The sequence below is a fragment of the Xyrauchen texanus genome, chromosome 27, assembly GCF_025860055.1.
Source record: "Xyrauchen texanus isolate HMW12.3.18 chromosome 27, RBS_HiC_50CHRs, whole genome shotgun sequence".
Taxonomy (NCBI): domain Eukaryota; kingdom Metazoa; phylum Chordata; class Actinopteri; order Cypriniformes; family Catostomidae; genus Xyrauchen; species Xyrauchen texanus.
In genome coordinates, this window is record NC_068302.1 from 23,822,281 (window position 1) to 23,874,787 (window position 52,507).

Sequence of the window (52,507 nt, forward strand, 5' to 3'; positions counted from 1 at the left end):
AAACAAAATCCTTCAAGTACAAAACAAAATCCTTCAAGTACAAAACAAAATTCTACAAGTACGAAACAAAATTCTACAAGTACAAAACAAAATTCTACAAGTACGAAACAAAATTCTACAAGTACAAAACAAAATTCTACAAGTACGAAACAAAATTCTACAAGTACAAAACAAAATTCTACAAGTACGAAACAAAATTCTACAAGTACAAAACAAAATTCTACAAGTACGAAACAAAATCCTTCAAGTACAAAACAAAATCCTTCAAGTACAAAACAAAATTTTACAAGTACGAAAAACTGTCACGTGAATTTTTGGCACTAATTTTCCGCCTTGATGATCCACACACAAATGCCTTCAGATCCACACACATGCTAGTAAATTGTCATGTAATTCGCACTCCACAACATCAGGTGGCGCTGTTACCGATTTGCTTGGCGCCGCCACAGACATGGAAAGAGAAGAGAAGAAGAAACGTTAGCGTGGGTAGGGTGTTTTGAACACGATGAGTAGCCAACAGGTGAGTTTGCAGTCGTTGCTGGTGAAAAATCAAATGTTTACTAACTAAACTCCAGGAATGTCTGTCGTGGGTAGGGTGAGATATATATACATATACATATTTATATGTGTGTAGCTTATGGTACCGCAGGAGCTAACCTAGCTTACACCGATTAGGCTAATTTTTCATTTTGTTTCTAACTTAACTAAATTAAACTATACTATGGTCACATATAATGTTACACTTGATACGTCTTGATCTTTAGGCGGAATTTTGAAGTGAAGACCACCTCAGGCCACACACATTTGTTTAAGCACCATCTGAGGAGTCATGTTAAGTCACTGATATAACAAAGTAACGGGAGGCTTTAATTGTGAAGAGTTTATAGGAGTTGAAATGTCATTAGCGCAAACTTTTTTTAGCGACGCTGCTCGCGCTAATTCACGTGAAAAGATGTGGAGATATTTGGTGCTAATATGTTCACGGAACAGTTATAAATACTACAGGAGTTTAAAGTGTAAGCAGAAACAGCCACAGTGCGCTAAGTATGTGCGAAGATTTTAATTGAGTTAAAGTATATTCAATCAGTTTTAAGAATAAACTTGAGGGAGGTTCAAGGGGGTCTTTTATATATATATATATATATATATATATATATATATATATATATATATATATATATATATATATATATATATATCTATATATATATATATATATATATACACACAACTTTTTAATTCTGACTTTTTCTAGAAATAGACTTTTTCCACAAATTTCTTTATAAATTTCACCAAAAATGCATCCCATTGACATTAATTTGAACATTGACAGAAAGTAATGTTATTCAGTCTCAGAATAAATATTGTGTATTTCTGGAGTTTGTTTCAAAATGTTATCAAATGTGGTCCGGGTCCTTGATGTAAAAATGTTTGAAAACCACTGCTCTACATAAACACTTTACATGTCTTTTCAGGGATTGTACCTACCACATTTGGACTGGGAGGACAGTGGTCTGCCTGATGAGCCACACCATGGTGTCACTGTTCCTGAGATGGGCGATGTACTGAGTGATGAGCAAATGGCAGCACTAAGGGCAGCCATAAATCCCCTGGGACACTCCTAATCACATGGCTCAGACATCTACCTACTTACTGTGCAGGATGTCCAGCACTTACTAGGCTTACAGTAAAACGTACTCAGCAAAGGACCTGATTCGATGCAATTGTAGCACAAATACACTCTCACATTCTCTACATACATTTGGGTAACAAAAAGAACACTTATTTACAGAATAGTGCCCCTGCTAATAACTGATTTGTAAGAGATGTTACAGTATAGGCCTATCATTTCTTTTCACACTAAAACCAAATAAATATTTCAGAATCAGTGAGGTTGTCTCATGTTTGATTTTTCTCTGTTTAATCAAATCAGACCAGCAGGAAGCATAGCTTTCCTCAAGCAGTGCTAGCAGCAGACTTTCAGCTCTCTTAATATCATAATGAATGTTCAAACCAAAGACATGTAGATTGTATTATTTTTATTGTAGTGTGAATACAATCTTAAAACATCTGGGGGGTAAATAAAAAAAAAAAAATACAATAACTTTGTTTAACTGACAACAAACAACCCAGGAGACAATGCAACGTGGTCAGATCGGGGAAAATGTTGAAATAAAAGGTTTTGAAGGTGTCAAAAAGACGACAAAAAAAAAAAGATTAAAGAGAACCAAACTGGCTGCATTCTGGAGTTTAGTTAGTTAACATTTGATTTTTCACCAGCAACGACTGCAACCTCACCTGTTGGCCACTCATCTTGTTCAAAACACCCTACCCACGCTAACGTTTCTCTTCTCTTGCTCTTACATGACAATTTACTAGCATGTGTTTGGATCTGAAGGCATTTGTGCGTGGATCAGCAAGGCGGAAAATCAGTGCCAAAAATTCACGTGACAGTTTTTCGTACTTGTAGAATTTTGTTTTGTACTTGAAGGATTTTGTTTTGTACTTGAAGGATTTTGTTTTGTACTTGAAGGATTTTAGTTTGTACTTGGAGGATATTTTTGTCATTGAAGAAATACGTTTCTATGTATATGTAAAACATACTGTATTTGTTTGATAGGTACGTTTTTTATTTGCAGAACAAAATGCATTAGTTTGTGAGTGATGTTTTGTATTTGCAAACCACACTGAGTTTGTTTGTGAATCGTTGGGTGTGAGTAAAACACGTTTTGTGTGTGTGTGTGTGTGTGTGTGTGTGTGTGTGTGTGTGTGTGTGTGTGTGTGTGTGTGTGAGGTTTTGGCATGATTCTAACTCCATACACAAGCGCCACTTTGGTAAATTGTTGCATTACATACGTACTACTGTAGGCAACGGCTTTCTCTGCAACCATAAAAAGTACGATATAATCTTTTAATTTGATTAATTTGGGTGAAATTAATCAAGGTGAAAGATGGCTACCTTTATTGTGGGTGACCATACACTGATTTATCTTTCTCATCATCTGTATTTTTTATTTTTTTTTGTATACTTATTTGTGTATATCCAATAACTGGTCTCAACGTCTGTCCTATACTTCTCATCTTTCATGTTTAATAATATGTTATATGTCAGCAATGAATACAATGCAATCTTACCCGGCCATTAAATATCTATTATGAATGTAACTTTGTGAACCACCCTAAACATTATTTTGGGGGTTTCTAGAAGGGCCCTAAAGGCCTAAATGATCTCAGGGGGACAATCCGTGAGACGCAAAAGAGATTGAGTTCCCTGTAGCGTGTCTCAGTAAACACTGAGCAGCCCATCTATTTTCGAGACTCCATTCAGGTCGCAGGTAAAGCCATTACCATGGCCACAGAGAACCTTTAAATCTTACTATCATGTCTGTTTTTCCTTGTGCGCCCCCTGCCGGCTGAAAATTGCTCACTGTGACATGAGGATTTTTTCTCTCTGTTGAATGGCATATTGTCATGCTGGAATAAACTATGGTTGCTACCCCAGAAGTACCCTGTCAGAAACCATGTAAAATATGTGTTTTCTTTTTTACTTATGCATATATTCTATCCAGCAAGATTAATTAACTAAAAATTTTTTTCTAAAAAATCATTTATTTATTTATATTTTTTGCAATGACTACAATGAAACTGCTTTGCATTTATTTTGGAATTGTATTCATTCAGTTAAACTGTGGAGTAATGTAAATAAAAAAATATGAATGAAACTATTCAGTTTTCGAGGCCTTTTTCAATATCACATGAGTGTTGAGTGACATCAGACCTGCTACAGTAAATTAATCAGGTGGATTCACTTCACATCACCTAACTGGCTCATATTACACACAAAAATGATCTTTTGTAACCCCCTGCTGGCTAACATATGTAATGTAAAAAAAATACAAAATACAAACCATAGCTCTTAACAGATCTGCACTGTTCTCACACTTTAGTTTGTAATGGCATGAACACAAGCGGAGTGATACACACACAGTGAAGCATCCGAGTGCTGATGGTGTCAGACCATCAGTACTCATGGAACATCTCATCCAATCAGATTTGAGGACAGGAACTAAATGTTGTGTGTATATATATATATATATATATATATATATATATATATATATATATATATATATATATATATATATATACACACACACACACACACACTCATCGGCCACTTTATTAGGTACACCTGTACATTATTCATGCGATTATCTAATCAGCCAATCTTGTGGCAGCAGTAAAATGTATAAAATAATGCATATAAGGGTTAGGAGCTTCAGTTAATTTTCACATCAACCATCAGAATGGGTGAAAATGTGATCTTAGTGATTTAGACGGTGGCATGATTGCTGTGCCAGACAGACTGGTTTGAGTATTTCTATAACTTCTGATCTCCTGGGATTTTCTCTAGTGTAAAGAGAATGGTGTGAAAAACAAAAACAACCAGCAAGCGACAGTTCTATAACCTCTAGAGACTGTTGGGCGTAAAAATCTCAGGAGATCAGCAGTTATAGAAATAATCCAACCAGACCATCTTGTACCAACAATCATGCCATGGTCTTGTTCACATTTTTTCCCCATTCTGATGGTTGATGTGAACTTTAACTGAAGCTCCTGACCCATATCTGCGTGGTTTTATACATTACACTGCTGCCACACTATTGGCTGATTAGATAATTGCATAAATAAGTATATGTACAGGTGTACCATATAGTATATACTTATACTGTATATATAAACCGATCAGACACAACATTAAAACCACCTACCGAATATTGTGTACGCCCCCCTCGTGCTGCCAAAACAGCACCAACCCGCATCTCAGAATAGCAACCACAATTGTACAGAGCGGTTATCTGAGATACCGTAGACTTTGTCAGTTTGAACCAGTCTGGCCATTCTCTATTGACCTCTCTCACCAACAAGGCATTTCCATCCACAGAACTGCCGCTCACTGGATGTATTTTGTTTTCGGCACCATTCAGAGTAAATTCTAGAGACTGTTGTTCTTGAAAATCCCAGGAGATCAGTAGTTACAGACATACTAAAACCAGCCCATCTGGCACCAACAGTCATCCATGCAATTATCTAATCAGCCAATTGTGTGGCAGCAGTGCAGTGCATATAAAATCATGCAGATACGGGTCAGGAGCTTCAGTTAATGTTTATATCAACCATCAGAATGAGGAAAAAATTAGATCTCAGTGACTTGGACCATGGCATGATTGTTGGTGCAAAATGGGCTGGTTTCAGTGATTCCTATTTATATAAATAAAAAGATAGAGTGTTGTGTTGGGCCTAAAGTAACCAAATGGTGTTTACTGGAGTACCCACCCAGCAGTCAGACAAGTCAGAAATAGCTCAAGCATGTTCCCTTAAAGAAACTGGAACAGAGTGGACCGTGGGAAACATACCCACTGGAATAATAGATGTATGACTAAGTACAAATTTTTATAATTTGATTAAAAAGATTCCTATAGTATATTTTCACTGTAGAGTATATAAACAACTTTCCAGGCATAATTAATTATCATATTTTAAAATAGCCACAAAAATGCACCCAGTCATTCAGCCACATATCTCTGTTGTATTGGGTTTGAGAGAATTTTGAATGTTAGGGGATTTTGATACTTTAGCTTGAAGGAATAAACTCTGAATCTGGGACAATTACCATACACACAGGGAATGTTTTTGTAGCCTTGAGAATCAAGCACATATAAATAAATACAAACATAATAAAATCAATGAATCAATCAATCAGTGATAACTTGGAAATGCTCAAAGATAAATATAAGACAGAAGGCATTTTTCCACAGTGTAGATTAGATCCACTGAGCATGGATCAGTTTAAAGAATTATAAATCCACAAAAATTTAGCATTTCCATTTATTTATTTTATATAATGTTGCATTCAAAGACAATTATCTGACCATATTCAGTAAAATAAAGAGTTCTTTAGTCACATATTAAATATAATACATTTAAGAATTCAAAAAACTTTTTTATATATATTAGATGCGCCATGTGTGTTATATATTACAGTGCAACAGTATGAGTCATTATAGATGCCATAGTGGAACCAAGCAACCCAAATGGGCTGTACTAACTCAAATTGAATCATGCATTATTGCTAAATGTAAAAGTAATTTCTTTGAGAATATTACAATACCCACTCCTCCAATCACAGTGGTCCTAGCACTTTCATGTTAGGAAGATTTAAAAAGAGTTACAGAAACAGTCAGGTCACAGATCATCACTACTGAATATTTAGTGTGCTTTTCACCAAATGTAAGTTTTTAAACCAAAGTACAGCATACCTGATATGTACAAGTAAATAAGATCTGACTTTTTCTCTATTTTTTATCATTGAGAATTAATATTATTAATAAAATGCTTTACATGTAAAATAAACATCCAAACTTTATATATATTCTCTCTACATATTCTCTCTTCAAAGCCTGTACACAATTGTAAATACAATTTACAACCTTGTCCTGGACATTTCAGTTCTGAGCAGTATTTCTTCAAACTGATCTTAATCAGACAGGCTATGAGCATTTATATATTTTAACTAGAGAAACAATATTTTTACATGTTCCTTCCATTAAAAATGTGCCACAATCAGTAACAGAAAAAAATCTTAATTCACATTCATTGATAAAATGCCTCTGAGGATTAAAGGCAAATCTCCACAACAAACTCCCCTTTGTCTGAATCAGAACAGTTCTGAGGTGCATTGAATGTTAAGCTGGTGTGAAAGACTGACCTTTTACAATTTAATGTTTTTTAGAGCTACAAACCCTGTGAGCACCCAGGCTGATCTCTATCTAACCCTGAGGTCTACAATGAGGTCAAAATCTATTGCGTACATAGTATAATTTTAACAGTAACATGGCAAGTCATAGAGTATTCAAACAAACCAAACATTGCTAAAACAAAGAATGGGATATTACATTTCCAGAACCCAAAAGAAAGTATCAGCTGTAAATAGATTTCATATTCTTCAAATTAACATCAAAATGCAGAGCAAGGCATTTCTCCTGTTTTCTCTAAGGAATGGAACAGTCTATTGTAATGAAACAGTCAAGTCACAAATAGAATCTCATAAAAGTTTATAATAGAAAAAAAAACACTTGTCAGTTGAGCTGAACCTTTTTCAAATTCTCCTGTATGTGAATATCACTAGATGTGGGAATCTGTATGATCTCCTGCATAGTTGTGTGAGTTAGAGATCTGATTGAGTTAGAGAGTCTGTTAATGATTTTCTTAGAGTTCAGTGTTAAAGGGGAAGAGAGTAATTCCTGCAGCACTAGCATCACCAAACGGATTTATAAAAAATGTATAATAATTATAATACTCAACCCATTTAACATTAATCAGACAAACAGATAGTCCAGCCCCAAAGACATGGCATTGGTCAAGCAAATATTTGCTGTCAGGCTGGTCGAATGCTCAAACAAACAGCAATGTTTTGATTGCCCCACGGAGCCACAGTGTTAACATGTTACTGGAGAATCAACTGACAAATGGTTTACTTATAGTTTTCACTGCATATTAATCTGGGACGTTCTAAAGTATTTTAACATAAATTATTTTTTACAAACTCCAGCATTAATCTTGCCCATTTTGATCTCGCTAAACCACTCTGTGCATTATTATGTTTTCTTTCTATAGGTTCAGTTTGTTTCTCTGCCAAATCATAGGTAATAAATCTTTGAGTTGCCTTGGTAACTGAACTCAAAGCAGAATGCAATATTGCTGTTATCCAGCAGGGGCAGCACTGCATTTCAAATGAGCACTGGACAACACAAAGAGCAAATTGCAGCTGTGATTTATTACTGTGGCAACAAAAACCAGCTTAGAGCCTAGGGCAGCTGAGTTAGTTATATTCCTCATGTCAATTACTATGGTAACACATGAACCAAACCCTGCAGTGCTGATGCCTTTGAAGAATGGGTCACAGTCTTAAAACACAAATTCCCCCAGAACCACTTTATTGGCAAATTTTTGTGACTTGGCAATTTTATGGGACCTTAAGGTCAGAGATCACTTACCAAGGACCACTTATGTCTCCTAGATAAATCCTAATGAGTAGTTTTGTTGGCATGTAGTGCAGTTAGACATCTCTTTATAAGTAGAGATTGAAACATTAGAAACAGGGTGGGGCTTAGGCAAGGGCTGATGTGATGATTGACAGCTAAGGCTTATTAGTGGTGGAAAGTCTCTCCAGGATCCAGGTGCCTATCTCCTTTAAGACAGACTCAGTTGTGTCAGGTAATTCATGATGTAGGGCGTGGTAAGCTCCTTCATACACCTGTTTATCACACACATACATAAAAAGATCTGTAGGTTAGCATGCACGCCGGGGAAGACATATATAAGCATATCAGAAATATGGAGGGATTTTTATTTCTTGAGTACAGAATGTGCTTCTGGACCAGGTTATACTCTGACATTCAAAACCTCTACTGGCAAAAATTTTTATAAAAAATATCTCATATTGACAAAGTCGAACACAAGTACATCTGTATACATACATAACCTTTAATGTTGCATAAGGAGGATTTCTTAATTTTTTAAATTATTTTTAACCCATGTTTATGCGTGTGCATGATTGATTCACCTTCAGTTTTTTATCAGTGCTCTTGGCCTCATTATACATTAGATGAGTGCCTCTGATGTCACAAAGCTTGTCTTCGTCACCATGGAGAATAAAGAAGGGCCATGTGATGTTAGGTATTTCTCTCTCGATTTGAGCCACCGCATCCATCAGCTGCATTCCAAACGATATGCGCAGCCCTCCGTGATAATTTAGCTCATCGGCATCATATGCCTCCACCTACAGCACAGGAGGGGAGGATACTCAAGATTATACTCAATAGACGAATGGCTTGCATTCATAGAGGAATATCTCAATTATATCAGACTGTAGGTAATGTATAGACAGGTTCCTGTGTGTTGTTTATAGCTAAAGAAATTTGAGAAAGCAGCTGTTTCTATGGTCGTAACTGAATTCCAGGGCAAAGCCCTGAAGAAAATTGCTTACATATGTTATTTATAAGAAAATTATTCCCAGTTATTGATTGAATGTTATCCTATATGTACAGGTAAGGGTATGGTTACTGTGTAAATACTGTTTAATTACAAACATATTTGTTAGAATGTGTACCTAACCCTATTTGAACACTAATCTTAACATGCACACAAACACACATGCCCTGCTTCTGAAGACCTTTGACATACAGTACATTTCTGTACCTGTTTGGGATCCCGTGAGACCAATTTGGATTCAATAGAGCCGAGAGAGAGTTTGGGAGCCAAGCGGTTTAGAATTTTAGCCATGAAAATCTGCAAAGAATCCAGAAAACCCACAGACATTCTTGATTTGCTACAGAGAATGAAAAATCTGAAAACATGAGTGAAAATCCTGTGTAACATCAAAAGATCATTGCTGAATTTTTACAAAATTAAATCATGAAACTGCAGACAAAAATGACAATGTTCACAACATAAGACAAATAAGTCAAATGTAAAAATTTGCATTTTAGCGCATGGTTCAGTGGAAGTGAAGATTATCAGGGAGCAACATCTTAAATTTCAGTCTGTTTCTCACACAAGCTTCAGAAGACTTGAAATATATTGTAGTTGTCTTACGGGCTACTTTTATGGTGCACTTTTGGTGTTTTTTTTGTCCTTTTGGAGTATGGAGTGAGCCGCATTAACTAGAATGTTTTATTTTTGTGTTCTATGGAAGAAGAAAAACATCATATGGCTTTAGAACAAATAGAATGTGAGTAAATAATGACAGGATTTTACTTTTCAGTTAACTATTCCTGTAATTTCTGAATTTATCAAAAACAAATGTCCTCTATCATATGAACTTGGTTTAAAGAGCTACTGTAACTAAGTACTTCAAAATACTAAAGATTGACACCACTGAACAACCCAACAGTAAACAGAGCTAATCTGATATTTGAAAACTATTGTTAATTGATTGTATTAAACATCCGGACTGCAGGGGGCATCAGATGTATGAAGATAAATCAGTAGGAAAACTCGAGAGCTTGCATATTTCGATGTGAGAACTTGTACAATATATATGTGTACTCGTAAAATGAAATTTACACTCATCAATGAGAACTTAAAATTAAACAAATTGGAAGTTGAATGTTGCAATCTGCACTCACAGACAATTATTCAAAGAATGTGTTCTGAATTCACAATCGCAGGCAAGAAGTCACAAATGAGTAAAATTACATTCACATAAATACAACTACAGACACAAACTTATATTACACAATAACTTTTGCATTTAATTCATTTTCGCAGTACATCCACAAATCAACACTTACAACCAGGGACGGACTGGCAATAGGGAGAACCGGGACTTTTCCTGGTGGGCCGGCTGCGAAACGGGCCGAACGTGCAGCGATAAGCTGAAACGGGCCGCCGTTTTGGGCCAGTTTCTGTGTAAATCCGGGGCCGATTTCTCTTCCCAGTTCACCCCTGCTTACAACCTCTCAAATCTTGCACTGCAATTTTAAATCATCAAGCCTTGACTTTTGTAACTACTTTTGCGAAAAACCTGTAGCAAAACTCACTTGTGCACTTGTACATACTGATGCGAGGGAGCAAGACCAGTGTTTGGCAGGGGAGGGGGCAATGAAGTTATTTTATTGGTTAATGCCTAGCCAATTAAATGGGATATTTTTGTACGCGATGACGTCAAGCACAGCGCTAGCCCGCGCTTTTTTGTTAAGGGAAAAGCAGAACCGTTCATTGCGATAGAGGGATCTAACAATCTATGGGTAAGTTATTTTTGATAATTAATTAAATAGTATTAAAAATTTTTTTGTAAAACTCATGCACTTATAAATATGTTGTCGCAAAATAAGCCCCATTTGGTGTGATATAATTTTTTTTTATTTTTAAACTTTTATAAAAAAAATGTCATTGGATAATTCAGTTGACTTGCATTGGGACCTAATGCGTCTCCACAAGCGTTTAACATGCCAGTTTTAGATTTATACTTATTTTGTGCAATCTGGCAACCATGCACGCGAGTGCGCTTTTTCTACCTCGCTTTCCCCTTTGAACAAATTTATCTGTAGTGCAATATTCTGCTCAAGGAAAAGTGTTATACGGCTACTCTGTGTCCATTCTTGAGGCTGCTTGTGATGTTTGGTGCTACTTTGCAGGTAAACCTTCTCAGTGATTAAATTAAATATAAAAGTAGATCTTGGCATCATTGACATGCGAGCAAAAGCAAGTCAGAGACGAATATGTGTATTCTTTATTTGTGCAATTTAGAAATGTTGAAGTCCCTTCACACCTGTATGTTAATCTAACTCTTGCATCATATATCATAGTCATGCAGCCTGTGTTATTCTGTTGTGTGTTGAAGGTCAAACCATCGAGGAGACCCGCATCATGACCATGTAAACAGGTAATGTTTTGTGAAAAAAATAAGTAAACATTTTTTTTTTATTATTATTAAAACAGACCCCTGATGTAGAGATTAATAAATTAACAGGGAAGTAGAGATGGTAAAATAAATGTATAATTCCTGATAGAAGAGTATCTACCATTGTAGAGCAATATAATACTTTAGGCAATTGCAGAATAGTCTCACTAGTCACAGATACACTTCAGAAAATTGAGTACACAACTATTTCTGGGCTTAAAAGTTACAAAAAACAAATCAATGCAGAACATTGTATCTAAAAAGGAATACAATGTGGCCCCCCATGCACTACTTCAAGCCCGATGTGGCCCCTTTACCAAAATAGTTGCCCACCCCTGGTATAGTGCTGTCACGAACCCCGCTCCCTCGCTCCGCCCCCTTGAGCTTCCTCGCTCGTTTTGCTCCCTCGGGCTTCCACGGCCGTTTTGCTCGCTCGAGCTTGCACGCTCGTTTTTGCTCCTACGAGCTCACATGCTCGTACACTATCTCCCCCCTCGGGCTCACATGCCCGCTCCCAATCGCCAGAACATTATGTACACCTGCACTCATCTCAATCTCCACATTAGTTTCACCTGTACTCGTCTCATCACCTTTCATTGTTTACACCTGCACCTTCCCCTATATATATCACTGCCCATTCGTCTCACTCCTGTTGGTTATTGTATTTAGTTTCCCGTGTCTTTGCCCCCCGCTAGTCTCGTCTAGTTTTGAACTCCTCTTGTCTTCCTCTTAGCTTGCCAGCTCCCCTTGTTCCCCTGTCTTTTGCTCCCACTAGTCTCGTCATTCTTATATCCTGATTCCCCGGCTCTCGACCCTACGCTTACCTCGACCATTCTCCCTCTGGATTTTCCTCACTGTACCTTCGCCTGCTCTTTAAAATAAAAAGCAGTTTTGATTTACATTGTGACTGTCTCGTCTTGTGTGTGTGTGAGCGGGTTACAAGTGCCTTTCACAACATGCATCGTTTCAAAGCAGCTTTACAGAAAATCATGAATAAACAGAAAATGAAACTGTAATATCTATAAAGTATTAGTCATCATTGTGTAACTTGATTAAATATGATTATGAATTGTGTATAAAAATAAGTAATTAAATAATAATTGTATTTAGAAACCCAGTGAGCAAGCTGAAGGCAACTGTGGCAAGGAACACAAAACTCCATAAGAAGTTGGTTAATGGAGAAAAATAACCTTGGGAGAAACCAGAATCACTGTGGGGGTCAGTTTCAAAAGTTATAATATGTAATGTGTTATACAAGTTTGTGTCTGTAGTTGTATTTATGTGAATGTCATTTTACTCATTTGTGACTTCTTGTCTGCAATTGTGAATTCAGCACACATGCTTTGAATTATTGTCTCTGAGTGCAGATTGCAACATTCAACTTAAACATTTTATTTTACAAGTTTTCACATTGGTGCTGTGAGTGTAAATTTCAACTTACGATTTTTTTTAAAGTTTGTTGCTGATTTACCTTCATACAGATCTAGCCTATAGAGAGGGATAGCCTATTGGATGCAAACCATGGTTCCCATGAGGAAAATGGCTTAGTAAGCATACTAAATAATGTCTTAATGAAAATCAAAACAACGCAGAAAGTTAGGGTTATGTTTAAGAGTAGAGGTAGTGTTAGGTAATCTAATTAGATCAGTATAAATACAATACTCAGTACGAAGCCCCCACCATGATAAGTGATCACATTTTTACCTTGAAGGGTGTAGCAGATTCAGCATTCATTTGAACCAATGGCGCAATGAGAACCACACCTGCAAAATCCTGGGGTCTCTCACATGCAGTAAGAATGGAAATCGCTCCTCCCTGTAGTGACACAAACATACAAACTTTTAAAAGCATGTCTATTAGCTTGCAGTCAGTCATATCTTAATTAAATGTCTAAATACAGTAAAGACTACTAATTTCCTTCCTCACAAGGGTACATTGGAGTGAGCAGCAATTCATTTGTAATATTCCCCTGCTCTGCTCCTCTGCTTTCTTCATCTTGTGTTTTATAATGAATCTTACACTCACTATTCATTAGTGGAGACCAGGATTCAAAAAGGTGGATAGAATAAGCAGCAGTTCCCACCAAATTTCAAAAAGACTCCAATAAAGGACAGTTTACACACACACACACACACACACACACACACAGAGAGAGAGAGAGAGAGAGAGAGAGAGACATATTCAGTCTAGAGATACAAACCAAAACACACACTCAGCCAAGAAGCACAAAATCAAATACACACAAACAATCAAAAAGGTCATTAGGGGAAATATTAGTTTTGCTTTGATTTGATTTTTTAAGGCAATTGCTTTTTAATTAGACTTTCTGCATCATGAAGTAATTGGAAGTAATTGGATTTTTGTTCAAATTCAGCCATGCATAGATTGAGTTTTCACACATACTGAACATGGGAAATGTACCAAAACAATAGCAAGTCTTCCTGTGGTCTCCACCCCATGAGTCACTGACAGATTAAAATAGCAAAGTTTACTAACTTTATCAACAATTTAGGTTGGCTTTGAATTGTTTTAAACAATGTGGGTTAAGTGTTTGTATAGAAGTTTCCAAATAATTATCTTATGCTGTAAATATTTTCGTATTGCTCTGCCTCTCAGGAAAAATCACAGCATTTATGTAGGAAACATGCAAATATACATGCATGACATTTACACACTTTTAACAAATGCAGTGAATCTTTATTTCATAGACTTCAAAATTTGTGAAGCAGAGGATGTCCATCCTACTAAATTCACAGATTTCACAGATTGTTCCCATTTTTTATTTCAGTGATTAAAAAAATGTAAGAAAGAAAGGATGAAATGAAAACATGTAGCTGGGACAGATGTTTCATTTGTCAGCAGGACACCAAGGAAAACTCATTCATCCGAGTTTATTCAACAGAGAGCACGATCGTACTGGTTATGATACATTGCAAGAAATGTTCCATTATTTCATAAGATCAATGCACTGCCTATCTTACTTAGTCCAACCCGACTAGATGAAGGTGATGGCATAGAAAACACATTGACAAGAAACAGAGCAAAATATCATTCAAGCTGTAAACTTATGTTCAATAACACAAAGCTGGAAAGGGCCCAAAAGAGAGCATCTACTGCTGCTAAAGACACTGAAGATACCAAAGATATCCATGTCAAGAGGCCAAGAGGATCCCAGCCCTCGAAAGCTTTGTGCTTTATATGTGAATATGAGAGTGCAATGTCCCCCTTACGAGAAGCAATGACAATGAAACTTAATGAAAGAGTCAATGAATGTGCCCATCAGAGACTGCTCATGCCAATTTTCATGCTTGTATCACCAAATAAACCACTTATCACTTATCTGCTCCACTAAGGTGTCGGCCATCTTGAAAAATGGCCGCCATCTTGAAATTTCAAGTGGCTCGGACAATTTTCTTGTCAAGTGACCCATGGAGACTGCTCATGCCAATTTTCACGCTTGTATCATAAACTGAACGATTCTGCCAAACATAAGCACTTAGCCGCTCCACTATTGGGACTTATGCTGTATAACCATGAAATAGAAATCAATATGTGAAATGAAATTATATTTTGATAACATGCTTAACTCTGAAAAACTGTCCTTCCCCGAGTGCAGTCTTCTCTATTTTTCACACCCTAACTTATATTCACTGTTATTATAGTTTCTTATTTTTATTTCTATCATTATTTCAGTAATTTATATACTTGTTTTAATAACTTGTATTATCTTTGAGCTATTATTTATTACAGCACCAGCTTTTCCAATACAGTTATTGTCTTTCTTGTCATGGTAATATACAGCATTGAAACTTAAACTGAAAGAGAGGAGAGAGAGCAAATGAGACGCATGTGTAATCTTCTGTCAACCGTTTGCTTGTGGAAAAACATTGGGGTGTATTTTAAAATGTGTCTTACCATTGAGTGGCCAATGATGTAGACTGGCAGATTGGGATACTGCGCCTTCATGATATCAATGTGCTGAAGGCAGTCTCTGATATAAATCTGGAAGTTTTTGATATTCATTCTCTCACCTTCACTCTGACCATGACCAACTGAGTATGATGGAGAGAAAGATAGAGAGCGAGAGAGAGAGAGAGAGAGACAGAATGATCAAATCAAAATATATTTCCTTTCTTCATATGTGTTTTTTTTTATATCTGCTCTCGTTTTACAGCTTTTATACAGAGGAAAAGCAGATGAAAGAGTACTGTCACTCACAACACCATGCCAGCAGCTCATAATGAAGAGCTCAGGAAATATGGGGATGCAACTGACATTAAATCAAGTAATTAACATAAAATAAATGAAGGAACTAAAAAACAAACAAGGGGATTGAATAGAATAGACCTTAGAGTAGACACTAATTAATCTGATGTGAATTTAAATGAGGCTGTGAGGGATATACTATAAGTACAGTCAGTTCAATGCGTTGTACTATTGTATACCTTGGTTACAAATATATTAAAATGTATGAAAATCATTAAGCCAACAAAACAATGAAATAACATCTTTCCCAAAAATTTCCACAGAGCAAAAAAACATGGGTTGTAAAAACGAGATGTGACCTTAAGACAACGTTTTGATCAAACTGAACTCATCAACATCAACACACCTACCCTGACTTAAGTTAATAGAATCAAATTGAATGTAGTAAAATAGAATATAACAAAGAATTGAGAATAGGCTAATTGAAAAACACAAACACAGACTTTCCGACAATCATTTGGTATACACAGTATTAACAGAAAGAGGAAGAGAGACAGAACGTTTTTAAAGGGACAGTCCACCCAAAAATTAATGTTTTCCCATAATTTACTCACCCTTATGCCATACCAGATTTTTAGAAGAATATCTCTAGCTCTGTTGGTAATTTCAATGCAAGTGAATGGTGGTTGAACAAAGAAAGTCATACACATCAGGGATAGCATGAGGGTGAGTAAATGATGAGAGAATTCTCATTTTTGGGTGAACAATTTCTTTAATAAAGAGAGAGAGAGAGAGAGAGAGAGAGAGAGAGAGAGAGAGAGAGAGAGAGAGAGATACTTGTGCAGCATAATTGCTTCTGTTTGGTGTATTTCAACAGAACCAATTCCTTACACAGAAACACCAGTCAAATCACACTCTCACACAAGACCAACTGCTCATCACAAGGTGGATTGCTGTCTCTCTATATGAATCATTAGTTACCATGGCACTACCACGAAATGTCATTAACATTCTGTACACACAGCACCTGCTATTTTCTATATAGTTGTAATATTTTCAGTTATTTCTTTCCCTTCTTCTTCAAACTCCATCTCCCACACTAAGCACAGAATGTCACATCCACAACATCTGTTATAAATAATAAGAAAACTGGATATTTGAAGTATCAGGAATCAAAAGTGGGTGTAAATACATTTTTCACCCCACACTCAGGCTCATACAGAGCATGCCCTCCTACACCACCCAAAACACTGCTCCACTGTTGCTACCCAACAAATCAGTGATCAGTTGATATGTGTTGTGGATTTGAGCCATTAGGACTCTGCTGCTCACCGTGATCGTGGGCGAACACCAGCATGCCATGTTGGATCAGACTGTGAGCAATGTCAGCATATCCCCCACAATGCTCTGCTGCTCCATGGACAACAATCACCAGTGCCCTGATGAGAAAAACATCCACATTAATGACATAAACATACAGACAAATCCTACTAACATGCTCATTAGTGACAAACACACAAATATCTAGAGTAAAACTGAGGCACATAGAGATGAGGGAAAACAAGAGACAAAGAATACAGATTCATTAGGTCCAAACACCAATTTGTTATGACCGCCGTGCAGCCCCTGATCAGTGACAAAAAGAGTCTTTGTAAATGTTCAGTATAATGACACAATTTTAGAGACTGAGAGTGAGTGTAAGTCCTTTAAAGGGACAGTTCACACAAAAATAAAAAAATCATCATTTACTCACCCTTGTGCTGTTCAACCCTATACTAGTTCCTTTCTTCCATGGAATGCAAAAGGAGGTTATATGCAAAATGACAGCCTGAGTCACCATTCACTTTCATTGTGCAATTAAAATGAATTGTGGCTGAGACTAACATATTGCCTTCTATTGTGTTCCATGGAAGGTGTGGAACAATGTTAGGGTGAGTAAATCATCACAAAAAATATTTAAATATATATATATATATATATATATATATATATATATATATATATATATATATATATATATACCTTAATCAGAGGTGGAAAGTAAAGAATTACAACTATTTACGCACGTCCGTCATGTGTGTGTGCTTGTTTTTGTTTAAGTTAATCATTAAAATATTATTTATATCGTCAAGCCGGTTCTCGCCTCCTCCTTTCCATTGACTGCTTTACAGTCTAAAAAAAACTTAATACCTTAGAAAGATAAACTGCCAATTGTGTTGAAAATTAACGGGGACTTGGGGCAAAAATACCACCAAAATTGTTATATCCCTGAGATTCAAATTATGGGGGCAAAAAATGCCCACGCAATGAGTTGCCATGTTTTTTAATAATATCTTATATAGTTACAATTAGTGTTGTCAAAAATACCGGTACCCCGGTACAAAGTCGGTACTCAAACCAAAAACTTTTTACGATACCAGAATTTCTGAAGGTACCGGAGTACCGACCCAGTTCCCAATCAGAGTTGGGAACTTTCGAACGCTCACAACAAGCAAAAGATGACGACAAGCAAAGTAGCTGCTGCTGCGGAGTCTCAACTTAATCTTGTCGAAAAGAAAAGTGGAAAAAGCCAGGTTTGGAAATTCTTTGGATTTGAGGCTGATGAAAAGTGAAACATCATAGATCAGCAAAAACCTATTTGTAAACGCTGCTTTCACAATTTTCTGACGAAAGGAGGAAACACATCAAACTTAATAAAGCACCTGAAAGACAGACACCCGGATTTATTCAAGCAGATAAAGCAGGTGAGTTTAAAAGCATATTATCATTTGCATTAGGGCTGAAACGTTTAGTCGACATTATCGACAACGTCGAAATAAAAAATTGTCGAGAAAATGTTTCGTTGTCTAATAGTCGTTTGATCTCATTTACCGTAACATGAAATCACACTAAACTGTAATGATGAAGCGTGAGAGCAGCACTGCAGTTCACGCCTGACTGAGGAGAGGAAGAATTACACAGATCAGTCCAGATGCACTCTAAACTTTCACAGCTTCTTCTTATGTTGATCCCAAAGTATTAGAGAATTAAATAAAAAATAAAAAATTCAGAAGCACTCTCGTTGTGGAATAAGCGGAGCCGCAGCTCTTTAAAGGAAACATGCGTTACATCTTAAATACAGTTATTTTAATGTGTTATAGCTTTATTAAAGTTAAAATAATACAGAAGCAGCTCATGTTAATAACTATAAACTCTGTGTGGTAAGCACCTCTTCTATGAGTTGCGCGAATGTCCTGATCTAAGGGGGGAGAGATTGAAACTGCACCTGGCTGAGAGAGACTCTGCCTCGGGGACGCTCATCCCTCGAGCGCGGACGCTTATCCCTCGAGCGCGGACGCTTAATGCAGCTAGATTAGAACGCGATTGCTCGCGACTTATTTAATCATAATATATGTTACTGTGCATTTCTTATCGTGAAGAAAAATGGCAATATGCAGGTTTATTAATATGAGAGTACTTTGCGCATTAGTTTGGAAATTGTTTTTATTCATTCTATTGTATGCTTGTTTATTTATTTTATAAAGTAAAAGTTGAAGTAAATCTTATAAAAGTGTTCAAAAATACTTTAAGCATACATTGTACAGTTTTGTTAGAATTCAAAAATAATATATTTAACTTGAAGTGTTGCTCAATGGCATATTTTTGTTCTTAGTTCAGCTGTTAATTTGTTAACTTTGTTAATAAAAGAGTGTTGTTTAGTAACCTGTTTTTGTGTTTTGCTTTGGTACCGAAAATAGTATCGAGTACCGTGAAGGTTCACTGGATTTGGTACCGACTACTGAAATTTTGGTACCGTGACAACACTAGTTACAATTACACTTATTGAACCCTTCTTTTGACTTTTCACTGAACTTAATTTTTTTTCCCCACTGTCTGGTTCCTTGCACCATCGTGAGCACAGACGGGCTCTCCGCTTCTATCCATCTGCATCAGTTCGGTATTGTAGTCCCGCATTAAAAGTCCGGAACCGTTCGCCCCTCTTGTTCAAAATAAACTGTCCTAGCTGGTGACACTCTCGCTCATGGTACCTGCCCCGTCTCACCCGCTTGAGGCCAGAAGTGCACAAGGGATGGATGTTATATAAAGAAGGTACAATAAATTACAAAACATAATGTAACCAAATGCTACAATTTACTTAATAATAATATATCAATATGTTAAATAACCATATTGTTAATTAAGACTTTACATATAATGTATATAATACATATACAGAACAGCCACTTTTAGCATTTGAATCAATCATATCTCTCAGTAAACACTGTGAAATGTTTATTTTTGCCTTTTAATCACTTGGCATGTAGGAGTTGAAAATATTTTGCTTAATAATCTCATTCCATATCTGGATAATTGCTGCAATACACTGTAATTTTTTTTTTTGCAATTTTAAAGATAAAAGACTGTAAAAATGCTACAGTAAATAAACGTTAATTGGTTAACATAATGTTAATATATGGTAAAACATTTAAATATATTTAAAAAGACAATACATGTAGTTTTACTGTAACATTTTGTAAAAATATTTTTTTAAATGTAAAAGCTATGATTTTCTGTATAATTAACAGTAAAAAATTATATTATGTTTAACAAGAGAGTACATGTACTTTTTACAGTACATTATTGTTAACATTATGGTAAAAAAATAAATAAAAATAGGACGTTCCCAGAATTCCCTGTGTGGCCCAGTTCATTTAATTTTATTTTATGGGAATAGTTATGCTTCTTCTTATTTTTAATATCAGTTATGTACATTGGGGTGTTCTGTGTTATATTTTATGTAGTTTAGTCCATGTTTATTATATTATTTTAATTTCACATGTATTACCCTGATGGTGTTTAGTGTTTGTGTGAGTGACACTGAGCACTGTCTCATGTTTACATGTACATGTTTACTGGTCAATGCTCCAGTAAGGGCTTACTGAATTTTTAACAGTGAAATTCTGGCAGTATTTTACTGTAAATTAAACAGGAGTTGTTTTAGTGTATCATAGAGGATACATTTCCTCCTCTATGATATTGCATTATATTAGTTTTATACAGTATGTTAACTTAATAGCCAAAATACTTGGACATACGCAAATGAGAATAAACCTGAAATAGAAATGTGTTTCAGTCACAATGCACAGTATGTAGTTTAGAAATGATTAAGAGGCATTTAGAATGTTACAAATGGCTATTTCTATTTAAACAAATGTTGTATTCTTAAAATTCTCTGTTTGTTCAAGAAACCTCTCGCCGCAATGCAGGTTTTTGGCATTTAGAAGCTTCTAGTTTAGGACCTGTGAGGAGACTGTTTCTCAAACTAGAGACTGTGATTTACTTGTATTTTTGTTGTGCATCTAGCTGTCCACTTCCCTCTCTATCCTGGTTAGAGATAATTTTTTTCAAAACAGTAATGCATGGAATAGCCTTCATCTCTCTAAAACGATAGACTTTAGGAGAAAATAGAATTTCAGGAGAAAAGTGTTTCTTTTTGCCTATTTTTAAAAACAAAATTTGACTTGCAAGTGTAAAGGAACTTGTAAGAACTCAATACCTCAGCAAATGGGGAAAACCCCACTGTATTGTGATTTCTGCATGGTAGTGCAACCATTTTCAATTGTTCTAATAATAAGAACATTTTCTTGATTTAAAATGATTTTGTAAAGAATAGGAGACACAGTATATGTATGCCATCACGGGTAAAGTAAAAATGGAATAAATACCACATAAAAAAAATATTTCAAACCGTAATATAATTTGCAATTACAGATTTTGGCAGTATTTTTTATCATTTTAATGCATCCTTGGAGAGAGGAAGCATAAGTTTCTTTCAATAACTAAAATGTCTTTGTGTTCTAAAAATAGAAGCATATATACATCAGCCACAACATTAAAACCACCTGCCTAATATTGTGTAGGTCCCCCTCGTGCCATCAAAACAGCACCAACCCGCATCTCAGAATAGCATTCTGAGATAATATTTCTTTTCACCACAAGAGTGGTTACCTGAGTTACCGTAGACTTTGTCATTTCAAACCATTCTGGCCATTTTCTGTTGACCTCTCTCACCAACAAGGCATTTCCGCAGAACTCTTACTTGAGTCGTTATATTTCTCAGTACTTACTTGTACTCTAGTGAATTATTTCTTCAGTAGCAGTACTTATACTTAAGTAAAAAAAATCAGTTACTTCCAAAGTCTAATATACCTTATTATAACAGTTTGCGTTTACTGTTTTTTACATTTGCAGTGTCTGCTAATCTTTTTTTCTGCTTTTTATCCCTTTCTCTCTAATGCACATAAACATATTTACAAAAGTCTTAAAAGAAACTCAATCAAAGATATGTTAGTGGTAACGTGTGTGTATGGTTATGATCACCCTCAGATCAAAAAGCTTTAGTCCTTGAACCCTGACATTGGAGAGTGCAAAGCAGACAGAGTGACAAATGTGTGTGTGTTTGCTAGTGTGTGTTTGTGTGTGCGTCTTTGGAATTCCAAAATGAATCTAATAGAATTCAAATGCAGAGTAAAAAGCTAAGTATCAGACAGAGCAGATATAAATAGAGAATGAAATGCAGTGTGTGTGCATGTGTTTGGTGACATGCTTTACAACTGAAAGCTGTATAAATATCCACGTACAGTAGAGGAATTTTCCAAGAGAATGAAACATAACAACCAGCATGACCCAAACAGACAGACTGTGCACATGTGTCTGACTTTTCATGGGTTCAATGCTCAAATTATCTATTGAGAGATCTGTCAATCATTACAGGGGGATATACAATGGGCTACTATGGTCTTCTGAACTTTCACCCAATTCCTGCCACTCTGGCTACATGTGACAGCATCAGCACTGGACATGTATGTGTCAGAGACAGTGTGAGATGATGTCTGTACTGTGAGCAGAGTGGATCTGTTAAATGACTAAATGATCCAAGCACTGGACTGGTGAATTCACAGTAAAAAAAAAAGTTTATCCTCAGCTTCTACTGTTCCTTTCTGTCAGGCTTTTTGTTTTTCCTGGAAGTTCAACTTCCAACTGACAACTTTTTATGTTTATGTTTACTTTCAAAGGTTGGTTTGGTGATCACCTGATTTATGGTCAGTTTACTACCTTTATAGCAGTGTTTCCAAACTTTTTTGCCAAAAGTACCCCATGGCACCATCAGTAAGGCTGAAGTACCCCTTTCACTGACATAAAACCAAAGATGTGTACGGCAGTCAGTGGATATTAATGAGAGAGAGAACACGCACGGTTTCTTTATCAAATTCCTGCTATGTTTGATTAGAATACATTTAGTTTTTTATCAAAAAGTGTAAAGAGCAGAAAGGGTTTTAAGAGAGACATTATTCAATGACAAATAGATTGCGTGGATCTCATCTTTGGACAGACATTAGATGGAACGTGTCAAACCAAACTTTTACTCTAAACACGCAGTGAAAACATCTCAGTGCCAAACCTTGCATAGAGTAAAAGATCTATATCGGGATTGTTTAAATAAAGGAAAATCGATATATTTTTTCCTATCCTTAATTTTATTATTTTTATTTAACAATGCACAATAAAAACATTTCACATATGCCCTGGAACCTGCTTACGTACCCCCTTGGGTGTGCATACCCCTGGTTGGTAATCACTGTGCTATAGTAATCTAGAATGAACATAAAAATCTTTTAAGAGCAGTGTCTACACTAAACCGTCATATTTTAATATCCAAAATAGGGGTGTAAATATCCAGCGTCAACCAATAAATTGAAAAAAATTGCCAATACCAATAAAACTATCATTATTATTTTATAGCTGATAAACTATTTATGTCGTTATTATAGATCTGTATTATATTATCCCAATTATCAAAAAATCAAATAATATTACAATACACTAACAAATAAAAGCTCTAGATAGTGCTAGATTAGTGCAAACAAAGTAATTGTTATGTCTGTCCCGTGTTTTCTAATTCTCCCATCTCTGTTCACAGTCCATGTCACGTTTTCCTTGTTGTCCGCCCCGTGTTTCACTGTCTTCGTGTTAGAACTACATTTCCCATGATCCCCAGCACTCATCACTGCCAGCCGTGTGTCATTGTGCTCACCTGATTGTAGTTCGTCATCATCTTGTATCCAGTGTATATATACCCTGTTTGTTCTCCATTCCCTTGTCGGTGTGGAGAGGGTCGAGAACGGAAAATGGCGTCCGATTGTTGGACAACTGATCGAATTGGAAGGGCGGTTGAGCACGACTGCTCCGTGAATGGATCAGAGGTAGGTGGCTGGAATAATATGGATTATGATGGAGAAGATGAAGAAAGGGAAGAAAGTAGGGGACGGATGAGTGACAAAAGAACCAAAGGGAATAAAAGAGTCAGGAATGAGAAAGATAATGATACAGAAAGTGAAGTAGAGGGGCAAGGTATGGTTAAAAAAGAAAGAGAGGAAAAGTATGTAGTCATAATAAGATTTAATGAAAAGAATCAGGGAGTATGAAGAAAGTTAGCCCACTAGTGCTAACATCAACTCTGGCAAACAAGATAGGGGATATCGAATATGCAAAGGTTCTAAATGATGGCAATTTTTGGTGAGATGTGCTGATGCAGTGCAAATGGAAAAAGCGCTAAAAGTTAAAGAGATAGGAAAATGCAAGTTGGAAAATACGGGAAGGGTAGGAACTCGGATGGGAGGTGGAAACATAGGAGTGATAACGGGGTGCCAATAAGTATTAGCATGGAAGAATTAAAAAGGAATATTAAAGGAGGGAAAGTACTTAATGTACAAAGATTGAAATCAGCAAAGGAAGGAGTGATGAGAGATAGTGAATCGGTGTCAGTAGAATTTGAAGGAGAACATGTTCCAAAGAAAGTATTCTTGGGTTTTATGAGTTATCCAGTCAGGATGTTTGTACCAAAGCCGATGAGGTGCTTTAACTGCCAGAGATTTGGGCACACAGCAAAGAATTGTAATAGGCAGAGAAGGTGTGCTAGATGTGGAGGAGACCATGAATATGGGAAGTGTGGTACAGGGATTCCACCAAAATGTTGCAGTTGTGGAGGTGCCCACAATGTGGCATATGGAGGGTGTGAAATTATGAGACGGGAGACTAATATTCAAAAGATAATAGTGGAGAAAAGGATATCCTATGCTGAAGCTGTAAGAGTGTCAAAAGAGAGGGTAGATGTAATGAGAGAGCCAGAAGTTGTGGAAGAACAAGTACAATATCAAAGAACCAATGAAAGAATGTATGTGGGAAAAAGAGATCTAGTTACATTCATAGCAGGGGTGATTAATAGCACTCCAGAAGTTAAATCAAAAAATGAAAAAATCCAGTTGATAGTTAAAGCTGCAGTTAATCATTTAGGACTGGTAGGACTGACGTGGGAAGAAGTAAGAGAGAACCTTACTGTAATGGGCTTATGACTGGGGATTTAGGTTCTCAATAGAAAAGACTCAGACAGTCTTTTTTTACCAGGAAAAGAATTCAGGAAGAAGTTAAGCTAATGATGTATGGGAGAGAGTTGGAGAGGGTAAGATCCATTAAGTTTTTGGGAGTGATTTTAGATGCAAGGTTGACGTTTGCAGAACATATAAAGAAAATGGAAGACAAGTGCAAAAAAGTAATTAATGTGATGAGATGTTTGACAGGAAGAGAGTGGGGAGCCAGTCAGTCATCGCTTAAGAGTAAATATGTGGCTCTGATAAGATCAGTGTTGGATTATGGTAGTATAGTGGTTGGGTCTGCAGCTAAGTCTCTTTTAATGAGGCTGGAGGTTATTCAGAATCAGGCTATAAGAATCTGCTGTGGTGCTTTTAAAACATCTTCAGTACCTGCCATACTAGTGGAAATGGGAGAACTGCCACTGGAATTAAGAAGGAATCAACTGATGGCAAATTACTGGGCTGGATTGCAGGGCCACAATGACTCGCATCCCACGAAAGCAGTATTGCAGGATTGCTGGGAAAATGGAAGAAAGTTAAAGGAAAACTTTGGTCGGATTGGAAATAATGTAGCAAAAGAGTTAGAACTATTTAATCTTAGAATAAGCCCTACGGTAGTTTTTCCAGAGATTGCCCCTTGGAAGATGACATGGCCTGAAGTAGACTGGTATGTGCTTGAGGAAAAAAGGAAGGGAAAGGAAGAAGTTAATCTGAAAAGTATATTTAATATCAGAGTAGGTGGAAACTATAATGAATTTATGCAGATTTATACGGATGGTGCAAAAAAACCAGAGACGGAAGAAACAGGGTTTGGGGTGGCAAGTCCAGGGAAAGAAGTAGAAATGAGTATAAAAACATCTAATAATTTAGGGGTATATTCTGTAGAGATGTTGGCAATTTTAAGTGCTTTGCAATGGGTGGAAAAGGTAAGACAGGAAAAGGTTTTAATATGCTCTGATTCTTTATCAGTCTTGGCAAGTTTAAGGTCATTCCATTCAAAAGCTCGGCAAGATATCCTGTATGAAGTACTTCAATTAAACACAAGATTAAGTCATATGGGATGTCAGGTTAAATTTATGTGGGTTCCAGCACATGTTGGTATTACAGGTAATGAGATGGCAGATAGGGTGGCTAAAAGGGCGCTAACAAAAGGGAACGTAGAAATGCAGGTTAATATTAGTAAAGCAGAGGTTAAAAGCATAATTTGGGAGAAAATAAATAAAAGGCGGCAAGAGGGGTGGGATAGAGAGAAGAAAGAGAGGCACTTATACCAAATTCAGAGAAATGTAAAAGAGGATAGGGTGGGAAGTGGGAATAGGAGAGAAGAGGCTGTGATGACGAGGTTAAGGTTGGGACACTGTTCGCTGAACAAAACACTAAAGATGATAGGGAAGCACCAGACAGGGTTGTGTGAGGGATGTCAAGAAGAGGAGACAGTGGAGCACATAATTATGAGGTGTAGGAGATATGAAATGCAGAGGCAGGTGATGAAGAATAAGTTGAGGCAGACTGTAACGGTGCTGCCTCCTCCTGCACCGTTACAGAACGATAGACCACCTATGGATCTAGCAGCGGTTTTCCTTGAACTGGCCGAGGCAAATCTTCCCCTCCGCGAGTACTCACGACTCTTCTCCACGATCGCCATCCACACCGGGTTCGCCGACAACGCCCTGAGGACCATCTACTGGGTCGGGTTACCGTCATCCCGGTGGAGAGAGGCACCGAAACCCGGAGACCACCCGTGGAGGGAGTACGTGAGTCTCGTGCTGAGGAAACTCGCGCCCGAGGAACCACCCCTCGTGATTCCGGCTGTCGAACCAGAGCCCGCGCCTGCCACGGTCAGCGAGCCAGGGCCCACGCCTGCCACGGTCAGCGAGCCAGGGCCCACGCCTGCCACGGTCAGCGAGCCAGAGCCCACGCCTGCCACGGTCAGCGAGCCAGAGCCCACGCCTGCCACGGTCAGCGGGCCAGCGCCTGTAGCCTCTACCATCCCAGAGCCAGCGCCTGTAGCCTCTACCGTCCCAGAGCCAGCGCCTGTAGCCTCTACCGTCCCAGAGCCAGCGCCTGTAGCCTCTACCGTCCCAGAGCCAGCGCCTGTAGCTTCTACCGTCCAAGACCCAACACTTCCCGAGCTTTCCAGAGCTCCGCCTCCCGAGCTTTCCAGAGCTCCGCCTCCCGAGCTTTCCAGAGCTCCGTCTTCCGAGCCTCCCGAGCTTTCCAGAGCTCCGCCTCCCGAACTTTCCAGAGCTCCGCCTCCCGAGCTTTCCAGAGCTCCGCCTCCCGAGCTTTCTAGAGCTCCGCCTTCCGAGCCTCCCGAGCTTTCCAGAGCTCCGCCTCCCGAGCTTTCCAGAGCTCCGCCTTCCGAGCCTCCCGAGCGTTCCAGAGCTCCGCCTCCCGAGCTTTCCAGAGCTCCGCCTTCAGAGCCTCTCGAGCCTTCCAGGGCCCTGCCCCTCAAGTCACTCGAGTCTTCCAGGGCCCCGCCCCTCAAGTCACTCGAGTCTTCCAGGGCTCCGCCCCTCAAGTCACTCAAGTCTTCCAGGACCCCGCCTCTCAAGTTTCTCGAGCCTTTCAGAGCTCCGCCTCTCGAACCTCTCGAGCCACTCAGGGCTCCTCCTCTCGAGTCTTCCAGGGCTCCGCCTCCAGAGCCTCCTATGGCTCTGCTCCCAGAGACTCCAGAACTTTCTAGGGCTCCGCCCCTCAAGCCTCCTGAGCCTTCCAGGGCTCCGCCCCTCAAGTCACTCGAGCCTCCTACGGCTCCGCCTCCCGAGCCTCCTGCGACTCCGCCCCTAAAGGCCCCTACGGCGCCACCTTCCTCGGCTCCGCCTCCTGAGCCTTCAAACTACATTTCCCATGATCCCCAGCACTCATCACTGCCAGCCGTGTGTCATTGTGCTCACCTGATTGTAACTGAAACTGTTTGTCATCATCTTGTATCTAGTGTATATATACCCTGTTTGTTCTCCATTCCCTTGTCTATTGTTGATGTTTGTGGACGCCTGTCTTCGTGCTCTTCCCCGTGTTCATCCCGCCGGTTCTGCCTTTCATGTTTTCCGTGTTTACGTTTTGTTTCCCCATCGCGGGTATTTCCTTTGTTTGTGTTTTTCCCGTGTAGTTTTCACTGTTGTTTAAATAAATCACTGCGTTTGGATCCAACCCCGTGTCTGCCTCCTCCTGCATCGTTACAGTAATCTTGAGGCAACAGTTAAATATCCAAAATAGGGCAATAAATATTCAACATCAATCGATATTTATATATTTTTTTTAAATTGCAGATACCAATAAACCAATACTTAATTATGCTACAGCGATAAAAAAAAATTATATCAATATAATAGATCTGTATTATTTTATCCCAAAAAATATTAAAACACACTAACAACTAAAAGTTCTAGATAGTTCTAGATTACGGGAAATAAAGAAACCAACACTGATACTGATACATTTGATTATTTTTACATTTGTAATATCAGCCGATAACCGTTAAAAGCTCACATTATATTTTGCATCCTCAAAAAAAAATAGTAAAACAAATTGTGTTCTTTTTACACATTGAAATGGGTTATTATACCAAGCAATGTACATGCACTTCATAGCAAAGCTGAGATGTTTTGATGGACTGCTTCTAAAAAAATTGTAAACAACCAGCTAACAGAACCTCAGAATGATCAAGCGATCAAACGCAGGCTAAATATTTCACCATATACAGAATGACAGGGTGCAGCATTAGAGAGGATCCTGTGGCTTTCCTTCAGATGTCTGATATAAACATCTTCACTGCATACGTTTTCACTTTAGCTGCTCTAAATCTTTCCAATTCAGTCACATGGGAGACGTTCCATAACTGATGCCAGAACAGAAATATCTGGGGTTTTATTGCCTTTAACTGAGGATGCATTGTTTGTGGTTTACCAGTATAAACATCTCTATTACTATAACTTTTACTATATGTACTACTGCATATATATGCACAAGAACACATGCATACACACATGCACATACTCGTACACTAACAATCACAAATACACACAGACACTTGTTGTTGACAAGCATTAGAGATCAAATTAGTCTGAGAGAGGGGAAGAGGTGGTAACTATGGTAACGGCATGTTCCCCTGGACTGCACTACAGCCACTTAAGGGTGAATGTAGTCCTGTAGACCTGTAAAAGCTGTAATCATAAACAGATGCACAATCAAACTTAGATGCACACCGTATGTCACAAAGTGAGAGTGAGATAGTTGTGTATGATTAAATTTACAGAAGCATCGGACAACTCCACATGCTCAAAAAATGACCTATTTGTTTAATTGCGCAGAAGAACCATAGCTGTCACACAAACCCGTGAAATTATCCTGCCATACAAAGCCAAAACACAGTAACTAAGGCATTACAAATTATACTGAGAACAAAGACTTTAAAGTTTTTTGCTTGTCCAACCACATGTAGATTATAAATGAATCTCCAGTCTGAGAAAATAGTTCTGACAAACCCGTCTTGAGGTCAGTATTCTGTGTCTCTATATAAATGGTCAAAAAGGGGCCATGAGCAGGGGCTTCCGACTCAAGGAACCAACACATTCCCTTTGGGTGCATTTACCACAGAGACACTGTCTGGGCCCCTTTCCTATTCAATTTAAGCTGCTGAGAAGCTTAATTCAGGACTGTGATGTGAGTGTTTTGAGAAACTGACATTAGATAAATATAATTCATTGCGAGTGTAGGCAGGTACTGCCTACTATAACCAGCCATGTTTAAAATTCGTCATATTTTATAGGAAACCTCACCCAGCAGACAGATCATGTGAGTGGGACGACCGTTTGTATTTTGACAAAGGAGAAACTCTGCAGAAACCCGCAGATCAACCCACTCACAACGTTTACGGCAGTATTAACCTGCACCGTTAACGCTTATGGTTTACAAGTACATTCTTGCCGTGTTTTAAAGTTAGGCGCTGGTTTGAAAACGCAGGCTCTTGAAAGTAGGTTAAAATTAAGCCAGAGTCACTGTTAAGCGGTACCAGAGGTTTCCTAAGAACCCGTTCACACCAAACACGTTCTTGCGTCCGTCTACGCTGTTTTTCAACGGTTTTCCTATATAAACATGCGCTGCACGGACGTCTTTGACCGTTGCGCAACGTCTAGATGCTTTTTATTTATTTGTATTTTTGGGGAAAAGGTGTCAGATTAAACGTTTCTCATTCTCGGGACACATGCGTTCTGTTCTACCCGTGGAGTTACGTCTAGTTTTTCATCGCAAGGACGTTTTCAGTGTGAACGGTCCCTTAGGAAACCTCAAAGAAGAGTTCGCCCTGTCCCAAGAGGCCTGACCTAATTTGTGTGAGCGCGTGTAATTAGGAATTGTCTCCTGTCTCGCACTTACTTCGGTGGACTGTCGGGCTCCCAGCAACGGCAGAACAAGTGCAGTCCGTCGGCGTTGACGATGTGCGGCAGGTCGGTGTAGGGGACACCTTGCGGTGACCGACGAGTCCCCTCGTGTTCCGGCATGTCCCAAGCGTGGCCTGAATCTGAAATAAATAAATGGAGCGCTGTCAGAAGCTCGCGGCTGTACCAGTAAGAAAAGGCGGCGACTAACAGGCAGGTGGCTAACATATGCATTGCGGGAATTTCATTCATCCAGTACAGTGCACCGTACAGCGACCGGCTGAATGTTTTCAATGACTGCCGTTGACGTCAGGGAAACCTGAGGGAACGGTGACTGTCCTCATGACCCTTCCGCATCACACAAACACTCACACGCACGCCCGCTTTGAAATGGACCGACGGTTCATAAAAAGTCTATTGTCATCACATTGAGCGGATTCCCATAAACAGAATTAAAATAGCACTGCGGGGCTGTTTGTGACTGCTAGCCTGCCAGGAGACAAGGAGTGAGAGGCTGCCAATTAATTTTAGATCATCGATGTATAGTGTATTTGGGTCGATAAACAAATCGGGAATTGAGGCCAAGAATTAAATATTTATATACTATAACACTGCTTTTAAATGAATATTTCGGGTTCAATACAAGTTAAGCTCAATTGACAGCATTTGGTGCATAATGTTGATTACCACAATCATTTATTTTGTCTTGTCCCTCCTCTTCTTTAAAAAAAAAAGCAAACATTTGGGTTACAGCGGGGCACTTACAAGTCAATTGGGCCAAATACTCACTGTTACAAAATATAGCCACAGGACATAAACAATATGCATGTTAACATGATTTTAGAGTGATAAAAGTCCTTACTAACGTTTTCTGTGTAAAGTTACATACAATTTTACAACCTTGTTGCCATGACGACGTACCGCCACGACTGTAAAACAGACCATGCAAACAACTTTACAGCTCAATTAATACACGAAATTTCACTTCTATAGTAAGTGTCTCACTGTAACCAAGATTTTAGCTTTTTTTTAAAGCAAAAGACAGGCAGGTCAAAATGAATATTTGTGGTAATCAACATAATGCCACAAATGCTGTCGATTGAGCGTAACTTGTATTGAACCCGGAATATTCCTTTAAGAGGTCTCGACCATTCTCCACGCAAAAGAAACACTGACAGGACACAGGTGTTTACATGCTTTAGCTCTAAAAGTCTAATTTCTTTATTACAAATTGAAACGGTAGACTTTTTAACTTTCAAACCATCAAATCTGTTACTGTAGTTACCCGCACTACTGCTACAGTAAACACACATATGCTTTAGGAGCTGTGAATTCCCGTAAGTCCGCGCCTCTGGCACAGATGCCTGAATGAAATTGCGCTGTTAAAGGCGACCTGACAATATTTCATATAGAAACATATGACCTAAAAACTAGTTATCAAACAAAAAATAAACCTCATCAGACACTTACCACCGACAAAATGCTGGATCAACTTTTTGAGTCCGTGGTCTAGAGCCGGTGTTGTTGACAGTGGCGCTCAGGCTGCTGCTGTTTCCCCGCACTGAGCTCTGCCCTGATCCGCTCACATACAGATGCCGAGCGGCCGCCTGTTGGGTGGAGAATCAAAGGGGAGCTGTGTGAAAAACCGCCAACACACACACACACACACACACACACACACACACACACACACACACACACACACACACACACACACACACACACACACACATATGTTGGTCTACCTATCATTATGAGGACTTTGATAGACATAATGATTTTTATACTGTACAAACTATAGATTCTATCCCCTAAACCTAACCCTTACAAAAAACTTTCAGCATTTTTACATTTTCAATTAAACATAATTTCATGTTTTTATTTAAGCTATTTAAATTATGAGGACACTAGAAATGTCCTCATAAACCACATTTATAGCGTAATACCCTTGTAATTACCAGTTTGTAACCTAACAAAATTGTCCTCATAAACCACATAAACCTGCCCACACACAAACACACGCTCTCTCTCTCTCTCTCTCTCTCTCTCTCTCTCTCTCTCTCTCTCTCTCTCATTCAGTAGGTCTGAGACTTGAGTTTAATTTTCTGCTTACACATTAGATGGTGTTCTGATGAATGACTAGCCTACTTACTGATAAGATGCACTTCAAGTGTGTTGAACTGGCATTGTCACATAAAGCTTCTGACTTTTAGAACCAGAGTACCTTATATCACACTATTTCTTTCTCCCTCCTTTATGTGTACGATTTGAGGTGAGTTTTTTTTATTGTTTTTGTTACAGGAATGATGTAATCTCTACATAAACAATGGGCTGCTAACTAGTTTGACAGGTTCTTGAGGACTGCTCCATGTTGTAATTTGCTTGAGTGTTCAGACCGGTTTCTCTGAAATTTTTGATGGGTAGAGCAAGTATGTTAGAGAGCAAAATTTAAATGAACAACAACAAAACGTGGTACTTGTACACCATAACGTTGATGATACCAATCTAAAACACAATACTAAATATTTATAAAGTGACTGAAAGGCCAACGTGGAGCGGAAGAAAAAAGAGAGAGAACAAAAAAAAGTACTCACCAGTTCTCCGATACGACATAGCCTGGTCCTCGGCCACTAATTCACCCTCTAGTGGACGACAGCCATGCCACCCCGGGTGGATCGGAACGCCCCTCCTCCCCTCGCTGTCAGCAGCCATCCACCACTCTCAGGGGGACGGGCTCCTGCTCGGTTGGGGTGGATGGTAGTGGCAATGACTCTAGTACGATGCATCCCTCCTCCTTCCCGGGTTTCGGCACCAGTGTACAAGGTAAATGGGAAAGGATGTGGCGAGAACCTGCTTGACAATATAAATAATATAGTGCCTGTAGTTCTCTCTCTCGAACTGCCTATTTTCTCAGGAGGGATTGTAACTCACCTAATAACAGCATTCACTATATTTATAACACAAAAAATGCATTGGGTACTATGCTAACAACAATATATTTCTTTAGAGCATTTATTAATCTTGGTTAATGTTAATTTATCTAAATATTATTGTTCATTGTTAGTTCACGTTAATTCATATTGCATTAACTAACGTTACCATTTACCAAACTCCACTTTACACCATAATGATAATGACCAAAACTTCAACATAACAGAAACTCTTCTAAATCTCAATATAGCAAAACATTGGGGGCCTGGGTTGCTCAATGAGTAAAGACACTGACTACCACCCCTGGAGTCGCAAGTTTGAATCCAGGGTGTGCTGAGTGACTCCAGCAGTGGCGGCTGCTGGTCTTTCAAAGAGGGGAAGCTCATTTTCGGCCTACATTATAAACTTATTTACCCTATTTTTTGCACTAAATCAATCTTAGGTGTTGATCTGCCCTGCTGTTTAATTCAAATTTTTTCCTCGTAAGGAAGATTTTTCAAATGGCTTCGCCAAAATCAGGTCGACAATATTAGCACCGTCTGCCATCGTGCGCAGTTTCACCCGTACGACGCTAGCCTAGCCTACTGTATGAATGAATGAACGAACGAACGAACGAACGCTCTAAAACAAAATATATTAAACTTGGTAAAACTGAAACAAGGAATGTGGTGTATAATTGTGTGAAATGTATTATGCAAATTGACTAGCAATTTCGCCAAACAAATATAAAGAAATAGGTTGCAGCAGTTTGTCTTTCGACTACACTTGAGAAATCAGCGATGGGACTGAGCGCGAAATAGCTTCAGTGACTTCTTATAGTACAGATTAGCTGTCAATCAAAAGGAGATGCAGTCTTTCGACAGATCCTCCAATCATCACGCTGAAGCCCAGAGTCCGGGCCAGCCCACTCCTCATTCACCCCCAGAGACGCTGAGCATCCGTGGGCAGGACATAATCGCAGCATTTATCCAATGACCGTCTATTTTCGAGCACTGAAAAAACTGTTCAGAGCAGCCCCATTGAAGTCAATGGACGCTTCGGCTTCAACAGGGAAATGCACTGACGCTTACGGGAATGTATGAGAAGTAAATCGAGTCAGCCGACCTGCTATATGTAATGTAGCTGATTCTGAACGAACTCGTCTTCGAGATGAACATGTTCTAACGCATTTTTAGTCAATAAATTGTTTACACAATAGTACATATTTGACCATTATTTTTTTGACATTATAGGGGAAGCTGAGCTTCCCTTGCAGTCTTAAAGAAATCCCCACTGGACTCCAGCCAGGTCTCCTAAACAACCAAATTGTCCCGGTTGCCAGGGAGGGATAACGTCCTTGTGGTCGTTAAAATGTGTGGTTCTCGGTGGGGTGCATGGTGAGTTATGTGTGGATGCCGTGGAGAATAGCGTGAGCCTCCGCACGCACTAGGTCTCATCAAGCCACGTGATAAGATGCGTGGATGAACGGCCTCAGAAGTGGAGGCAACTGAGCTTCGTCCTTCGCCACCCGGATTGAGGCTAGTCACTATGCCTCCACGAGGACTTAGAGTGCATTGGAATTTGGGGATACCAATTTGGGGAGAAAAAGGGGAGAAAAAAAAAACATTAAACACTGAAAACTTATCCCCCTTTATGAACAACTTGCACAAAAACACATAAAATGACACTCAATGTTAACATTTATCTCCCAACCAGTTCCATGCAAAGCATGCTGGAAAATGTAAATCAAACAGTTTCATCAACACATTAACACCACAAAAAGTATTCAAGTAGTCCCAAATCGAAATGGATACATTTTACAAATTTAAATATATAGAATGCAATCAAATCATGTTCTGACAAAATGTTCTAGAATTGTTTGGCTTTAGTACATTTTAATCTAGTAAATTGAACATGGTATGTGAACATGGTGTATGAATATGTAGAAATTAACATGAATCAAGATTAATAAATTCTGCAAAAGTATTGTCCATAGAAGATAATATTAACTATTGCCCTGTTAACAAATACAAACTTATTGTAAAGTGTTACCAAGATACGTGATTCTAATCACATTTTAACATTAAATATCACTGAAATGGGTATTAGAAACTCGGACAGAGCATAAACAGAGGAGGATGGGCTTAATTGTTTATGTTAAATATCAAATATTCTGGTCAGAACCAAATAACTGACCGTCAAATATGGCTGATTTAACACTCTTCAGCATTAAATAGGCTTTAGGATAAATAGCCATTCTAAATACACATGCATACATATAGAAGTTAAAACTAAAGAAAAATCTGCTATCCAGGTATCTGATTATATCATGAGTGAAAGGTATTGCATTCACTTAAGGACTAACATTTTCAAATAATAAAACATACACACAATGCTATAGAATAATCTATCAACATTTGGTTTCAATGTTAAATGCTATTACAACCATTCTGCTTGCACAATATCTATTTCAAAGATCCATTCCCAAATTATTTTATATATTTAAAAGTATTAGATTGACACTGTTATTTTACAAAACAAATTATTCTTTAAAAACATTATTATTCACTTATATATTCCTCCTAATGTAAAATACACAATAAATAAAAAAACAGCTTTAAATTGTAGATATATGTAGTTTGAATGTAGTTTGCATGGGTCTCTCCAGTGTGTGCCATTTTTCCGGAGTGTTCCGTATCATTTCTGATGTTTGGATTTAAAAATGTGTTCCCTGCTTGGCCTGCATCAGAAGGAAGGAAATCATTTGTATGTTTATTCATGCATGTTTATAACACAGGAAAATAATGGGAAAATGTTTCTGCAACCAACATTTAGCACCCTGACAATTTGCATTTAACTAACCCTGACATTTGTGTGTGTGATTTCATGTGTGTAATTGTGAAAACAATATACCTCTTCACTCTTTCCTTGTTGGCAGTAAAGAACAGCATCGTGTACAGATGAGAATAGAATCGATTTAGTTACTTTCTCGCTGAAGAAATTACCTTTCTCCATATTTTCTACAACACCTCCTAAAAGAGAGAGGGAGACAGGGAAAGTGAGTGAAATTGCTTTTCAGGGGTATGTTTGGCAAATTATTTTCAAACATATAACACACATATGTTCTGTGTCAAAAACCTAGAATAGAATATTATGAAATATATCAAATGTTAGATAACAGGTACAAAACAGGAATTCATTATAGAGCCATATTTTGTCCCCACATTTTAAATATCTAGGGAAATTTACATTTAAAAAAAAATTCACAAGCCCTGCTACGCAGACGCATTGAAAGTGTATGTATTTTTCACTCACTCTGGCAGCCACATAAGTACACCTTAACACCAGCCTCTCCATAATCTTTATAGATCTGTCAATGAAACAAAATGTTATAAAATGGTTATGACACAATCCACACGCAAAAAGATGCTAATAAGTACAGATGCCCTCACGTTGCATAGAGTCTTCACGCCCACTGTATCCAGGAAGTTCACGGGGCTCAGGTCCAGAATGATTGCCTGTGGGAGCTTGGAGTCACAGCCAGGCCCCACCTCTACAGCAACCACATTCTTTTGTTCTTTGACTGACAGCTCATGTAAATCTCCATTTGCCTCTATGTCTGACAACTCCTCCCCACTCTCTTCTGTGTCTGATAACACTAGCTCCAACCCCTGATAAACACAGAATACTAGCTCAAATCAGAATACCCTTAAAAAAGCACAATTAAACACACAAGTGTTTACAAATGCACACATACATGTACTTTCGTACACACGTACATAGTCACTCTTTGAAAGCAGGCCCTACCTGAAGCTTAGCATCTTGTATGGCAGCATCTTTAACTCTTTTCTTGGCCTGTTTTTTTGCTTTCTTTGCAGCTTTCTTTTCTTTTCTGAGCCTTTTTGCTTCCAATTTCTTCTTGTGTGAGAGAAGTTTAGCCACATCTACACCAGTCTGCACACAAACACACAAATACACATTTTTATCTGTACTATGAATATCCAGACCTGTAATGTTGCAGACGCGTTACACTATTTGGCCAAAAGCATGTGGACAGCCCCTTCTAATTAACAGGTTTGACTATCCCAGTAGTTTCTGTGAAAACAAAGCTTAATGCTACTCCATACAATGACATTCTCGGACTTTGTGGCAACAGTTTTGGGGTGGGTCCTTTTCTGTTCCAGCATGACAATGCCCCTGTGCACATAGCAAGGTCCATAAAGAGTCAGGTATGGAAGAACTTGACTGGCCTGCACCTTTGAGATAAATTGGGAGTCATGCCAAACTGCCCAACATCAGTGCCTGACCTCACTGATGCTCTTGTACTGAAATGGCAGCAAACCCCCTGCAGCCATGTTCCAACATCTAGTAAAAGATGTCCAATAAGAGTGGAGCTGTAATGCAGCAAAATGAGGGGTTAATGCCTTTGATTTTTTTATTAAATATTCAACAAGCACATATGGGTGTGGTGTTCGGGTGTCCACATACTTTTAGCCATATAGTTTACATGTAGTTGCTTGGTTTTATCTCATAATGAATGGTTCCATCATCACAGTTCAGTAGTTTGCATGTTTGGGATAGCAACCTGCTTAGCTTGTGTAATGTCTTGTAGATGCTCTTTACGTATAAGTGTGTTTGAATCAAGTGTGTGTGAATGTACAATTGTGCTGGTGTATATGGTTTTGAGTGTGTTTGCATGAGTATACCTTCTCGTAGAGCGCATCTGTGTACATTTCAGCATTGGCAAAATACAATGTTGCAGAGGAGCGGAAAATCACTACATCAGGAATCTGCTTCACCTGCAGAGGTGTGAAAAGTACAGAGAAATTACACTTACATTTTTTTAATTGTTCTTATGTTTAAAAGGTAAGAAGTAAACATATTTCCTTAGAAAAAGTAAAAGCAATCTATGTATGTATACCATTTGTTTGTATTATTAACATATACAAATTAACCAAATTAAATGTAATCTTTCCTGACTTAGGGTCTAGATGTTAAACTGAAACTTTAACTTAATTGTAAACTTAAATTGCAAAACATTAAATGTATTTTACAGTTGGTTCAATTTAAGTATAGGTGTTTACTGACTTTTTGACTGATCAAAAAATAAATATAAGTGATGTTACATTTTTTTATTTTAAAAGGATAGTTCACTTTTACATCTGAAAGCCACATGTGGTGCCTGTTTAGTTGTACTTTCATATCTGAAAGTAAAAGTGAAAGTGGAGATTAAGAGAAAAAAATGGACTTGCATTTTGATCTGTTTCTCGCCCACACCTATCATATCACTTCTGAAGATATACATTTAACCACTGGAGTCATATGGATTACTTTTATGCTGCCTTTATTTGATTTATGGAGCTACAAAGGTCTGATCAACATTCAATTGCGTTCTAAGAATCTTTGTGTTCTGCTGAAGAAAGTCATACACATCTGGGATGGCATGAGGGTGAGTAAATAATGAGAGAATTAAAATTTTTGGGTGAACTAATTCCTTTACATACTTTGATGGTCTAGATTACGAAAAAAAATGTTTTATCTTGGTAATACAATTGTGTAAGACAACAAGTATTCTGTTTCAATAATACTTAAATAAGCTACAAAATACACAAAATAATACTAGTAATAAAGCACATTTATTTAAGTACTTTACACCCCGGATCACCTGTAACATACAGACACATTCTAGATACCTTAAAAGCAATTAGGTCTCTCCTACAACATCTTCACTCAACACATGAAACTACATGACCCACTCATTGAAATGTGCCAGAGAATTGTAACAATGCAATGAACATTCATTAATTTAAGATTTAGTTCAGAAGAATTAAATCTTTCAAACACACATCATTGCCCTGTCATGCCCTAGCAATGGTATGTGACGTTGTAATTCATCAGATTATAGAAATTCTTTACATAGAGGAGCAGGTGTGTTTGAGGAAACATGCTGTAATGCAGGTTTTTGACTATGAAAAAAGGTTGTTTCAGTAGGCCAAAGATCACAACAGTGCTACTGACAATCCGACTGCATTCACTGCCTCAACAATCTGATAATGGTGCAATGTAAAATAACTGTACCATCCAAATTAACAATCGCCTGAATGCAATTTAAACATATTTGTGTGAACTTGAAAACGGATATGCATGTTGGTAATGTTGTCATGGTCACCTGATTGTAGTCCTCTATTGGTTTGTAGATGTCAGTGCCAGGAATCTGGCCAAGGAGAGAGTATTGTGGTCTGTAAGGAGAAGTAAAAGGGAGAAAAGGAACCGGAAGTTAAAGGAACCGATGGAGATATATTTATATACAAACTGCTGAAAGGAGAATATGTGATGTTGTTAAGAACAAAAAATGTGATTTCAGCCATTGAGCAATTCAAACATATGGACAAATGAAGGGAATGCAATAGGACATTGAAAAAATTTCTCTTTGGATATTAATGGCACCTAGAACCAGTTTGATTCAGGTAAGCTGTGCATCATTTAGTGAGTCATTTAGTGTTCCCTTACAACTCAGTACACTTGACATTGTGCTTATTAACACATATGGGAGTGCCTTCTTATATGACCTAGTTGAAACCTCTCTACAATGACACCAACATGGTGTTTGAGCCCTGCCTTTTTTGGCGCAAAACTGTCCACCATAAAAATAGGTGCACATACACTATTTCCTCAGAATTTCATCCTTCATGACAGCGATCATCTCTTGTCTAGGAGCCCTCTACCTACGCGCTGATATACACGAGTCAGTGGGCGGAATATTTGCAGGAAGACTTTCTGCTCCCCTGCAGTGCTCCGGCGAACATCATACCACCTTGCCGTCATGAAAAACACGATAGAGATTGTGGCAAATTGTCTAACACAAAACGGTTTTACAGCAATTTATTTTCTTATTTCAAAGAAAGACTTTGGTCGATCCTTGATCTGATACATTTAAATCATGCACTCACATTCACAAAGTGCATCAATGTGATTCTCGCCCCTCTGAGACTGAGCGGTGTGTACATCTTGAACTACCTCGACGATTGGCTGTTACTGGCACAATCAGATGCTCTGTTATGCTAGCACAGAGACTTACTGCTTCAGCGTATAAACAGCTTGGGCCTCAATGTGAACTGGGTGAAGAGCACGCTCTCCCCATGCCAGACATTTTTTTTTTGTCTGTAATAAACACCAGTTTGCAGGCTAGAGCGTGGTCTACGAGATGCCTCTATGCATTCAATTGCTGTGTGTTTCTGGATTGGTGTGCTTTAGGCAACAATGACCCAGTGATTTGCCCCTTAACGGAGATCCTTACATTCCTTCAAGAGCGGTTGGATGCCGGTCTTACTCCGTCAACGCTTAGGGTTTATGTAGCAATCATCTGCATTACATGCTCCAGAAGCTGGCTCCTCTATAGGCAGACACGATCTAATCATAAAGTTCCTTAGGGGAGTGACCTCAATCTAATTCTGATGAGTAGCAGTTAGCGCATTTATTATGCCCAGTGCGTGCATTGAACATGCATGTGGAGTGCACTCGCCAGTTTAGACGGACAGGTCAGCTCTTTGTTTGTTATCGAGGATGCACAAAAGGCATGTCTGTCTCCAAACAAAGGATATCTCACTCGCCCTTGTCTATGAATCAGGTTTTTAAACGAAAAGTGGTGACTACAGATGCATCCAACACAGGATTGGGGTACACTGTATGATGGACGCCTGGCTTTCGGCACTTGGACAGGTGTGAAACAGGCATGGCACATTAACTGCTTGGAAATGCTAGCCGTATTCTTAGTAGTGAAAGTTATCCATTCCAACATAGTGAATCATCATGTACTGATTCGGACAGACAATATGTCAGTGGTAGCATACATAAATCGCCGGGGCAACACTTGATCACTACCAATGATAAGCCTGGCGCAATGTCTCCACACGTGGAGTGCACGCCATCTCCTCTCCCTATGCAACGATATACAAGGCAATGCAAGAATATGTGGAGCACACTCGCCAGTTTAGACTGTCAGATCAGCTCTTCGTTTGTTATGGACGATGCACAAAATGTATGTCCATCTCCAATCGAAAGCTTTCTCACTGGATTGTTGATGTGATTGCTCTCGCTTATGAGTCACAGGGCGTGAGATGCCCTATTGGCGTGAAGGCACATTTAACTAGAGGCATGACCTCATCATGGGCATAGACAAATGGTATTTCCCTACAGAATATATGCTTTGCAGCAGGATGGTTTTAATAAAACATGTTTGCGAGGTTTTATAACCTAGATGTGGTGTCCATTGCTTCACGAGTCCTCTCTGTGTATAGAACTTTCTATTTAAACACATGGCGGGTGAGCCCGAGCCCCTTATCACGGACGCGCTACCTGTTATATTTTGTGTAGACCTCTACCCAATTTAAAATGTCCTCCCTACATCTGGTACGAAGGGGTTAAATTATACTGTGTGTATTATATGACTCATACACATCCTTAGACTAAGATTAACTTCCTGTCTGGTTTTCACCATGTGGGGTTATTAATTTTCATACACACTAAAAAGATATCATACTAAGTCACCGCCCGACAGGCCTGTGACTTATATACATATTCTTCTATGTGTTTTATACCCTGGTGCATCCTAGTGTATTATGCTACGTAGCACGCCGTGATGGGACTCCATTCCCCAAACCGTTCAGCAATGTCTCTGAACTGAACTGTGAGCTGAATCGATAGGGAACGTCTCCATTTACTCTTGTAACTTCGGTTCCCTGAGATGAAGGGAATGAGACATTGTAAACTTAGCTGCACAACTACTTCAGTGTTTCGAGGTACAAGTGATGCTTTCTTGTCCTCAGTCAGAAAATTCTGAATGAATGGTGTGAGAGTGCCCGCTTATATATGGCAAATGCGTGCCTAAAAGGGCGGGCCTCAAACAACATTGGCAATCATAAGATTGGCGTTATGATACAAAGGCTTTAACCAGGTTCAAAAGGAATTCCCCAAAGCGTTCAGCAATGTCTCGTACCCTTCATCTCAGGGCAGCAAGGTCACAAGAGTAGCCGAATACGTTTAGGGTGTAAATGGTTTAGGGCAATGGTTCTTAATTGGTTTTGCCTAAGGAACCATATTTTGCATTGGATATCAATGTGCAACCTAACAGTTCTAGAACTGTATATTTTATAAAAGTTAACAAAAATGTCCTTAAAATCAAATATTGAAATATATAAATATTTTCATTATTCATTTATTAATTAAGCTAATAAATTAATACACAAAACATATTGTGGTCTGCACTAATCATGTTTATCTTTGCTGCAAATTAACCAATATTTAATGTAGTTTAGGTCATACAGTATTTTATTTTACCTTGTGTAGGTTTGTTCATGGTTTTCAGGAAAGAGGGAATTCAAGTGACCTTGACTTCCCCCCATCACCCAATGTTAAAATTTGCCTAATTTTACTTACACGATTTTATGGTTAGTGACATTTTGTATTTAGCATTGTTTTTTCAGAACACACCTGCCAACCATTTTTGAGTCATGACCCACCTGTTGAGAACCACTGATTTATGGTTTAGGAAGTTATTATGGTATGTGTTTCACCAAGTATGGATTAATCATTAATGTTTGGGGTTTGTAGCCTGTGACACTCACAACTGAGTTCTGAAGACCACAGTGAGGATGGAGAAAGCAATAGATGCGGCCAGTCCCAGATCTGGATTAAACAACACTGTCAAGATCAGAGTCATCACCCAAACTACCTAAAAACACAAATAAACAGCATGAAACAGACTGAGAGAGAGAGAGAGAATAATATCCAAACAGTCAGGAATCAATTGGGGATCAAGGCAATAAGCTCCATAGACACAGACGAATATTCAGAATAGTGGTCAATTAATTTGGGGTTTTTCAACACAAGCAAACATTTGATCCCACAACTCCAAATGCATATTTGGAGGGAATCCTCTCATTCTCTCTCACCATATCCACTCTGTTAGTCTTCCAGAGAGAGCAGATGTCTCCGAACTGCTTCATCATTCCTTGCAGGTTTACATAGATTATAGCAGCCAGCACTGCCTAAAGAAACACACCTTTAGTCACACACACACATACTAAATATATTACCAGATTAATTAATTCAGCATAGCTATGTTAGATTATGAATATTCATATTTCTAACCTTTGGAAGCTCCTCAAAGAGTTCTCCAATTTTTAACAATATTACCAGAATTACCACAGCAGAGACAGCTCCAGCCACCTGAGAGATTGACAGAGAAAGAGAGAGAGAGAGAGAGAGAGAGAGAGAGAGAGAGAGAGAGAGAGAGAGAGAGAGAGAGAGAGAAATAAAAACAGTGAGAAGTTTCAATGAAGTTTCATTCATCCATCCATTCATCCAGAAAGGAATGTGCTTACAGCATCATTTGTGAAGACACTGTTAGGTCTCTAAAATTGAAAAGGAAATTATGTCAGATGTCAGATTGCAGTTTGCTGATGTCCTTACTTGTGTTTTCCCTCCAGTGCTGACCTGCACCATACTGCGAGACATAGAGCAACTGATGGCAAAACAACGGAACAACCCTCCAACAGAGTTAGACAGACCCAAAGCTATTAGCTCCTGATCCACAAAGGAGACATTAGCAGAAGAACACAAGATGTTGAAACACTATTTTTTCTTATTCACTTTTTTGTGTATATGTTTCTGACTTTATGTTTCTCCCTTTATCTCCCTCAATCTCCCTTGATTGGATTATGTTAGATTAGTTAATTTTTTTTATTGTAAAATTATACAATTTATTATTATTAACATTATTATTATTATATAATTATTAATGGATTATGTTAGATAATTCTTATTTTTTTATTTATATTTATATTATATTTAAATAATATAATGTATGATTATTATTATATTATTAATAATACAAATAATACGTTTCAACAAGTAAATATGGTAAAATATATTAAAATGTTCCCATTTATTTTGCATATAGATACACTCATTTTACAATATATAAATCATCTTTCCACATTCTACTTAAAGTAATTTATTTTGAACACATATTTAGAGTCTCTTACCTGGTTGCTATCGACTTTATAGGCATATTTTAATGCAAAAATTCTACCGAGGGAGATAGCAATGCCATAACCAACAACAGCTAGCGCAAAGGCATCACCAACCACTGAACCCAGTATGGAGACAGCTGGTAAAACAGGAGCCTGCAGACTATTACAGTGAAAGAGAGAGAGAGAGATGAGTGTAATCATGTATTATGTTGCTGTGATTGTGTATTTAGCTATTTGAGTTGTGTAGCTATAACCATACACCTACTTTCAATATGTGTTACTATGCTATAAAGTATGACACTTTTTAAGCTAAAAGTGTGTGTTGTTGTGCAGTTGTACATCTGTGTTCCATAACTGTGTTGTTGGACTCACCCTGACGGGATTTTTCCAACCACTTCCACATTGAATTCGGTCTTCAGATCAAAGTACCATGACACCACAGTAGCTATAATGATCTATGCACAGAACCAATAATAAAGATTTAAGACACCCTCATAGCAAAAGAGTTCCATGACCTCTAAACTGGAAGGAGAAACAAAACTGATTGCACTTCTTGATAGTTCTAACTTCTACACACTAAAAAAGTTAACTCAGAAATAAAATTCTCAAAATAAGAATTGCATTCATTTGGTGTTAGAAAACCCTGTTAAAATGTAGAAACTGAGTTAAACTTGTCCATAACCTGTGTGTCCATGTAACTGTGCAAAGTAACTCACAGTGATTAGCTCAACAGGAATAGGAACAGGAATCTTCCTTGCCGCCCAGCCACTCACTAGCTTTGCAAGGACCAAACCAATAATGGATACAATGCTAACAACCAGAGTACCAATGTTTGTCTTTCCGAGCAATGCACAAATATGTATGACTGTCTGGAGAGAGAGAGAGAGAGAGAGAGAGAGAGAGAGAGAGAGAGAGAGAGTGAGAAGTGTCATTCATAGCTTTAGGAGAAAATGCCATGTTCCCCACCACTAGAGGTCACCAAGCAAAAATGACATTGGAAGACATCAAACGAATATTGGGTATTTACAAGAAATAAGCAAGACACACAGGGTTGTTTTCAAACTCACATATATAAGAGAGAAAGGTCCGCTGTACCGATTAGGGCTGATGCCAAATGAATATTTGAGCTGGGAGACGATAACATGGATGGCTGCCGCTGTGGTGTAAGCTCTCACCAATGGTTCAGAAAGATATGTCACCACAAATCCGAATCGAACCAGACCAAGGAGCAACTACCCACAAGCACAACCGCACACAGACACCAGAGAAATACTTAGGCACTTCAGCACAAATGTACACACCTTTAAAAGCTACTTCAGAATTCATGTTCAAGAGCACCTACCTGGAAAACACCAGATAAGAAAGTTACTGTTGCAGCAATCTTTACCCTCTCTGCATCACGGCTGGCAAAGTCCAAAATAGTGGAGTTGGTGTCATTACCTGGCAACATGAAGTCTGAGTCTGGAGCTAAACGCTCTGTCACGCTCCCAATCATAACACTCATAACTGCATATGTACCTATAGACACATTATGAGATAGGTGAGTATGTGTGTGTGTTAAATTATCAGTGTTTACCAAAATCTCCTCTCAAAAATAAAATCTGAAAATCTAAAACCTTACAGTATAATCTGGAAAACCTACATTGTGGTGACCTGCATTGTCAGCACAAGGAAAACAGCTAATAAAGAAGCAAAATAATGTTATATTTGAATGCCAAAATTTCAGGCATATAGGGTTAGTCATAGTAATTGACTTTTGTAAGCCCTGCCCGCTGCTGTTACTGTTGCTGTTGAGTGCATTTGTAAGTATATCTTTTTATAGTTTTTAAAAACCTCATGAAATCACTTGCCGAGTGCAGATTTTCTATTCAAAGCATACACTTCTCGAGATTTATTTAAAAAAAATATTGCATGTATCCTCTTTTGTACCTTGTGTCACTATTAGTACCCTAGCATTTTACTATAACCCTGGTAAAATTCAAATCGCATACAACTTCCAGAGCAAAAGCCTGTCAAGTAATAAGGCTGCAAACAGTTGCCGAGGAGGGATTGGTCAGTAATGTTTTTAAGATGGGAACAAAAGGGCAAGTACATTTAAGAACAATGTAAGTCAGACATATGTGAGTCTGCAGGTACTTACCCACTGAGATGTGTTTGGATGATCCGAATATGAAATAGATGAGAATGGGATAGAAGGAGGAATACAGACCAAACACTGGAGGAACTGCAGCCAGCAAAGCATATGCCATACCTACAAAGACATAGATATGTATGAGGCACTGTTGTTTTATATGCAGAAGAGTTTGTTTGTACATATACATATACATTGTACATCTTCTGGAAGATGTTTTTCTGGAAGAGAAAGACTGTAAATATAAATGTATGATCATCATCTATGAGTACAGAACTAGATGGCTTTAAAGTGAAACTATAAAAAATGTCCGCAATTTTAATGGTAAAATAATCTTCACGAGTAGTTATATAACTTTAAGCATAACATATAACATTTATATATTTTTATGGTAAACTATTGTTAAAATTATCAATAATCTGGCATTTTCAGAAATCCCTATGTCACTCATTTATATATTTTGTGTAGTTTTATGTTAAACTATTGTTAAAATTATGATAAAAATCAGGCGTTTTCAGAAATTCCTACGTGACTCATTTACATAGTTTATGGGAATATATATTTTTTCTTATTTTTAATATCAGTTATCTACATTGGAGTGTTGTGTGTAATATTTTATGTAGTTTAGGTCATTTTTATTGCATTATGCGTTATCCTGATGGTGTTTTGTGTCCCTACGTGTGTACATTTACATTTGGCAGACGCTTTTATCCAAAGCTACTTATTACAGGGACAACCCCCCCGGAGCAACCTGGAGTTAAGTGCCTTGCTCAAGGACACAATGGTGGTGGCTGTGGGGCTCGAACTAACAACCTTCTGTTTACCATTTCTGTGCTTTAGCCCACTACGCCACCACCACTCCATGTGTAATAATTACTGCTCCTGGAAGAGCAACATATCATGGGGACTTTTGTATTTACTATGGTTATGAACAATATATTTTAAAGTGAAAAGCAAACTTTTATAGTTCCAAAAGGTTAGTATATTCAGTCAATAAATTATATAAACAGTAGAGAAAGGTAAAATATACAGGCATCAAAATTACATCCCATAAATTTCTGGCAACCACAGCTGCTGATATTTTACCATAAATTTTACGTAACGCTGTAACAGAAATGGACTAAAAATAATAAAACTCCAATTTTTATCTTTAAGTCTACCTTAGGCTACACAAGTGTGTTTGTAGGCGTGGCTTTGGTAGTACAGGTGTGCATATGTGTGTCTTAGACCTTGTGGCAGGTGCATAATTCCCACACTGATTCCTGATATAAGATCTCCAATAGCATTTTCTCTGAGTGAGTATTTCGGCAGCCATACCAGGAGAGGAACAAAAGATAGGAAACAGCTCTTAAATTTTGGGCCTGTACACCTGACATACAAAGAAAGAGAGAGTGTGAAACAGGGAGTAACAAGAGAGTCTGAACACAAAACAAACACCTAAATAAACACAGGCATTTTGAAATCACACAGCAACTATTAGAAATCAATTGCCAGTTCTAAATAAAACAGTGTCAATCTAACTGCCATTCACATCATAATGGTTAAAGAATTCGTTCACCCAAATTTAAAATTCTCTCATTATTTACTCATCCTCATGCCATCCCAGATGTGTATGACTTTCTTTCTTCTGCTGAACACACACAAAGAATATCTCAGCACTGTAGGTCCATACAATGCAAGTGAATGGTGAACAAAACTTTGAAGCTCCACAAAGCACATAAATGCAATATAAAAGTAATCCATATGACTCCAATGGTTAAATATATATCTTCAGAAGCAATCCAATCACTTTTGGGTGAGAACACACCAAAATGTAACAACATTTTCACTATAAATCTTGACATTTGCAGTCTCTGCACAATTATGATTTCAAGCTTGATTACCCTGTTTGATGCATGCACGGAGCACAAGATGGAGCTAGGAAGTGTAATCAAGCTTATAGTAATGAACTACAAGGAGACCGCTAATACCAAGGTTTAGAGTGAAAAACAAGTTATATTGTGGTATTTTCTCACCCAAAACACACTGGATCACTTCAGAAGATATGGATTAAAGAAATGGAGTCTAATGGATTACTATTATGCTGCTTTTATGTGCTACAGTGCTGAGATATTCTTCTAAAAACCTTAATTTGTCTTCAGCAGAAGAAAGAAAGTCATACACATCTGGGATGGCATGAGGGTGAGTAAATGAAGAGAGAATTTGAAATTTGGGGTGAATCGTCCCTTTAATATTGTAGGGTTGATTAATCCACATTGACAATCTGTGAAACAAGATCTATTTTAAACTAATAAAAAAATTTTAATTTAAGGACTTCAACAAGACTTTTGAACCCCACGGTATAATTTAATGTATAATCTGGTTTTACATCAGCACTCAGACGGTTAAATCCTGATTTCAGATAAAGGCCACATTGACACACCTGACAGCATCCTTGAATTTTTCTTTCAGTGGAATTTTGACATCTGATTTCGCCGCCACTTTGTCAACACTGAGTTCATCCAGTACATCTCTCTGGACGTGATACTTCACTCTCTTCCTGAGCTCCATGTCGTTCATCTCTTCGTCCATTTTGAATCTTCTCTGTATTCCAAATCTAGACCTCTTTATATGATGTTTGGACCACCCAAATCTCTTCTCACATTCACAGTGCAAATCACCTCCTCTGAAGAGATCTAAAAATAAGGTTGTCCCTGAAGGATCTTGTCCTCTCAATTAAATTTCAAGCCTTGTGATAATGACGGTCACCAAATACTCAGAACATCATCAAAAACCGGCTACTAAAAGAAGACCTTTCTTTGTTTTTGATGTGAGAGCTCCACAGGAATGCTGGCTGTGTAAATAAAGTTCTGGTCAGCAGTGGTTTGATTCACATCCCAGGCTCTTCCCTTCTATTACACACTATGTTAATGTGTATCCTGCCCAGTCGGATCCATTCTCACACTCACCAAATCCTAATGTCTTTAAATGAGGAGCAAAGTCCCATTAATAAGGGGGGTGGACTACAGATTTGATGTTAGGAACTTTCATAGTAGAGTCCTATGCATCTTATCTTTGTCTGATTAGATAGGAAACTTCATGTTCATTCCACCAAACCATGTGTTTTTGTTCAGTTTAATAGTATCCGTATTTTTCTGTAAATTGGCATGAGGGCTTCCCGACTGTCGACGTGAATGAAGACACAAGCTTTGTCTGGTGAAAATCATTAACATTGGGAAAAGTTGGTTAAAATGTTCCTATTAACTTTGGAGTAGTGACCAATTTTTAGCTTACAGGTCAATCGCAGACCGCAGCTAAAGTATATTCTTGAATGAAGAAACTTGAAAAGGTTTGTATGTAGTGTCAAATCCAAATTATTAGGCAAGTATTCACAGCCTGTAGATCTTTGAAATCACATCTTCTGTGCAGGAGGTGTTTGTCTTATATTAGTCTAATATGTATTATGGAATAAAGATCATATATATATATATATATATATATATATATATATATATATATATATATATATATATATATAAAATTATGACTGTTTGTTTCCTTTAAGCAATACATTTTGCTGATACTCCAGTGATAAAATTTTGCTGCTTAATTGCTGATAAAATGAGATCTTATCTCCTTTCTGATTAGTGGAATATAGCTATTATTTATAATCGGCAAGAATCCAGATTTTTTTGAGAGTATATACTTGCATATAACCTTGTAAGTATACAGTAAAGTAATTATGTATGTTTAAACATTTACGTACATTTGTTTGTGTTTGTATAGATTATTTTGTAGCAATAATCAGGGCATGTGTGTGATGATCTGTATTAAATATTAATATGGCCAACACTTGCCTTGAGAACAAAGTCTTCTCTAATGACATTTATGATTCATTTCAATGGGAATACAACAAGAACATTGCACTTGAATTGCACTTCTGGTGCAATTTTCCTAAAGCATGTTAGCTGTGTTTGAACCTGCGGGTCTCTATGTAATGTTAATCATTTTTTAGATGTTTTTTTTAATACTGTATTATTTCTGTATTTATACTGAATGATGAAATTTTAATATATATATATATATATATATATATATATATATATATATATATATATATATATATATATATATTAAAGAATTGGTGCTGTTTTCACCTCATGCTTCCTGTAGCACTTGCCATAGATGTGGCTGTCTTGTCAGGCACTTCTCACACACCTCACAGACTAGCTGATCCCACAAAAGCTCAATGGTATTAAGATCCATAACACTCTTTTCCAATTATCTGATGTCTCATGTCTGTGTTTACTTTTCGTTTTTCTGTTTCAAAAGTGGCTTTTTCTTTGTATTTCTTCCCATAAGGCCTGCGCCCCTGAGTCTCCTCTTTACTGTTGTACATGAAACCGGTGTTGAGCAGGTAGAATTCAGTGAAGCTGTCAGCTGAGGACATGTGAGGTGTCAATTTCTCAAACAAGAGACTCTGAAGTAGCCATCCTCTTGTTTAGTTGTATATCTGGGCCTTCCACGTCTCTTTCTGTCCTTGTTAGAGACAGTTGTCCTTGGTCTTTGAAGACTGTAGTGTACACCTTTGTATGAAATCTTCTGTTTATTTTGGCAATTTCAAGCATTGTTTAGCCCTCATTCCTCAAAACAATGATTGACAGACGAGTTTCTAGAGAAAGCGGTTTCTTTTTTTTGTCATTTTTGTCTTATATTGGCCTTAAGACATGTCAGTCTATTGCACACTGTGGCAACTCAAAAATAAATACAGACAATGTTAAGCTTCATTTAATGAACCAAATTGCTTTAAACTTTGTTTGATATAATGACAAGTGATTTTCTTGTACCAAATTAGCCATTTAGCATGATTACTCAAGGAAAAGGTGTTGGAGTGATGGCTGCTGGAAATGAGGCCTGTCAAGATTTCAAATTGTGATGGTGCTGTTTTTTACATCAGTAATGTCCTGACTATACATTTTATCAGTTGAATGCCACTTTGGTGAATTAAAGTACAAATTTCCTTCCAAACAGCAAAATCTGTACATTATTCCAAACCTTTGGCTACCAGTGTAAATAAAGTTTACAAATGTTTTTGTTAAATATGAAATCATGAACGTAAAGCATAAAATGTGATAAAAAAAAAAGCAGACATTATAATAAAAATGAAAGTGTAAATTACAAAATATTCTGTCATGACAATAACAAAGTTTAAGGCTGCACTGATGCTGCATTTCAGTTTTAACATGAGTTGTACAAGTAACCTGGACATGAGGAACAGAGAAATGATGTCTACATGTTCTCAAAATCCTGAAGCACCAGTGAACCAGTGAGAACAGCAAGACACGCACGATTGTATTTAAACACGAACACAGTGACATCCAGAAAAAAAACTGCAGTTAATAAGTTAATGGTTAAAGAGAATCCAGAACAGCTAACATATTTCTGTTCATCTTCGGTTATATATATCAACACTTTTACATGTGCTATGTGTGTTTGTGTTTTGTGTCACTAACTGATTTGAGTGACCACACCGCCACAGTCAATGAAGTTGACTTTACTGAGCTCTAGAATAACACAGTGCTTTGAACTCCAAGCTCCCACTTAGTCTAAAGGACATACTGCGGGATTCTCCACTTTACCTTTACACACTGCCTGCATATATAAGACATATGACAACTAAAATGTACACATACTCGAATGAATGGAGATCTGGGACACATAAAGGAGGCTGTAACAGTTTAAGTGATGAGAACATTTGGTCTGCATTGGCGTAATAAAGTGTATTACAGCAGGAGAACACAGTCACACCAGGGACCTGGCATGCCTAAAACCACACAACAGAGAAAGAGAATTACAACTGATGTAGGGCAGTGAGTCTGTGAATGTGTTTTATTGCTGGTAGCTGGTCAAAGCTGCTCATTTATGATCATTAGAAAGGATGGGAATCAGTAGGGATCTGGAAATATTAAATTGATATCTGGGTCATAATACAA

At 37.9% G+C, this 52,507-nt stretch overlaps 2 protein-coding genes across 3 annotated transcripts; both read right to left on the minus strand.

Annotated features, from left to right (window-relative positions):
• Positions 1–5,884: 5,884 nt before the first annotated feature.
• Positions 5,885–32,848, minus strand: mgll (monoglyceride lipase). 2 transcript variants are annotated; one of them, XM_052095148.1, is made up of 9 exons: positions 32,614–32,848; positions 31,932–32,068; positions 30,460–30,604; positions 17,006–17,112; positions 15,383–15,519; positions 13,172–13,282; positions 9,262–9,351; positions 8,627–8,842; positions 5,885–8,317 (listed from the first exon to the last, which is right to left on the minus strand). In XM_052095148.1, the coding sequence occupies exons 3-9, from the start codon at positions 30,582–30,584 to the stop codon at positions 8,201–8,203; spliced, it is 903 nt and encodes a 300-aa protein (XP_051951108.1). In that variant the 5' UTR covers positions 30,585–30,604; positions 31,932–32,068; positions 32,614–32,848; the 3' UTR covers positions 5,885–8,200. The 2 variants fall into 2 exon arrangements, with proteins under 2 accessions (XP_051951108.1, XP_051951110.1); XM_052095150.1 differs by having other exon boundaries at positions 31,932–32,094; positions 32,614–32,842.
• Positions 32,849–35,013: 2,165 nt separating this feature from the next.
• Positions 35,014–49,638, minus strand: slc26a6 (solute carrier family 26 member 6). The gene is made up of 19 exons (XM_052094314.1): positions 48,958–49,638; positions 47,765–47,904; positions 46,545–46,655; positions 45,747–45,922; positions 45,472–45,636; positions 45,121–45,273; positions 44,777–44,859; positions 44,417–44,564; positions 43,842–43,955; positions 43,521–43,598; positions 43,322–43,417; positions 42,995–43,101; positions 39,541–39,610; positions 38,078–38,170; positions 37,179–37,325; positions 36,824–37,042; positions 36,687–36,741; positions 36,285–36,403; positions 35,014–36,111 (listed from the first exon to the last, which is right to left on the minus strand). Exons 1-19 carry the CDS (start codon positions 49,104–49,106, stop codon positions 36,088–36,090), a joined length of 2,247 nt encoding a protein of 748 aa, XP_051950274.1. The 5' UTR covers positions 49,107–49,638; the 3' UTR covers positions 35,014–36,087.
• Positions 49,639–52,507: the final 2,869 nt, after the last annotated feature.

What these genes read in the sequence shown, in the direction of transcription:
- slc26a6 (XM_052094314.1), bottom strand. Translation starts at nt 49,106, where the DNA reads ATGGACGAAGAGATGAACGACATGGAGCTCAGGAAGAGAGTGAAGTAT. An exon ending in ATAAAGTCGATAGCAACCAG is followed by an intron (nt 43,956 to 44,416) that starts GTAAGAGACTCT and finishes TTTGTGGATCAG; the next exon opens with GAGCTAATAGCTTTGGGTCT. An exon ending in GTGGTCTTCAGAACTCAGTT is followed by an intron (nt 39,611 to 42,994) that starts GTGAGTGTCACA and finishes TTCTCCTTACAG; the next exon opens with ACCACAATACTCTCTCCTTG.
- mgll (XM_052095148.1), bottom strand. Translation starts at nt 30,584, where the DNA reads ATGCCGGAACACGAGGGGACTCGTCGGTCACCGCAAGGTGTCCCCTAC. An exon ending in GAGCCCGACAGTCCACCGAA is followed by an intron (nt 17,113 to 30,459) that starts GTAAGTGCGAGA and finishes TTTTCTCATCAG; the next exon opens with GGCACTGGTGATTGTTGTCC. An exon ending in TCTCACGGGATCCCAAACAG is followed by an intron (nt 8,843 to 9,261) that starts GTACAGAAATGT and finishes CCTGTGCTGTAG; the next exon opens with GTGGAGGCATATGATGCCGA.